The sequence below is a fragment of the Cibotium barometz genome, chromosome 51 (genome assembly GCF_041138505.1).
Source record: "Cibotium barometz isolate CiBa-2024 chromosome 51, ASM4113850v1, whole genome shotgun sequence".
Lineage (NCBI taxonomy): Eukaryota > Viridiplantae > Streptophyta > Polypodiopsida > Cyatheales > Cibotiaceae > Cibotium > Cibotium barometz.
This window is the reverse complement of record NC_141096.1, coordinates 29,252,525-29,324,613: the sequence shown is the minus strand read 5'-3', so window position 1 is coordinate 29,324,613 and position 72,089 is coordinate 29,252,525.

Here is a 72,089-nt window from a genome sequence, read left to right as displayed (position 1 = left end):
TGGAACAAAAACAAAGCAAAGTGTGCAATTCCATTTATCTATAATTTTTCTCTTGAAGTTTTTATAGGGAGGGAAGGCTTAAGGATACCTTGATAGCACCACTAGGAGAGAATTTATATGGGTTTCACATAACAACACTTTTAAATGTAAACTTATGGGTGCCTTTACGCAACAATAATGGTGCCACTTTGTTTGTGCCATATTTAATGACACGCTTGGCCAACAATTTTTACACGCGCATCATGGAATACTTTATTGTTAAGAGTACAAACCCATAATTTGTTTGTCAAAGAGTATATGGTCACTTCTTTTTGTTTCAAAGAGTTGTGAATGGTTTAAAGAAGAGACAACATTTGTGTAAGAGAAGGAGAGGAAAAAGATGTGAGATTTAGTTGACACGCACCCATATACATAGTAAGAAGAACTCACTACAAAGAAGGAATTTATTTTTGGAATAAAAATAATGAAGACTATATGGTACCACCCACCTATCTAGAGTTTTTTCTTTTGAAGTTTTCTAGAAATTCTTGTCTAATTAAACTTGTGTTTCCACATGGAGACTGTACAAACCACCCACTTACCTAGATTTTCTGCTTTTGAAGTTATCTAGAAAGCTTTTATAATCAAACATGTGTTTCCACATGTCTATTTAAAAATGTCAGTTGTACATTTTAGACATGTGGGAGCATTGATGTTAGAGTTCAATGACATGTCTATTGGTCATTACCACTTGTTTTTCATGTTTGAAGGTAATCTTCTAGACACCAAAGAAGCTCATAAAAAAGAAGCAATGTTTAGGTGACCTAACCCAAAGGCAAGATAATGTTTTTGAACATGTCAAGATGTAAAGGAGTATCCTTACCGTCCACAAATTCCTCTAGTCATAACCAAGAAAATTGGTTCTAAGAGTGCTACAGAGCCTCTAGACATTGAGATTTCCTCTATGGTGAAGTATTTTTCAAGATAGAATGGAAGTGATGATCATTTCCTAGATTTAAATTTAAGTCTCAAATTCGATGCAATATCTATCCAAGTTACATTTTGTTTAGAATTATATCACAAATATATTTGTGTTAATTTCTTCTCTGTAGAAAAGAGAGTGTTCTAGTAGTTATTCTAGATGTGAATATTTACAAAACAATGTATCCTTAATAAGTATTTATGAGATGGAGCCATTTTAGGAAATATATATACATACATACATACATATATATATATATTAGTTTTTATGATTATATATATATATTAGTTTTTATGATTATTTTTAGAACATCTTTTTGCTCCCCTATTTTGGCTTGGAACCACTATGGTAGGATGCATGGGGGTCATTTTGTTAGTCACTAGTTTATGTACATTGATGTGGTCAAGCAGGAATAAATGTAAAGCATCTTTCTTTTCCAAATTCATACATTTCTTATATGCAAGGCATTCGACTATATGTTTAGCTACTATTATAGTAGGCATGCTTGATTTTTCTCAAGAGTTTCAACATTATTTTTAATTTAAAAATAAAATACAAGAACTTGTTCTGGTTAAACATTATATATACACCAAAAAACTCACTTACTTGAATTTTAAATTTTGATGGGAAAGGTATCTCATTCAAAATCAAGCTTGGTAGTGATGCTCACAAACTTGGTGTTTGAGCCCACCTTGATTGCACCTAACTATTCTTTTATATAGAGATTAGCGTACAAGGCAATTTCTTATCTCTAAACCATTTTGTATCTACACTAATAGGGTGATGATTGTCTAGGTGCTATGACCTAGTAGGGTTTTGTTTTTATGTGTTTCATAAGGTCCTATTACGCTTCATAATTGTCCATTCTATATTGAAAGATGGAAGTACTAAAGGGAATTTCATCGATATGTTTTTTTAAATGTATTTCAAAATCATACCCAAATAATATCACCATGAAGCTATTAGATGATGACAAACCATTTGAACTTCAAAAAATGACGACAATATGCCCAAGTGCTACAAGATAATGCCATGTTTCTTGCTTGGTGAAATGTTTGCAACAAATTTCACAAGCGTTGCACATCTTGGTGTTAGCACATAAACCAATCCATATAGAAGTATTAGGGAAAAGGACTTTCTTTGTCAATGTGCATTTTTCTTTAGGAAAATAAAAAACAAGATAAGATGCTTTGTTTACTACACAGACCTACACTGCTACATTGAGATCTCTCTCTTTAATCAAGGTAAGGTTTTTCTTTATTTTCCAAGAAAATCTTATTACCTTCTTCCTCTTTTATTTTCCATTTTCTTCTTTTTCTCTTTCTTCTTCTTCTTCATCTTAATGTGACAAAAAAATTATGTATACACTTTATGCTTGAGCTTATGTACATACTTTATGCATAGAGATGATTCTTGAAGCTCTTTTTGAAAAGATAAACAAATTTGGGTTGCGTAATATGTTATCTCTTTTCAGGTTTCCTTTTTGAACACCATATTCGTGAGTTTGGGAATCTCCCAAGTCCCATTTCTGTAATACTAAAAAGATGGGACCCGATTAACATGTCTATAAGTTTCTCAAAACCCTATCATGCGACCTATCATTGGAAAGCGCTTGAAAAGAGGGATCTATTAAGCTTTAAAGCGCACAATTTGGAGTAATGGTGTTCAAGTTATGGAAAATCCAAAGTTTTGACCACGTGTCCCAAACTTATGGGAAATTCTCGTATTCCCCAATATCGTCTTTTTGATGGTACAGCAAGCAAGCCAGCAAGAATTGAGGATGCAAAAAAAACAAGCAATGTAATTTCTCTATTTCGTGTCTTTTTGTAAAAAACTTTATGATGAGCTATATGCATAATGGTCATGCATAAGCTCTCAAAATAAAAAACATTCACAAAGCTTTTGTTTTAAGACACACCATACTATTGGTTATAATACTTGATTTATCTTTACATCTATGGAGCAATAAAGCATGCCTCCCCATGTTACATAATGTCCACCCTTAGTTGTACGATGGGGACAACCGACAAACGCTAGTGTGCCATCCTAGTGAATTGTTATTGTGGGTGACCCCACATTAAATACTCATTACCTAGTGTTATTGGCATAGCTTGAGACCATGGTTGATGGGTGTATGTTGTTGAGGTGTAACAAGTAGTGCCATTCTTGACAACTGTATTGTGGTCAAGTGAAACAAAGAGTGCCATGACAACTGTATTGTGGTCAAGTGAAACAAGTGGACTATGCTACACAACTGTACATGGTCGATGAAGCGTAACAAGTGGTTTATGAAATTGATGTGCCACATTTTGATTGGTTATTTAGCTTATGAATTCTATGAAATTCAAAAGCCTAGAGGTAACCAATGTGAGCCCAAATAAATCCTAATTTCCCTCCACTATATACCTCATTATATGAAAAAGGGAGAACTTTGATTTTTATTTTTTTCACTATCCGTGTGTTCTAAATAATTCCATGAAGGTGGCCAGTAAACATGACATAAATATGTTCACGACACTTTTATGTCTTATTACTAATCTAGTGTTAAATATAAACCCATATGTGCCTTTATGTGGAAATAGAGGCATTACTATATTTGTACGGTTTACGACACACCTACTAGTGACACCTACTCATGGATTACTTTATTTTTAAGAGTACAAACCTAATATTTTTCAAGGAGAATAAATATTCACATTTTTTGTCCCAAAAATTAGTGAAGGGTTTATTGAAGAGATCACATGCAAAAGAAGGAGAAAAAAACCCATATGGTTTTGTATATGTAAAATAATGTGAGATTTAGTTGACACACACCCATATACATAGAAAAAAAGAGCTTACTACAAAGTAAGAGTTTATTTTTGGAACAAAAACAAAGCAAAGTGTGCAATACCATTTATCAAGAATTTTTCTCTTGAAGTTTTTCAAGGGAGGGAAGGCTTAAGGAAACCTTGATAGCACCACTAGGAGAGAAATAATATGGGTGTCACATAACAACACATTTAAATGTAAACTTATGGGTGTCACATAACAACACATTTAAATGTAAACTTATGGGTGCCTTTATGAAACAATAGGGGTGCCACTTTTTTTGTGCCATTCATCGACACGCCTAACCAAAAACTATTACTCTTACATCATGGAATACTTTTTTTTTTTATTACAAACCCATTGAAGATCATATTAGGGATTTTGGGAAAATCTCAACTTCCATTTTACAAGATCAAAAAATGGAGGGCAGAGTGAATCTTTTTAAGATTTTGTCAAAACCCCCTCATGTGACATATCATCGGAAAAGGCTCTAAATCCACATTCTCTAAAAATGTTGGAATTTGTATGCTCAAGATACGCCAAAACGTATATTAAAAAGTCAATTACCAAAGTAATGGGATTTTTTTAAACTCCCTAATATGGTCTTATTCTTTGTCAAAGATTATATGCTCACTTTTGTTTGTTTAAAAGAGTTATGAATGGTTTAAAGAAGAGAGAACATTTGTGTAAGAGAAGGAGATAAAAATGTAGTGTGGTTTTCTATACATAAAATGATGTGAGAACTAGTTGACACACACCTCTATACATAGAAAAAAGAACTCCCTACAAAGTAGGAGTTTATTTTCAAAATAAAAATAATGAAGACTGTATGATACCACCCACCTATCTAGAGATTTTGCGTTTGAAGTCTTCTAGAAAATATTTTGTAACTAAACTTGTGTTTCCACATGTCTACTTTACATTTTGGACATTTATGTTTCCACATGAAGGCTACACAAAACCACCCACTTATTTACAATTTTTTGCTTTTGAAGTTTACTAGAAAGCTTTTATAATTAAACATGTGTTTCCACATGTCTATTTAAAAATTTCTACTATAAATTAAGACATGTAGAGCATTGATGTTAGAGTTACATCACATGTATATTACTCAATATAGCTGTTGTTTTTTTGTGTTTGAAGGTAATCTTCTAGACACCAAATATGCTCATAGAAAATAAGCCTCCCATAAGCAATGTTTGTGTGGCCTAAATAACCCAAGGGTGAGATATTTTTTTTGAACATGTTAAGATGTAAAGGAGTATCCTTACAACCCACAAAGGCCTCCACTCATAATAACGAAGCAAATAGGTTGGAAGAGTGCTACATAGCCTCTAGGGCATTGAGGTTCCCTCTATGGCAAGGTAGCTTTTAAGATAGAATGGAGGTGATGATTATTTCCCATATTTAAATTCAAGTATCAAATTTGATGCAGTATATATCCAAGTTATATTTTGCTTAAATTCATACCACAAATATATTTGTGTGGATTTCCTTTATGTATAAAAGAGAGATTTTTTAATAGTTATTCTAGATGGGAAAGTTTACTATCAAATGTATCCTTAATAAGTATTTATGAAATGGAGCCATTTTAGGATATACATACATATATTAGTTTTTATTATTAATTTTAGGATATACATACATATATTAGTTTTTTTTATTGATTTTAGCACCACCTTCTTTTTGTGCCCCTATTTCGGGCTTGGAGTAGGATGCATGGGGGCCATTTTGTTAGTCACTAGTTTATGCACATTGATGTGGTCAAGCAGTTGTAAATGTGAAACATCTTTTTTTTTCCAAACTCATATACTTCCTATATGCAAGGTTTTTGATTATATGTAAGGAAGTCCATACCATCTTTTCTTTCAATAGCTACATAGACCTACACTGCTACATTGAGATCTCAAGAGGGTTCTCTCCATCTCTCTATTTAAGCAATGTAAGGTTCTTCTTTATATCCCAAGAAAATCTTACTATCTTCTTCCTCTTTTATTTTCCATTCTCTTCTTTTTCTTCTTCTTATTTTTCTTGTTAATGTTACAATCATTTTATGTATACACTATATGCATGAGCTTCTTCCATTCTTCTTCTTATTTTTCTTGTTAATGTTACAATCATTTTATGTATACACTATATGCATGAGCTTATGTACAAAGTTTTTTCATAGAGATGCTTCTTGAAGCTCTTTTTGAAAGATAAACAAATTAAGGTTACCGAATATGTGCTCTCCTTTTAAGTTTCCTTTTTGGTAATAGATAAAAGAAGCTTGAGGATGCAAGAAAAATAAGCAATTAAATCTCTTTGTTTCATGTCTAAGACTTTAAAGAAAAAAAAGTTATGATTAGCTATATGCACAATGGTTATGCATAAGCTCTCAAAATAAAACACATTCACAAAGCTTTTTTTTTAAAGGGAAACCATACCATTGGTTTTAATACTTGATTTATCACTAAATCTATGGATTAATAAAGCTTTCCTCTACATCCATTCCTTATCAAGAAAAAATCACATACAATTTTTCTTTTGAAAACAACACCATACTTAGGTGCGAAAAAGGGTTTTCTCTCCTTTTAAATATTTGTATATGCCATGACAATCTTGGGTACGAACAATAAAGGGGGTATCAATTGTGCAATCTTAATTTCCACAATAAAAAAATCCTTTGGTACTCAATGGTTCCTTTTCATTTGTTGAATACCTATGCATTAAGTACAAAAAATCAGAGAAGCATCATATATGCAATGTAACCTCATTTATGATAGTGACCATAAAAAAACGTTTACTAAGAGATTCTTTTATTATTTCTTTCACCCCTTGTTGGAGGAGGTAGTTTGTCATCAAGTTGTATATCATTCCTTATTTAATATTAGAAACTGACATAAACCCCTAGCATGTGTGCTTGTTACTTTTCCTAATGCTAGAGAGCCTCCAATTGATTGTGTAGATGGTTGGGCATTCACTCTCAAAAAAAATAGGACATAATGCAAGAAGAAAAACTCACGACTGGGGTATCTCAATCTAGATATAAACATCACTTATAGCTTAAAATGTGTCTCCCAAGATAATAGCCCAATGTCTCAGTTGAGATACCAAGAACTACCATGCCAGTAGCCTCGAAAGAGCTCTTGTACCTCGATCACAGTCCATGTCACTAAAAGACGTCACTATCACTACCTAGACATCTTGATTTAGATACTAAGTCCACTCAAATGCACATCAATTCCGCAAAGTATCTCGCTCCTCGACATACACATAGCAGCCCATTTAGATGTACATTCAGCATGTACAGTGATGCCATCTTGATTCCCCACGTATCTTGAAAGCGATATGGGAATGTGATCTCAACCGTTGATATATCTCAATTGAGATACGGAGATCTGATATAACTCATTCATGTATCTTGATCGAGGTACTAATATGTGATCTTAGATATAAATTTATATTGATCGAGATACATGGTTCTAATCGGAGAGACATCCATGTATCTCCATTGAGATACACTCAACAAATCTAAGACTTTCATTTTACCGATGGTAAAACCATGCATAATCAGAGCCCTTCATTCTCCAAACCCTAAAAGTTACGCCATGACCTTGATCTAGATTATAAAATCCCTAAGATTTTTTTCCCTCATTCTGTTGTGTCATTTTCACTATTTCACTCTCTCTTCCTTTGTGTTCTCTCTTGGATTGAAGCACAACTAGTGGGCTTTGAATCCAACATTAATGGTGTTTTAGATTCATTAGTGCTAGATTTCTATTTTCTTAGCACTAGTAGTTGGACCTTTCACATTATCCTTTTACATTGCCCCTCCCCCTCCCCCCCTCCCCCCCCCGCTTGTGTTAGGCTTAGGTGTAGCATGGAGTAATGCAAGGAGGGCTGCTCTTCTATTGTGGACCTCATCAGTCTCACAGAGATAGCATGAGTTAGCATCTATTCGTAGGAGTCTTAGGGACACGCCAACTACTTTACATATCGTGTCAGGCTTGAAGACGAGGCTCTCATCCCTTCGTAGCCTTCAGGATGAGTGGATAGCACATCATCATATTGCTACACTATCACATTGCTTGAGATATCATTAGTGTGTGTGAGCCTTGACCTATTAGAGATGGAGTATATTGAGACCTTTTTTGTGATAGATATGGGATATGGCCTGCAGCACGGAAGCCCCTTACTATTTTGTGTTGTTCACATCCTCATATGGTAGCACATATCTATATTCAATGTGTTGTCGCATATCGGAGGATATTGAACAATTGATATATCCCCATCTACTTTGTGACACAATTATACGTAGAGTTTGTTTTAGGAAAGCAGGTTGACTACACCAGCCATCGGCATGGTGATGGTGGTGGTTGAGTTCATCTTCGAGACTAGGAGAGATGGCCTCCACCAACTCTACGTGAAGTTGCTACAGATCCACCATTTGTACCATTGTCACTTGGCACTTAGGTGGGGATTGATGTGCATAGTACCACTGAGAGCATCCATCATGTGGTGCGTATTTTTTCATGATCGATGCTGACCACCAATGCTGAGGTATTTATACATATTCATTGCTTCCATAGGTTTTTCATAGTGGTATATTTTTCTTTTTACATATTTATATCTAATTTTCATTGCTTCTATAGGTTTTTCATAGTTATAATTTTTCTATTCACATATTTATATCTGCTATTCTATATTTTTAAAGTTAATGGTTTGCCTGATTGTGAGTCCCCCATTTGTGAGAAAGACTCTCCTATATAGGAGTTGCTAGAGGCAAGAGCAAAGATTGACCACTTAGAGAAGCATTGCAGATTGGAAAGGTAGCTTCTACAAAGGCATGTGGGGCGAGAGATATTGACATCCACCTTGTAGGTTTCTTTCTTTATATTCAAAAAGATTTATAATTAAGGTCAAAACTTTAAATTATCTTTTAATTATACCTAATTATTGAAAATAATCAATGTTTTTGTAAGGTATACTTTCAAAGAAGGCTAGGGCTCATGCAAAAAGTGATAGAGCTAAGGCAGAGTAGCATATAATCATGGAGAGGATTTCTCAATCAAGGCACAACCATTAATCCTCAAATTATGTAAAAGTTTCGCAGGTCTTCTAACTTGGTAGTTCCTTAGCTACCCTTGTATCGAGGGCTTGTTATGGACGTTTTTGGTGACCTCTCACGATGCACCACCATTTCTCTGTGATGCTCATTGCGCTCTATGCCTTGAGGACATAGACGCTACTAGTAGATATGCTCTAGGATGTGGATATTTTTTCTATTTCTCTTGCATCATCCATGATCTAGTATGCTTCTTAGCATGTCCATCTTGGTTTGCACAAGTTGACGTGGTCACATACGAAACTCTTAACATTGGCGACCTTCATCCAGGCTTTGCTAGAGTCAATGCTAGGACTGGCATTGTTCCATGGGAACACTCATGGAAACACGGATTATGGAAGGAGGCCGGAAGCAATTAATGTGAGAGAGCGGGATTGTAGCCATGGGAACATAAAGACGCACATAATTTTTCCATATTTTTGTGCCGAAGTGCAATGTAAATCGTTTTAGGCCAATGTGGGTTTTAAATGAGAGTTCTAAGTGTATTAAGCAAGGCTCACTTATGGGGTTGTCCACCCATGTGTGAAAGAGGCCTAGGGTTAGGGTTAGTGAGATCTCTATAAAAGAGATGTTAGCTAAAGAAAGAGTACGTTTTTGGCCATTCTCATAAGCTATTGAGTGAAGCTCTTGAGCTCTCAAGCTATGGCAACTCTCTAACACTCTCTCTATTGTACTCTAATGAGCATCAAGCTCCAATGAGTATAGCTCCACTTCTTTCTCTTAATCTATTTTAGCATCATTGAAGTAGATTAATCTATGATTAGTTGAATGCTTCTTTCTTTCTCTTGTGTATGTTGCATGCTTGTAGTGTGTGTGTGTGTAGTCTCCATTGATGCAAGCTCTTGCCCACTTCATTGGCAATGAGTTATTCATGGATAGACTCTCTCTATGAGCTTGTGGGTTTGTGAATATTACATTCTATGCTTGCTTAAGCTTGTGGATTAGTAGATGCACGCTTATGGATTTGCTGGCATTAGGGAAAGCTAAGATTTAATCAATGTTTGAATGGGATTAAGAGATTGCCATGCATTGCTTGTTCTCTTGATTAGTGTAGTGGATTTAAGGGATTGAGAGATTGATTAAGGTGTTGAATGGTTGAATCGTCAAGTGGTGGTTTGTGTATGTGAGCTCTCCCTCATGGGATAAGCCTTCATGCACTAATCGGTTCGAGTCCTCGGATTGACATTGTGTTTCTTAACTCATTTGTTGATCGGTAGTACTCTATGAGCACTATATTGCACGGTAGAGAGAACCGCTCTACAATGGCGCCGCTCTGCGGCGGCGGGGAGCGAGTGCCTACATTAGTTGAGCACCATACACACACTACCACTCCTTGTTAAGCTCCAATCGGTTGCAAAACTGTTGGATAGGAGAGTAGGCTTTGGGACTAATTTTGGTACTTATTTAAGACTAATCTGTTGTTAAATTCTCTTTATTTGTCTTGCAATTTGAGTGCAATTGGCTAGCTACGCTTCTCACTTGAGGTCAGGACAAGGATTCAACACACGGGAAGGATTGGAGATAGGCGCTAAACCTGCCAATTTCAATTTGTGTGTGAAAGAGAGAGGCCTATTTTTGCATTTCTGAGGTTAGTTTTTACAGTTTCAATTTTTTGCATGTTCGTTTTATTTTCTGTTCTTAGCTTAGTTTAGTTTTCTGCATCTTTAATTTTGTGTATTTTAGTTCTCTATTAAACCTACATTTTAGTTCTCTCCTTAACCTGCACCTGTAGAGAAACCAAAATCTGTACACACATGAAGACTGAACATTTCGAATTCGTTGCAAATCTCACAGCTGCACACGCATTGAATTCGCTGCAAATCTCACAACTGCACACGCATTGAGTTCACTGCACATGCACTTCAAAAAAGGAAAAAAAATAATAATAATAAAAGAAGGCAACTGTGTGTGAACAGCGCACCGCGCAGAGAGACCCACACACGGCACCATAAAGACCGCCACCGCACCAGATAAGGAGGTGCCAAAAAAGAAAATTCATTTTCTGCCGCAAAAATTTGTGGATGCACTCTTAGTTTGCTTGTTGCGGTTCTTTTTCCTCCTAGTGGTCCTTTTTCTATTGGAATGTAGGGTCTTGTCCACTAGATTTGCCTTTGCATCCCTAGTTCGAGGTGTCTCATCAGTCTGCATTTCGGCATTTCGTGTCTGTGATCTAGTCATGACTCTAAGTGGCACGACATCCTCATTCTCTGATGAAGGTGTGGCGATGGAACTGCAAAGTTGAGTGAGACCATTGGTTGAGAGGTGCTTTCCTCATGTGGTTTCAACAAACAATCCTTTGGAAAGTGTTCTACACAACACCCTAGACAATATCTTTCAATTGGTGGAAACTGTGGTACTGTTGTATTGGATTGAGCTGCTTGCCTTGGGCGATGTGGATAATCACGAGCCTAATGGGGTTCTCCGCACTCATAACAGGGGCCCATTAGTATGGCTTCTACTTTCCTTTGCTGCCATTGACCTGAGGGGCTTGGAGTCCTAGGTTGGTAGCCGCCTAGCAACATCAAAGAATTTTGTTCCCCCGGCCAGTGCTTAGCTTGGATATGCGGGACTCTCAAAGAGATTTTCCTTGGATGAATATGATGCATATTCCTCCTCCACACAGCTTGAGTTTACCAAGTCTCTACACATATTTGAATTGTCATAGTCAACAAACCTCACAGGAGCAGTCCCACGAGCAGGCGGTTGAGCTCCAAGTACAGGTCATGCTTGCTCTTGTGCCATCGGTGGCTTACGTTCAAAATTAGTGTACTGTTGATGCATTTGTGGAGCCACTACACCCCTTTGCTGCTCACGTTCTTATCTCATTCTGACAATGCGAGTACATTCCTGTTGTGTGGTGTGGGTATAATTCCAAGCACAGGCCTGGCACCACTTCTTTGTGGGTTGGTTTGTGACTAGAGGAGAAAAGGTATTACATTCTTCGGTTTTATGGTTACCGCCACATACTCCACAAAGATGAGGACCTGTAGGTAGTACACTCCTCATTCGCTCTGCTGCTGTTGTTGTGGCTACATGGGTGGGTGATAGGTTTGTCAGTCCCAATCTCCTTAGTACTAGGTTAGCTATGTGGTCTGGATTTACTAGTGCGCTAGACCCTGAACTTTGGTTATCACCCCCTAATCTCTAGGTTGCACCTCAGGGCCAGTACCATCTTGGAATTTGAAGTTATCTGTGAAATCCATAGCATCATGGCAACACTCATTGAAATTTGTATGCTTCTTTACATAGAGATGTGTGTGTAGTGTTGAATTTTTGAGTCCTTTTAAGAAGAGAGAAATGGTGGGCTTCTCATCTTCTGGGCAACGATTAATGTACTGCTTCATCCTATTTACACAGTCCCTAACACTCTCAGTCTCACCTTGCTTGAAAGAGTAGATGCTTGCTACTGTGTCATCCCCATCAAGGAAAAAGCAGCAATGAATCTGTCTTCCAAAACTCGTAAAAGAAGATTTGTCTGAAGCCTCTAGTGCTTGAAACCAAGCAAGGGCCTTTCCCTCAAGAGTGAGCCCAAACCCTTCAATTTGCGTATGCTTGTTAGTCACTTGCTCAGCTCGAACTGCTTGCCTAAATGCTTCTACATGGTCATATGGATATCCCGACCCTTCGTACTTCTTTACCTGTTTCTGAAGAGTTGATGGCCTTACTCGTCTTGAATACTCATCATCAGGCCTACGGCCTCTCACTCTCAGTGGTTCCTCTCTTTGGTAAGGTGGTCCATATGCCTCCCGAATTGGTGTGGGTCCCCTATTACCTGTCTCACCAACCCCCTCCAAAGATCTTGTTACCCGCATTTCAGGAGGTGCATTTATGGTGGGAGGCCGAGTTGGCTCCCCTACCCTCCGATTGTCATGTGAGAGAAACATTGTTGTGGTGTGATCTATGGTCGCACTTTTGGTGTAGGATAATATCTTGGTGCTAGAGTTGGGCTACTTGCAGTGGTCCACTTTGATGTTGAAGGTCCCTCTCTAGTACTCTCGTAGGGGAGGAGCAACAGTTTCTCCAAGAAAGGCTGTCTCTCCTAGTTTAGCTATATTAGTTGAGAACACTTCCACGTGAGCTCATGAATCTCCTTCCAATCTAAGGTTCAGTATTCATTGGCCCATTTATCAAAACGATTTGGTTCTTGTATCCTGCAACCTTCTTGACTACCACCATAAGTGCTAGAGGAAGATCTAGCTCTGGCAATTTAGTTGTGGCATAATATCCTTCTAAAGAGTCCTTATAGATCTCTTGAAGTGGGTCATCCTGAAAGACCTTTGTCATTGGAATTTGTCGTACAAACTCCCATTGGTTCTCAGCCCCCTGATCCATTTTGCTCTTGCCTTTCCTGTCCCTTTCCAAATTTAGATCTACAAAAAGTAAATCATCTATGGATGGCTTTGAGGACTGGGCATTGGATGGTCCAGGCATGTCCGGCTCAATGAGCCAATCATCTCTAGACTCCCTTCCTCCAGAAGGCTTTGATAAATCTAGGAACTCACTCTTAGAGAGCTCTCCTAATTTGTCTACACTCTCTGGATGATAGGTGACTTCGTAGCGAACACCATCTCCACCCATGTACATGTTACCGTGGTCATTGACTAGAGGTGCTCTATCAAGCTCTGAGAAAAATTCTGCAATCTTAACGAGATACCATTGTGGATCCCTAAAGATCTCAGCTCCTTGAGCATTCGTGTAGACATATTGAAGTCTCACATTGAGTGGTAACCCCATGGTGTCGGCTTCAAATGGATTAAAAGATCTTGTGGGTGTCCTATTTGGGGCTAAGGGATGACTATTTGACGGCCCTAGATTGTCCATAGCCAACGAGCTAGTTGTCCTGGAAAGAGTATCAAATTGGGATTCGAAAAAGGTTTCAGCAATATCTACCAAATTTCCTACCGATTACGTCCCACTTTCCTGTGTAGGTACTCTAGAAGGTGCCCTAGACCCTATGGTAGTGTCTATATGACGTTCCGACCATAAGTGCATAAGGTCAAATTTTTAGGTTTTTTTTTCCTAAAAATTTTTAAGTTGGCTCAAACTTTGCCAGAACCCATTTTGAACCCCCTCGAACACATTAGGCCAAAAAAATAGCGTATTTTTGAGGATCGAAAATCACCTAAAATTTACCAGTTTCCCATACTGACACTATGGGAAAATGGTTCCGGGACCAAAATTTTGACGATGGTACATCCCAAGAAGTACATGAGGAGCATCAACCCCAACCTGGGCCTAGTGTTACATAAGATGAGGTTAGTACAACCGCCGAGGATAGTTCTGGGGGTTCTGTTTTTGTGGATAAGGTGAACGAGACTCTAGATGCCATCATTGATGCTCATAGAAGTCGCATTGTAGCTTTATCTGAGCTACCCAAGAAGCTTCAAGAATACCCAAACCCTCGTGAGGAGAAGATCAATCTAGCTGTACATCAGTAACTCATTAGGGAAGCTCAATCCGAATACTTGAGGGCCCACCTCCACCTATCCCTCGGGGGCCCCACCTCTCTTAAGCCAACATTAGAAACCATACCAGAAGTGTCATCAAGTTGGGAAATGAAAAGTGAGCTGATCTCACAAGCTCATTAGCGAGAAGTCTGCACATAGCGAGAAGTCTGCACCAATTGACACCCCATTGAAAGAAGGCGTTCTGCCACCACATAGTCTTGCCTTCCCATGCAATGATGAAGTTATTGATGCTAACGAGGATGCCCTCCATGCATAGAAGGTTGACAAAGGAGATGGATATGGGTATCGTGCAAGCTATTTTGTCAGCACCACTGGCTTGTACCTTACCTTTGCTTGATTTGATAAAGCTTTGACCAGAGTTGTGATGGAATGATATTGCCACATGTTTGTCAGAGCAGGTATTGCTACAAAAGGGTCACCATCAATGTGCTATACACCCTGAGACAAAGCATGTTATGCCAGTTCTTATCAACAAAGTAGGAAAATTTTGTGAGGACGATCAGGGAAATGCTACCCTCCCATTAGAAGTGCTAAAAGTAGCTTCAACTGCAATACTTGATAGTAGTGCAGGAGTGGGCATTGTGACAAGGTCCATTTGGGAAAAGTACGGCAAACCAGCTATTAGGAGTACAAGGATGCGCTTGCAGCAGCTAGCAGATAGAGGACATATTGGTCACCACATGTGGGATTGAATATGAGCACACATTTGCAGTAGTGGATTTTGGAAAGCATCCAAACTATGAAGTGATATTGGGTAGACCATTCATGCGACAATTTCAAATGATTCAAGATTGGGGATACAATTATTTGTACCTCCGACATGATTCTGTCATCACAAGGGTCAACCTAAAGAATCACTCATATCGTGATGTAACAAGGTCTATAGATGAGTTTGATTCTGCTTCATCTGAGGGCTCAGGAGTTACATTGTCAGATGGGCAAGAAGATCTGTGGATGTGTGGAGCCTCATGTAAGGATTTCAACACTAAGAGACTTAAGGGTAATCGAAGTGTATCAGATGAGGCATACATTCCACAACCCTTCCCTGAGCACTTAATTGATCCCCTAGAATGGAGTCATGTCCTTGCAACATTATCGACATGTGCTTCACCTAAGCCAATTCAATTTTGTGACTCAGATGGATATGACATTATTCCTATACGAATGGTACAACCACGTGACCTTCTAGATGATTTGTACTATGGGGATGCATCCACAACAGCACTGCATGCAGAGGAAGTCTTAGTGGAGGATTTAACACTCGAATATGCTAATGATGCTGATAAGGAAGATGGATGGGACTCTGATTTTGATGATGATGTGATAACCCCCGAGGAAGAGTTAGGAAAGGCATGCCTATTCTTGAGAGGAAGGGAGATTCAAGTAGAGATCCCTCGAAGAGCCGACCTAAACGTAAATGCTGTAAGAGCCATAAGAGAATCTGTAAACAAGATGAGAGAGAACGATGTGAGAGAATACAAAAAGAAGACGAGGAGTTTAAGAATGAACACTCTCGACCACCACCTCACTTCTCAGGAAAGAATGGATATCTATACTATGTCCAAGCACAAGATAGTATCAAAGACCAAGTAAAACGATCAAATGGATTCCAACCAGGAGAAAAGCTAAAAACTGTTAGCAAAAATTACAAAAAAACAAAGAGACCAAAACAAAAACTCAAGTCTCAAACAGATTCAAAAGAGAGTGTCGAAAGTGTAAAGATAAAGGTTGAACAAAAAATCTGATGCAAGATTGCAAAAGAGAGCTCAAAACCACATGGTCTTCAATTAGTGATGACTCAAGTGGATAAGAACAAGGTCTCAATGTTCCCCCCAACTTCACACAGTACACTCTTCAAGATCGGAAGATTGTTCTTCAACAGCCCATGCGACAAAAACCAAGCATGCCAGGGGTTTCATATGATGGTCCAGAAGATGCAAAAAAAATTGATATCGCTGAGCCAGGAAAAGAGCCTCGCTATGTGTGGATTGCCACAGACTTGAACTTAGATGACGAGAAGTTATTAATTCAAACAATAAAGGAGTATCGCGATGTTTTTGCTTGGAGTTATAAAGACCTCAAAGGAGTTGATCCAAGCATATGTCAGCATACAATTCCATTGTGAGAGGATGCAAAGCCTTCCAAGCAACGTCCTTATACTTACAATGAGAATTTTACACGAAAGATAAAAGAAGAAATAGACAAGCTCTTAGAGGTAAAATTTATCTATGAGATTGAACACACTGAATGGGTCTCCTCTATTGTAGTGGTGCCCAAGAAAAATGGAAAACTTCGAGTATGTGTAAACCTCAAGAAGGTAAATGCAGCTACTGTACGTGATCATTACCCACTTCCAATCACGGATCATGTTTTGGAATGTGTTTCAGGGAAAAAGGCATATAGTTTCTTGGATGGATTCTCCGGTTACAATCAAGTGTCAATTGATCCGAAGGATCAACACAAGACAGCCTTTGCTACTGAAGATGGCATCTTTGCCTATCGTGTTATGCCATTTGGTCTAACAAATGCACCTGCAACCTTTCACTGGTTAATGAGTCATGTATTCAAGGAGTAGCTTAGGCTATTTCTTGAGATCTTCATGGATGATTTATGTGTTCACTCACAAGAGCGTGATGATCATATAGAACACCTTAGACTTGTGTTTCAAAAGTGTCAAGTTTATCGTATATGCTTGAATCCTGACAAGTGGCCATATTGTTTCTTGCAATGGTATTTCAACAGATATGGATAAAATTGATGTCATTGTCTCATTATCTCGGCCTATCAACCCTAAAGGGGTACAAATATTCATGGGACATTGTGGCTATTATCGTGGATTCATCTACATGTACGCTGTCCTAGCTAGACCATTATATGCTCTTCTTGTAAAGTTTAATTGGACTGACGAGTGTGAGGAATCCTTTGAAAAGTTGAAGCAAGCATTAGTGTCTGCACCCATCTTACGGGCACCAGATTGGAACCACATTTTTCATGTCCATATTGATGCTTCAAACTTTGCAATTGGATGTATTTTGGCTCAATCGGGAGAACATAATAAGGATTTCCCAATCTCATATGCTAGTTGAGAGTTGAACAATGCTGGGAAGAATTATACCACAACAGAAAGAGAAGGTTTGTCCATGATATATGTACTGAAAAAGTTTCGCTATTACCTTTTAGCAAACAAATTTATATTTTTTGTAGACCATCAAGCACTGCTATATTTGGTGAATAAGCCTTGTGCAACTGGAAGGATTGTGAGGTGGTTTGTCATCCTTCTTGAGTTTGATTTTGAAGTGGCAGTCCGAAAAGGAACAACTCATCTTAGGGCAGACCATTTGTCTCGAATCACCTCTGGAGAAGCTCCTGTGGGTGTGGATGATGATATGTTAGATTCAACACTTTTCCTTGTAGAGACAGCTCCTAAATGGTCTAAACCCATCTTAGAAATTTTGACAAGTGGGGAGATACAACTAGCGGGTCCTAATGTGGACCTATGGCGATCATTCAATCTCAGGGAGATTATATCGTTAGGGTAATGATGGAGTGTTGCGGCTTATACCTAACCCTAACCAATATGAGGAGATCTTGGCATGGGCACGAGGGTGGAATCCATGCATTAGCTACTACTTGTGTGCGACGTATAACTCAGGATGGGCAATGGTGGCCTACCATGCATGCGGATGCTGAAAAATTTATTCGTAATTGTGCTTCATGTCATATTTAACAACCAATTCATAATGTCACATTATTCCAAATTTCAACTACACCAAGTTGGAGTAAGTATATTGTGGACTATCTTCAGCATGGTCATACTGATCGAATAATTCCTAAATATCGAAAGCATGCTATTGAAGTTGAAGCGGCCAACTATATGCTGATAGAGGGCCAACTCTACAAGAGGGGAAAGGATGGCAACTTACGCATGTGTGTATGTGAAGCTGACTACTTGAAAATCTTGACTCATGCACATACAGGTGTTGGGGGTGGACACTTTTCGGGCAATACCATAGCTAAGTTGATTAGGTGGTCTGGGCTTTGGTGGCCAACCTTACAAATGGAGGCCGAAGAATATGTAAAATGTTGTGACGATTGTCAAAGGGCCAAACCTCCCATCACAAAGGACAATATGCCATTGCGGCCTATGTTAAGCACACGTGCTTTTGCCAAATGGGGTATTGATTTTTTCGGTCCCATTAAACCTCCAGCTCGTCACACGCATGCCGAATATATTATAGTCGCAACTGACTATTTGACCAAATGGGTAGAGGCAAAGGCTACAATCAAAAATGATGCCAAAACCACAGCCAAGTTCTTATATGAGTACATGTTTACACGCTATGGCTTACCTATTGAAATCGTTAGTGATCAAGGTGTGCACTTTGTGAATGAGGTCATAGAGTTTTTACTTCAAGAATTTATGGTAATTCACAAGCGTTCTGCACCCTATCATCCCCAGACCAATGGTCAAGATGAGAGTACTAACAAGATTCTCTGCACAACACTCACAAAGATTGTTGAGGGATATAGGATTGATTGGGAGCAAAAGTTGCACTCAGTTCTTTGGGCATATAGAACAGCCTATAAAACATCTATGGGACACAACCCCATTTGAGCTTGCTTTTAGGCTAGATGCAATTCTTCCCATTGAATTTCTTGTACCTACTCTACGAGTTGCTAAACAATTGGACTGGACTAGTCATCATGAGCTTTCTCAACGCATTGATGAATTGGAAAAGCTTGACGAGACCTGCTTATTGGCTGTAATGGGGATGTATGCCGAGAGAGGAGACAAAAGAAATGGTATGATCGAAATGTAACAACTCGCCGATTCAAAAAGGGGGACCTTGTGCTCTTGTACACACTTAAGAAGCATAAGAGAAAGCTCAAGAAACATGGCCTAGGACTGTTTGTGATTAATGAGCTTACTCCAAGTGGTGCAGTGCATTTAGAGACACTAGAAGGTGAGCAAATGCCTAACTTCATTAATGGAAGTCGTCTCAAGAAATACAATGAACCATTAACTGAAGCCATGCTTCAACAAACGCATGCTGCCCACACACGAAAAGAAGCACATGACCTACTTAAACGTCAGGCTCAAGAAGAAGCTAAAGCTAGAGTTGCAAAAGCCAAGGAGCGTCGGAAGGCTTCTGTGTTGACCTTACAGTTGGCTACTACTGATGAACAATATGTCGATCCTTTCAATATTCACGTGTGTCTTCATCTTCATGAGACTACCTACTTTGTCTCTGTCTTAATTGACTCTGGTGCAGATTATAATGTTCTCTCATTTGACACATGGGTAGCCTTGGGACAACCAACACTTGTGCACATTCCTATTGACTTACGAAGCTTCTCAGGTGAAGATAACCCTATAGAGGAAAAATGTGTCATTATGATATCCATTGAGGATCACCAGATGTCAATTCCCTTTTATGTGGCTAGTAAGTCCAAGGCAGTGGTAGATGTTGTTCTTGGTTGATCATGGTTAAGTGCTACCAATTGTTCACATTAGATTGGAAGAATAGACAATACAAATTGCAAATTGATTCTGATTGCATCTTGGGATCTACTGCTCCATGAGTTTTATCATACCAAAAGGGTGGTAGTTCTACCTTACACAACCCACTTTCAACATCTGCTCTTCAAGCTCCAAGACAAATGATGTGGATAATCGATGAGTCCTCAAGTGAGGGCCATGGCTGGCATGTTCCAACTACTCTAGGCACTGCTCAAAGAAGGCTAGGCAAGAAGGAATCATCAATTTGGCTACCCAAAGATGCATACAAACTTGTACCATCTAGCCTAGTTGCTAAACCTCCTAAAAAGAATATCTTTTCCAAGCCTAAGCCTCAGATTGTTACTCATTGGGTCCCAAAGCATGTTCTTAAAGCACAAGGCTATTATGAGGGTGCAACAGCACTTTGGCTTCCCAAATGCCATGGGTTGCTAGAGCTAGAAGAGTGTATCAATAAGATTCCAAAAGCCACTCTTGGTTTTTCATATCAGTGGGTGCAAAGGAAATCAACACAACCTCTTCAAGATAGGATAGGTGGTTGTGATAGCACCTACAAATCTCCTTGTGTTGCCCTTCCCAAAACATGTATTGAATCACCAGTTGTCCCAACTTCTCCTTGTTACACACATCCACCATCAACTTGTGTACCTAAGACAAATCCAACTTTACATGAGTCTCCTTTGAGCATAGATTCTAGCACTTCACTGCCTAAATCCTCTTATCTTTCTCAAATTCCTCGACAATTGCTATCCTTCCCACCTGTTAAGAAGGACATACCCAAAACCAAAGGTAAGGCATTAACACTACAATTGAAGCTCTTTGGTAGATCAGTGTGTGAATAGTCTCACTTTTACTAATGTGGTTCCTTTTGCCATTACAGGATTGTGTTCTTTTTGAGATGATCGTATCTACTTGTTTTTTATAGGGATTGTAATGCTGGATATGAGTGTATAAAGTTTGAAGTTTCTAAATTTCATTGTTCTACGCCCAGATACCTCCTGATGGATACTTGGCGAGATACATGTCCACCATGCATTAACCCTGATAGTACTCAACCTGAACATCGCGAGGGTTATAGTGCTCCTCCTTTTCAAACTCATTATAGGTACTTTTATGCTCCCTTAGGTGAAATTTACTGTGGGCATCACTTTGTCACTTTATTCTATCAACAGCATCATCCATTTCCACGTTGTCAAGAATGTGCACGACTCGTATTAGGGGAAGCTTCACACATTTGTTGGCTATGCCGCTCTTACTCTCGATGGTATGGCACAGGCTTAATGAAACAAATTGTGGGAATTACATCCCAACGCCATAACCTTCTTGATGTGAGAGTACCAGACCGAGGACCAAATTAACGTAGATTACCTGAGGAGGTTCAAGCACAACAATGGAGGGATACATGCATAAATGACTTGCAACCACCTATCTTGCAAGCCCTTCTTCCCCCAGCCTCAACATGTCAATTTTGGATCACTATGGGTACTTATATTGAGCACTTCCAAAATCGGAATTGTCTGCTTACCCTTCCCATAGAACCAATGCCATATTTTAGCGAGGAAGCAATCCTTCCTCTGCCACCTTCTCCAGAGGCCGGCTTTTGTACAAGGTTGTCCTTGCATCCTGAAGTGATTGATACAATCTTTCCAGCAGAAGTGGACACGGATCCACCACCAGTAGTGCAAGGGTAAGCTCATCAACTCCACAATAAGACCAACAAGCCAGGGCACTTTTCTCCCACTAGGTTTTTTCCCTCGGCTATATTCGGTGATTGGCACCAATATAACAAATTTTATTTTTTTCTTTTCTTTTCTTGTTTGTTAATAAGACATTTTGCAGAGATCTCAGCTAAACAAGAGCATACAAACATGCCCTAATAGACACCCTGGGGTACACATGACGTTATCATTAGAGTAGATGGGAAGTTCACCAAGAAGGCATCCTCCCGCTCAAGACCTTGGCTCTTGCAAATGGAGATGAACGGTCGGATGTGGTCAACTGAAAAGTAGCACGTGTATTTGTTAATCCAAATGGCATCATAAACAAATTCATAATGCCCAAAACGCATTCTAAACGTAGTTTTGCTATATCACTATGTCTGATGCAAATCTGATGATAACGAGATCGCAGATCATTTTTAGAAAATATGCAACTCCTTGCAAGCCGATCAATTTTAGAAAATATGCAACTCTTTTTGATTGGCTTGCAACTCCTTGCAAGCCAATCAAAAAGATTCCCCATTGTTGGCAATGGGTACTTATTCTTGATCGTTAACTTGTTGAGCCCCCTATAATCAACACACACTTGCATAGTCCCATCCTTCGTCTTTTCGAAGAGAATAGGAGCACCCCATAGTGACACACTAGGCCTAATAAATCCTTGCTCAAGCAATTTTTGCAATTAAATTTTTAGCTCTGCACTTTCCTCTATAGATAAACGATAACAAGCTCTACATACATGTTCTACACCAAGTATGAGTAGAGTTTTCAGATTTTAAAGCATGCATTGACTACAGCCCTTGTTCTTAAACTGCCTGAGCTTGGAAAAAGCTTCTTGGTTGTAATAACAGATGCTAGTATTATAGCATTTGGTGGGGTTTTTATGCAAGATGGGCATTTGGTTGCATTTGAGTCATGTAAGCTGAAACCTCATGAGAGAAATTATTCAGCATATAATTTGGAATTTTTGGCTGTTGTGCATGCATTGCATGTATGGAGGCATTATCTCCTTAGAGTTAAGTTTGAGTTAAAAACTAATCAATTTGCTTTCAGGCATTTGTTTTGCCAAGTGGAATTGAATGCAAAGCAAAGGTGGATAGAATTTTTGCAGGAATATGACTTTGAAATCATTTATTATAGACCAGGACAAGAAAACAAAGTGGCCGATGCATTGAGAAGAAAACCAAGAGTTGCTTTAGTGACTGTCATACATAATAGTTTGGGAGAACATGTAAAGAGTGAAATCGCAAGAGATTCTTTCTTCAAAATAACTTTTTTGAGTTTGACAAAGAAATACAGGTCACAAGAGGAAATGGATGCATTCACAAAGCATGAAGTAATTGAGGAAATATTATATTATGAGAAAAGGTTATGCATACCTGATATTGTGGAGATCAAGTTAATGCATGACCTTCATGATATTGCCATAGCAAGACATCGAGGATTTTAGAAGACTTATACTAAGACTATAAAGAGTTTCTTTTGGCCATGAATGAAAGCACATGTAAGGGGTTATGTGGCAAAATGTCTAAAATTTCAATAGGTGAAAGCTGAGCATGTAAAGAAACCAGGTTCTATGTTACCATTAGATGTGCCAGAGATGAAGTGGCAATGTATATCAATGGACTTTATTACTGGGCTACCAAGGACTAGAGGAGGGTATGACAAAATTTTTGTGGTGGTAGATAGGCTTACAAAAGTCGCTTATTTCTTGCCTATCAAGAGTTTATATACTGCTATGGATGTGACAAATGTGTTTGTAAAGAATATCTTCAAGTTACATGGTATGCCTAAAAGTATAGTATCGGATCGAGATTCTAGATTCACTTCAAATTTTTGGCAGCCATTCTTTCAAGCTATTGGGACATCACTAAATATGATTACATCATATCATCCTCAAAGTGATGGGTAAACACAAAGAGTGAATCAAATCTTCGAGAACATGTTAAGAATCTATTGCATGGATAAACTTGGAAAGTGGGATGAATACTTACATATGGTGGAATATACATACAATAGTAGTCCATAGTCTACTATTGGAATGTCTCCATTCAAAGCATTATATGGGCAAGATTGCATGTCACCTGTATTATGTTATGATCCTGTTGGGAAGATTGAGATAAGTAAACATATGCTTGATGAAATGGAGATGCAGACAAGAGACATAAGGGAATGCATAAGAGTTGCAGAAAGTCGTCAACAGATCTATGCAGACAAGAAAACAAAGCCAAGAGATTTCAATGAGGGTCAACTGGTGTTTTTAAAGATGAAACCAAAGAAGAGTTCTTAAAGACTTGGAAAGTTTAAGAAATTGACACCTACATATGCAGGACCTTTCAAAATACTTAAGAAGATTGGAACACAAGCTTATCGCCTACAACTTCCAGAAGGAGTTAAAGCACATAATGTATTTCACATTGTCTTACTGATGAAGTATGTGGATGATCCAAATCACATACTTGGTGATAGTACAAGAGTGAAAAAATTATGAGATAGAACCAAAGATAATTTTGGATTGCAGGGTTAGGAAGCTTAAACATCGGGACATAGTTGATCTCTTGATAAAATGGAAGACTTATCCAATTGAAGATGCCACTTGGTTATCCAAGGATCATGTGAGGACTCACTATCCTCAGCTCATGCGCTGAGGACAACACTCTTTTTGTTGGAGAGAATGTAACGTACTCATATGTACGTATTTTTGGGTTCATTTGACTCGGTGATTTTTAGCATCTATATTTAATGTTTAAAAATAGTAAATACTTAGAGGACATAAAAGATTAAGTTTGATCACAAATTTAGTAATTTTAGATATGTTAATTTTGGGGTGTTTATGCATGTTTTGTGGTGTCATAAGTGTAAGCGATTTCTATTCTATACTTTACCATGTTAGATAATGTAAAAGAGGGTCATAGTGAGTTTTTTAGCCTAAAGGAAACTCATATGGGGGTTTACATAGTAAAAATAACCGTTGGGCACACAAAACAAGGGTCGGATACCAAATTGACCCTTAATTTTTAGTAACGGCCTCGCATGAGGACGTAGATAACTTTATTTGTCAAAGAGAAGTGTTAAAGAAAGTTAGTTCATGACAAGAAGAACAAAATATGTGCTCAAATAACTAGGAGATTCCGCACGGGGTGGCCGGTATTTGTGAAATGAATCTCATACCACTTTCCAGATCATCTCTAATTTGATTCAAGACCATGTTTTTAGAAGGGAATTTCTATCTTTAACATTTTCATGCGTGATAATCTACTAATTCTCATGGGCTATTGTTTTTGGCTTCTTCTAGAGCCTTGAGGTGATTTCTGTGCAGGATAGAGAGAGAGAGAGAGAGAGATTTTGACATTCAGGCCGACCATCCTTAGACAAGAACGTCGGACACAGAGAACATGATTAATGCCCTCTAAGAGCCATTTGGTAGAACCCAGAGTGGACAAGATTTAGAAGAGGCATACCCGAGATAGCCGCGACGTCCCTATTGGCTAGATCTTTTTGTTGGTGATTCTCTCTCTGATTTTGAGATTTTGTATTGAAGAATATTATTGTTACTTTAGATTGTAAACGATTATAGTTTATTGAAAATCTCTTTGTTTTTTGAAGTATGATGTGATTTTTCTGTAAGTTTTGAGAAATTTTATGCATAGATCATGGAACAGAATATGGGTACATTTCATTGTGCCAAAGATGTATTGTTGTACATGCATGTGTGTGTAGGAGGGTGGGTGTGTGTGTGAGGTGGATCATATTTATGTACTTTAGATATATATATATATATATATATATATATACTGTGTATGTGTGTATGTATTTATATATGTATATAAATACACACACACACTTGCAATCATGCATGCACACATATTCACACGTACATGCACAAACACCCTTGAGTATAAGTGTGCACACAAATGTAACATACCTCCGAGATTAACCAAGTTATGATTAAAGATAATCTTAAGTTTTGGATGCTACAGATTTCCAGTAAGTTTTTAGTAGTTTTTTACCAAATAAAGATTCCAAGTATTGAAATTAAGTCAAAATTTAAGATTGAGTTTTCAATTAGTTAGCATGCTCAAAGGAAGCCTTTAAGTGTGTAGATGGACATACAAATTGAAATTTATATAAAAAAAAATAAGACATGATCTATTTTTAGAGCCGACTTTCACATACAACTGATTTTGGCAATTCCGCCTACATAAGGTTGTAGAACGCACATGTTTTGGTAATTTTAAGTACCCACACGACTAGTTTCTGATAATTATGCAAAGTTATACAGGTTGTAGATTGCAGCCCTGATAGTAGTACTAAGAGGCTTGCCAAATCTACAAACATCTCTTTCCCAACTTCTGAAGAGTAGACATGCATTCCTAATCAATCAAGACATTAGCAAATATATCGGGGCATTACACAAACACTCTTTCTATTATTTTGCTTTAAATTCTTTTGAGATTAAATAAATATATGGATAAGCGTGTATATGGGAGAATTTGAGTCAATGTACGCCATGCTTAACCGTGGTGGCAACGATGGGAAAACACCATGACAAGAGGAGAGGAGGGGTTTCCCACTAAGAACTATTGTTGATTGCCTTATGTTGATTGCCTTAGTCCAACTCATAAAATAAACACTTTTAGAGTTAAAGAATTAGAAGATAGAATATTTGACTAGTTTGTGACTAGATTTTAGGTATAACTTTCATTAGGGAGACTGTTTTACGAAGAATTTATCTTTTCGTGTGTTTAGAATCAAATTTTGATATAAAAACAAAAGTTTTAGATGACAGAAAACTCTACAAGAGTGTATGAGATGCTAGAAAGTCAAATCTCTTTCGTTTTTTAGTTATTCTAGTGCAAAGTGGGACACTTGGCTGTTTTTGACAGTTTTATGTTGAAAACACAACTTTGGCCATTTTGAACGCTCTCAAAAGGACCTTAAAACTCATTTTTAGAGAGCCATTAGTGAGATATATTTTATAGAGTATTAGAAGTCCTAAAACTTTGTAGCCCAAAGAGACCAGTTATCCGGCTTTGCCTTATAAATCACTATCAAGGTTGACTACCTTGTCTATATAGACCGGATGGACTAATATGTAAGCATGGTTATGACTTAGATATTGCAACTAGAGATGATCTTATTGGTTAGAACATGATAATTAATTATATTAAAAACAAAGATTCATATATGACTTGAAAGAAATAAACGACTAAGAGAAGTTAAGGATTGTTTGAATTAAAAGCTTGTTTCTACACTTAATATTGATTTTGATTGATTTGAATATGCTTGTCTTGAAAGATTGTGGACTAGAGATTTGATAAGCATGACTTGTGATTTCTTTATTTTGAAATGAATGTTTCATATGCATGTGTATGATGATGAGACTCGACATGAGATTTTGAGATTCGGGCCGACCGTCCTTAGACAGAGGATGCCTAACGGTCCTCAATCTAACCATACCTTAATCGTACAACTTAATCTAAGAACATTGAAACTCACTTAATTGTACTATTTCTACATATCAATACAATCAAATGAACCTTCTCAAATAGCAAATAAGCATGCATGCCATATCCAAGATTCTTTTCACATAAGTAAAGAATCATGTAATCTCAAACAAACATTCACATGATATAAATCTCTATCAATTACAGCATAGCATCTCAATCAATCACAATGTATGTGTCTAACTCAAGATTCTATCATCATCACTATGCTCGACAACATGGTTAGTCATAATGACCAAAATCCAGCCAACCTAGGGCTTTCTCCGATGCCCTTCCACCCAACCTCCACGCTGGACATCGCGGCTATCTTGGGTATGTCTCTTTCTGAATCTCGTCCTCTTTGGGTTCTACCACATGGCTCCAAGAGGGCATAAATCTCATTCTTTGTCCAGTGTTCCCTATCTAAGGACGGCCAGCCCGAATGTCAAAATCTCATGTTGAGTCTCATCATACACATGCATATCAATTAGTCATACACGTGCATATCAATAATTCATCTCAAAACAAAGCAATCATAACTCATACATATCATCTCACACTCATATCTAGTCCATAATCTTTCAAGGCCTGCATAGTCAAATCAATCAGAACCGATTTCAAGTATAAAACAAGCTTTTAATTTAAACATTCTTTAACTTCTCTTTATCTTTTAAGTCACATGGGAATCCTTGTTTTTAACATAATCAATTATCATAATCTAACGAGCAAGGTCATCTCTACTATAGCTGATTCTTAACTATGCTTATGCATTAGTCCATCCAGTCTATATAGATAAGATAATCAATCTTGATAGCAATTTCTAAGGCAAAGCCTAATAACTGGTCTCTTTGGGAGAGTAATATCTTCCAATCTATTTGAAATTACAGAAAAGTCAAAACTACAGAGTTTTAGGACTTTAAATGCTCTATAAAGCACGTCTCAGTGATGGTTCTCTAAAAATGAGTTCTAAGGTCTCTTTAAGAGCATTCGAAATAGCCAAAGTTGTGTTTTTAGCATAAAATTGCCAAAAACAGCTAAGTGCCCCACCTTGAACTCGAATAACTTAAAAATAAAAGGGATTTGGCTTTCTATAGTCTCATACACTCTTGTAGAGTTTCTTGTCCTCTAAAACTTTTGTCTTTATATAAATATCTGATTCTAAACACATGGAAAGATAAATGCTTTGCAAAACAGTCCCTAATGAAGGTTATATCTAAAATCTGGTCACAAACTAGTCAAATATTCTATCTTCTAATTCTTTAACTCCAAAAGTATTTATTCTTTGAGTTAGACTAAGGCAATCAACAATAGTTCTTAGCAAGAAACCCCCCCCCCTCTCCTCTTCTCGTGGTGTTTCCCCATCATTGCCATGGTTAAGAATGCCATACATCGACTCAAATTCTCCCATATACATGCTTATCGATATATTTATTTAATCTCAACAGAATTTAAAGCAAAATAATAAAAAGAGTATTTGTGTACTTCCCCGATATATTTTTTGATGTCTTGATTGATTTAGGAATCCATGTCTACTCTCTAGAATTTGTGAAAGAGCTCCTTGTAGATTTGGCAAGCCTCTCAGATCTATTCTCAAGGCTGTAATCTACAATAGGTATAACTTCGCGCACAGTTATCAGATACTAGTCGTATGGGTACTTAAAATTACCAGAATGCATGTGGTTTACAACCCCCTCGTGGGTGGAATCGCCAAAATTAGCCGTATGTGAAAGTCGCATCCAAAAATAGGTCACGCTTTACTTTTTTTTTCAAATTTCCATTTACATGTCCATCTACACACTTAAAGACTTCCCTTGAGTATACTAACTAATTGAAAACTCAATCTTGAATTTTCACTTAATTTTAATACTTAGAATCTTTAGTGTGCTAAAAAACCAGTGAATAGAATTCATTACTGAAATTTGTAGCATCCAAAACCTAAGATTATTTTTAATCATAACTTGGTTAATCTCAGAGGTATGCTACATTCTCTTCCTGTTAAGAAATCATCGTCCTCGACGATAAAGGCATCTTATCCTAAATCATTAGACCTTGAGAAATAGTTTTTATTGCTCAGGTATTATACTTAATATAGTACTTGAGAAGTCATATGCTTTTGAGTTGCAAGAAAACTATAAATATTCATATGTCTTCATCTTAAGATTTCTTCAAGTAGCCTTGGAAAGAAAGACTTGACAACTTGCTTCTCTAAGATCTTAACTTGATATAATAAGCTCTTAACTTGATTTTTCATTTCTTACCTATCTCTTGGATAAAATCAATATACTCCATAATCATTGTATTTATTAGAACCTCAATATTATAGCATTAGTTTCTCTGAGTATTGTGCTCTCTTCCATTCATAGCTCCGATAGATCTTATCTTGGATAAATGATTTTATATGTTAAGCTAGTCATGTATACACTAGAGTTTAGTATGTCTCCTAAACTCGTCTTAATTCCATAAAATTTAACTCCAAATAAGAAACTAGATAGATCTTGAGGCATTACACAAGGTATCTTTATCTTGTAAATCACTATCCATGTCATAAACAAGCCCTCTTGGAACCACAACTTAATACACGATAATAAATCTGATGAAAAAAATCATCATCATATTGTATTAAACTTTAAGGTAATCAATCAATTTGCAAACTCTTATTTTCACTCTGCTTACAGCTTTAGACTTAGTCAAATTTCTTCAATAAGAGAGCGGTCATCTATTCTTTCTTCAATTAAGAAGCTTAGAAAGTGAAACAGTTTCAAACTTTACAAACAAATGTGGCTACATAACCTTTTTATTGATCTACTTGCAACCTCCACAATAGATATTGATTTTCAAACCTACACTTATTAACTTCACAATGATAACTTACTATTAATAAGAAAATAGTATACTACATGAGATACTTTTCTTACTCTACTACAAAGCACACATCATTCTAGTATACTACGTGAAATACTTTTCTTACTCTACTACAAAGCAGACATCATTCTAAATTCTACATCCCATCTTTGACCCTATAAGTAATAATCTTTACTATAAATTTTGAACCATATTCATTACTATAGAATAAGGGACTACTTTTTACACATTTTTAAACATCTCGTAAGGCTTTAAGTGGAATATATAGTCATTTTATATAATAATAAACACTACTTTATAAGTTTCTCACTAGATGGTCTAAATAAAAGCAAGAGTTTAGAAACATTGTTTTGTTATCAATGCAGTTTTAAAAGTTGAGACCATCACCTTTTCTTCTAGCTAGACTGAAATATTTAGATATGTATTCTTGACCAATTACTTCAGTGGACATATTGGTTTATTAGTATACCTAAAATAAATCACTATATAAGCTCACACTATTGTCATATTTTGGGTATCAAAGACTCAACAAATAAAAAGAGATTCTAAGAAGTAAATTTAATTGAATTAATTATCAGTACAATACATTTTTTGTCATGGAAATTCTATCTCTCATCTCTTAAATACTATGTAAGGTTTAGGAAAATTTAATAATGAGTCAAGATCATTTTTTAATTGCATGTAGGAACCTACTTTGTAAATTCATAACCTATTTGGATTATAATGCTGGATATATCTCTATTTATGGTGATTTCTCAATTATATTTAAGGTTATTTTTATTAGGTTTGCCACGTTCATGTGAAGACATGCCTTTAAAAAAGAGAAATGCAAAAATACCACTTCCATTCACAAGATATGATTTTTTTAGCAAACCCCTAAAAAAACATATTTATATCCTACTTAGGTACCAAACTAGTGTTAAATGTATAATTATTTTACACCCATATAAATTCCCTCCTAGTGGTGCTATTAGGGTGTCCTTACGCCCTCCCACTCCTTGTAGTGGTTAGAGATGTGGGTTACAAAAAGCTTAAAGTACCAGAAGGCTATTGTGTTCACTGAGTGTTTTTCATGTTATTCCGTACTTAAATCAATTTCTACATAAGGAAAATAACTTGGTTCACACAAGGCCAAGCCATGTGAAGGAGGAGACTCAATACATTAGCAGCATGAGAGTGTGTGTTATATGCACATTGGTTGAATCAAGAAACTTAAGGGAGTCCAAGTTCAAAGGTCAAGCGAAGCTAGCTAAAAAGGTCATATTGATGCATACATACAATTACAAGGGACTAGTTAATGGGTGACAGATAGGAGTGTGGGCTCAGTGATTTACATCAACGAGGCATAAATAATGGTAGGGTGGATATTCTTACTCATTCCATGCTAGGGTTTTTATCGATTTTGGGCAGGTTATACTATACTTGCTGGAGGAGGGTTATACGTGAGAGTGTATCAAGCTCCAGTACATCCCAGGCTTCGTGTTGCATGCATTTGCATATGAATAGATTCTAAGCCTTGGGCTCACTTGAAACATAAGCTTTGTGCAAGAACCTATTTGAAGGGAAAGGCTTGGAGGATTCAGAAATTATTTTTGGAGGAGTGAGAGTCCTTGATTGATAGAGATCAACATATGCATATGGGGTCGCATAGGCCATTATCACCTTCCACGGGCATTAATATACTTTGTTGCTTTATTTATTTCTCTCTCTATCTTTCATTTCCTCTCTCTTCTTCATGCTATTGTATTTGTCACTATAATAGTTTGACCAAATACTAGCTATAGACTTAAAAAAGGATTCACAAAGAGGAATGCCTTAATGAGGCTTTCTGAAAGAGAAACATCGTTATGGATCTAAGTAAAAAATATACTAGCTAGTTTCAATGCGAGACTTTATAATCTTGATCACATGGATAAGAGATATATACTAAACTCTAAATTCCTCAAATTAATGTTCCCCTTTTCACGACAAGTTCTACTGATGTTAAAGAACCATGTTGTTTAGTTGTGTTAGGTTTTGTACATCCAAAAACTCCACCCATCACTACTGTTGGTGCTCCTCTAGAAAATCATCTATATTAATTTGCTCAAAATTTATCAATTTGTTCGGTATACTTAGATGAAGAACACTACAACTACACACTACCATGTTCTATCTCTGTCTCTCTGTCTCTCTGTCTCTCTCTCTGTCTCTCTCTCTGTCTCTCACTGTTAAACATTGTTGCAGATAAAATAGGTAATATTTCCTAAAAACGAGAAACATTTGGTATCTTTCAAAGATTTCATAAAAAAGTTGAATTTTTAACCTCTTTTTAAAAAGTGGTCTACGCATGCATACAAAACTGCCAAAAAATGATAATATTTTGGGCACTTTACACGTTTCTTACAAAAATTGACATGAAAGAAATAACTTCGTTTTGCTTACTTTTTGAGATTATAATTGAAAGTCTAACAATAAGTTTTCAACCAAAATAGAGACAATGTTTATTATTTCCATCTTCAATCCATTTAAAAAATGATACAACTATAAAAAGAAGCTATTTTCTAAACATATAGCTTATGGCATAGTTATGGTTCCTCATAATCATTGCTACATTGTGACTACTTGATGTGCCTTTCCCTGAGAAGGTAGACGAGGTATCCTCTTCTTCACTATCCACAAATACCTTTTTTTTCTTCTATGTGTACACTTGAAGCTTAGACTCCTTCTTCGGTCATCTGCCATGTTAGCATGATTGAGGATGTGCTACAGAGTGGAACTATAAATAACTATTTATATGATTATATTACAAAAGCGTTATCTTGATACAATTACTATCTTAATTATAAAACCTTATTTTGGCTCTTGAGTAAAATCCATTTTGAAGCTCTTGAGTATCACAATTTCTTAATTGATAATATATACTTTTTTAAAAAGAGTTCGTTACATATACATGAATTTCAAAATATCATGAATAAGGTATTTAAAAGTTGTCTAATTTTGAAAAATAATTACACACTCATTTTTAAAGAAGATATGTCCTTGATGTGACAAAAAGGGGGGTTAAATGGTAATTTTAGATATTAAATGCGTTTAGAAAGCATGAAAAAGCTCATTCCAAGAAACAAAAGTTTATACTTTCCAAAATACTTTTTTGGAAAGTATAAACTTTTGTTTCTTGGAAAGCATGAAAAAGCTCATTCCAAGAAACAAAAGTTTATACTTTCCAAAATACTTTTTTGTAAAATATCAGGCATGGACTTAGGTTCGAATCCAACTGGTTATTACACATGGTAAGGAAGTTTTAGCTACAACATTTGGTTTTTTTCATCAAGTTGATACAAAACATCAACTTTTGTGAAAATTTTATATTTTGAATCAAGTTAATGTAAAACATAAACTTTCTATGCAAAAGATTAAATTTTTTACAATACTTGATGTTTTTTATCAACGTTATGCAAAACATCAACTTCCCACAGTTTTGTGGAAAAGTTGATGTTTTGTATCAACTTTGATGCAAAACATTCAGTTTTGTGAAAAAGTTGATGTTTTGCATTGAGTTGATGCAAAACATCAGCTTTTTCACAAAACTCGATGTTTTGCATCGAGTTGATGCAAAACATCAACTTTTGCACACAACTCGATGTTTTGCATCAAAAACATCGAGTTGTGTGGAAAAGTTGATGTTTTGCATCAACTCGTAACCCAAAACATCAACTTTTAGGCAAAAAGTTTGATAATCCATGATGATTTGTAATCCATTGGTTTTAATCCAGATGTGCAAGGCTCCATTGATTTGGAAAACCACGAGTCGATTGATTTGTCAATCCTAATTTTTGTTCTACAGTTCAATTTTAAAGCCGAAGAACTATAAGCAAATACACGTGGTGGGACCATCTATGTTACTATGGAGGGGGGTGCATGTGAGCATGGACTCTGCCATGCCTATGTGCAGTAGTATGTTCTCCATCATAGGGGACCTTAAATCTACCGTCATCATGAAAGCTCCAAGCTCTTCTCTACCACCATTCCAAAAGCCCTAAGCTCCTCTCTTTTCTCTTTGTACACAAAGACAATGTTTTGATGAGTGAAGATTGCATCTCTCAGCATCCTTCGCATATCCTCCAATTAATTATAACTAGAGTTCATTCTACACTACCCTTAGACATACCATCTCTCAACATCTTTCACATGTACTCTAAATGATTATAACTAGAGCTCATTCCTACACTAGTCTTAGATATACCATCACCTACATTCATGATAATGGCTATTTGGATCAAACATCAATATATGCATACTATGAATTTTTGCCACCACCACATATGCACATGATATAGGCTACAATTTCTTCCTGACACCCTTATCCATATTCCATAACAAAAATTTTCATCATGAAAACAAATGCCTATGTGGGTCGAAATTTACTCCCATAGGCTATATGATGTCTGCCTCTAAGATTGTCTACCAAAACAATATTTTGATTTTCTACTCTTTTAACATGCTTAAGTTTACCAAGAGTCTCCATAGTTACCAAGAGTCTCCATAGTTACCATCTTCTACATATATATATGAATAGAAGTCTCCCTTTTCACACCTATAAGTTGACCTCTTTAAACTCTTAGCATTGGTTGTATATCATGCTGCCCACTATCTGCTTATAAATAACAGAGCACATAATTATGTCATGTAAGCTGTTAAGGTAAGTATATACTATAAAGGCTTTGCTATTTGGGTCTGAAATAGACTCAAGGATGTTTGTAGCAATTTTCATAAATTATGGAGCTTATATTTTTATGTATTCTAATATTTTTTGAGTGCTTATCAAATAATGTGCATATTTATGCATAGTGGTAGAATTCGACCCAAGAAAGTCAATTAAAAAAAGTGTCTTGGATTCATGAAATTTATAAAATAAATTTTTTCTTGAAAAAGATTGATATTTCTTTAAGCTATGTAGACTCCTATGTCATTTTGTAAGTCAAGTTTATTTTTATGTCACAACAACAGTAGTTTATTAATCTACGAAGGTCACATGTGTTCTCAATCTTGAAAAAAATAGCAAAATTGATGTAATTTTTAAATTTATATATGGAATTCTAGATGTGTTTTCAAAAAACTATGTTTTTTAGCTATTTTTTAGATTTCACACATTTTGGGAGGGAATCTTTTTAGGTATCCCTCGGCAGTTACCTATTTTTCTCGTAAACAGTGTCATCTATCTATCTATCTATCTTTTCATAACAGAATATATATTAGTAAAAATTACTTTACAAATAGCCACATGGCTAGCATGTGATGTACTAGCGTTCCCTCACACCAATTACTTCGAGCCATAGGTGTAGCTCGGAGTACCCTCATCCAATATATAGCCATGTAATTCTCCACCAAATGAGCTGACCCCAAGGAAGAGACTTGCCACAATAGTAGCCCCTTTATATGACCTATGTGAACTGTAATACTAACTTTTGCATCAAATATGAAGGCCTATTTGTCAACGTATGGATTTCGTTGAGAAAAAGGCCCGTAAAGATTAAAGAGTGAATTTTTTTGCAAGATTCTGAATGCGCTAGATAACCCAGAACATTTAGTTTTCTTTCACTTTTCAGGTGGACAAGTTTGTGGCATGTCTAGTTAACTAGGAATCTCTCTCTCTCTCTCTCTCTCTCTCTCTCTCTCTCTCTCTCTCTCTCTCTCTCTCTCTCTCTCTCTCTTCCAAGAAAGTTTCCATGCTTGCAAGTATTCCATGATGGCCCTGAAAAATCAAAGATTTTCATGCCAATAAAAAGACCCAAAAAACATGTCGTTGATTTTGAGATTACTTGCCTAAAAATAGAAAATTTTATTCTAAGAATCTTATGCTCTTATCCATATAAGATCCAACACGATAAACTAGAGTTTTTCATGGTCATGAAAATTTATGTTTTTAACATGTGAAAGACTCAATGAAATTCAAGCCATTAAATTCTTAAGAAATTAAAAGGAGAATATTTTGATCAATTGAGGATATTGAAAGATCAATTGAGGATATTGAAAGATCAACCAAATTCACTAATTTTGGCATGCGAAACCAGGGTTTTTCACAACCGTGAATACCTTAAGAAATTCACATAAAATTACTTCATGTATTTTGAATTCTAAGGTAACCAATCATTGTAAACAAGATGTAGGAATTAATTAGTAGTAATTTGGCATCCAAAATTTGAAACATATTTGGCGTTAAAAACCAGACCTTTTTCATTACCATGACTATCTCGGGTTTTTCACGTGTAACTATCTTTTGTTTTTCATGTACTGTTTTTCTTTTGGGATTAAATATTATTGGATAATGTCTGGTCTAGCTAACTAAGTAAATAGAACCAATGAGAAGAGCAACCTTGAGTCTAAGGGATAAGTGAAAAAGTCAGACAAGAAAAAATGGAGTTGTTCAAATCATTGAATAACTCAACCTTTAGGTAACCAACAGTTCACCAAAAAAAAACAAAAGGTTAAAAAAATAATATTTAGCCTACTTAAACTCCCTTTCATGAAATGGAAATCAAGAAAGATGGTCGAGACTCACCTTCCCCAACCAATGAATGATGTGCCTCCACCATTGCCACATCAGGAGGAAGAGAATCTCATCATGGGTAACCTGGTGAATGACTTCTTTGGACGAGAGGTCATAGATGATAGTGGAGCAAACTCCAATGTAAAAAGAGGAGGAAACCTTACATAGAGAGGCAAGCACCCCTTTGTATGAGGGATGTTCGCACACTGTGAGAAAACTTGGAGCTATTAAACGTGCAAACAACTTATGCATGGAGTGATGTAAGTGTCACCAGTATTCTTCGGTAAGACCATCTCATTCTATTCTCTCAAAAAGAAAATGTTTCATTTTCTATATCCTCTCCTTTGCTAATATTTTGATATATGATTTCTTATGTTATGTTGTAGGCTTCTTAAGAAGATTCTTCCCCCTCAAAATCTATTACTAAACTCATGAGATGGTTTGTTAGAGCTATATATATCACACCCTAACTTGACCAAGGTCTCACCTATATATACAAATGCATAATCAATATGAACTAGTATTTTGGGAGCGTATATGGTGTAACTCTCTTCCTCCTTCTCTCTCTCTGAGTAATTCTATCCCTATCTCTTTGTGCTCGTGTATTTTCAACATGGTATCAAAGCTTCTTGATATTCATCGTCGTGATATCATCAAAGATATGGATCTTAAAGCTCATCCTCATATGGACATGTGTGAGTATTGTGCTCTTGGCAAGCATCATCGACAACCTCTGCATATCTCTCCCTCTAGACATTTGTATGCCCTTTTAGATCTCATTCATACGGATATTTGTGGACCTTTTCCTCCCTCCAAATCTCACTATCATTATTTCATTACCTTCATTGATGATTTCTCTTGTTTCATATATGTTTTTCTCTTGGGGCATAAGTCTGAAGCCTTATTCATATTCAAGCAATATCAGAAAGCAATTGAACTTCATAATGGTCACTCTATCAAGACTCTTTGTAGAGTGACAATGGTGGAGAATATATTTCAAATCTCTTCGATGATTGTTGTATTGAACAAGGAATTCACCATGAGTTCACTGTTCCATATTCTCCTCAACAAAATGGCATTGCAGAGCGTAAGAATCAAACCATCCTTAATGCTATAAGATGTATGCTTATTCATTCTAGATTATCCAGGAGCTTTTAGGCTCAATCGATTCATACAACTGTCTTTGTTCAAAATCATCTTCCCACAATTGCACCTGGTGGTAAGATTCCCATTACAATTTGGACAGGGAAAACTCCTTCTGTTGTATCACATTTTTGCACCTTTGGATGCATTACTTGTATTCGCGTCCAAACGAAGCATAACAAAAGTTGGATTCTCTTGGCTTGAAAGTTATATTTATGGGATATTCTGATAATTCTTAAGGATACAAATTTTATGATCCTACTTCTGATAAATTCATTATCAGTCTGATGCTATATTTGATGAACATTCGATGGGAGGTACATGGTCTAGTAAGGATTCTGATGATACACAATCCTTACTCGTTGCTTTTCCTTTTCTGTTCAATAATCATTGTATCTCTCAAGATGTTGTGCATCCTTCTTCTCCTATGAAGGATTTTGAAGACCATATGAAGGATTCTAGTAATAATGTTGATATATACATTGATCTTCCCATTGATATTGATCATGGTTCAAATCATGTCTATGATGAAAATTTTGATGATGCTATGAATGTTTATGAAGATCCGACAACTTATACAGAAGCTATCTCGTCTCCACAAAGGATCACTGATAGGAGGCTATGCAACCGAATATGATTCTTTGATTTCCGAAGTGGGTTCTTACTGATTTGCCTCCCGATTGTGTTCCTATGAACATGTGTGGAAGGGTTTTTAATTCAAAAAAAATTATGATCTTTTTATCTCTCCTCTCTCTTAAATCAAACGGGATCAAAAGGGGACCCAAACTAGTCCAAATCTTGTCCAAATTCAGTCAAACTGAAGCTGGAAAATTCTAGAACCCAGTTGGACTCAGTTAGTGGCCTCCCTCACCTATAAATAGACCCTCCTTCTTTTGTATTCTCATCTGTGAGCTATACCATGCCAGTATTACATTAAAATAATCATATTTTCTATTATCCCTTAATTTTCCTCTACTTTTGGGGAGCTTAGAGCTTCTCTCTCTCTTTAACAACTCTTAGAGCTCTCTTCTCCACTTGCTAAACCAATTGATTAGTTGGGGGCTTCACTTCTACAAAAAGAAGCAAGCTAATCCTTGAGGTAAGAATGAATTTTATGGTTTTTTGTTAATTTTCTCAAATAACTATTCTTCTCAACCCCTCTCAAGGTTGAGAAGTTTTCTAATTGGTTGTTTTAAATTCAAATCAAGATTTCCCTAAGAATCTTAATGTGTAATCAAGAAAAAGTTAATCTTTATGCTTATTTAGAATGCTTTATTTTGTATATCTCTCTCTCTCAAAAAGAATAGTCATTTCTCTGACTAATTCTTTAGCAAATGAATACTTTTCTTTGATAATTTCTTAATGGGTGTATAAAACAAAGACAAAGGCTGATGGATCTTTTGATAAGTTCAAAGCTCATTTGGTTGCAGAAGGATATTCACAAGTTACAGGTGTTGATTATCATGATACATTTTTCCCTATTAATCGCATGACTAGCATACGTGTCCTTTTGGCATTTGCTACTCATTTTGATTTGGAGATTTATCAGATGGATGTGAAAACTGCTTTTCTTAACCGTGATCTCAGAGAAGAGATTTATATGGAACAACCAGAAGGATATTCAATTCTTAGCAAGGAACATCTTGTGTGTCATCTCTTCATCGCGCTCTTTATGGTTTAAAGCAGGCATCACATTCTTGATATATCAAAATTGATCTCTTCCTCACATTGAAAGGGTTTTTCTCGTGTTTCTCTGATCCTAATATATATGTCAAGCGCAAAGGTATTCTATTGGTTATTCTTGCTCTATACGTTGATGATACCATACTTGCTTTCAATAATCTTGACTTTATGCAACTCATACGGAAGATTTTGTCATCGGCTTTTGAGATGGTGGATCTTGATGAGAGTCACTCTTATCTTGGTATTCAAGTTCAGCACTATCGCCAGAAAGGTATCTTGTTTCTTCGTCAATAAAAATGCATTGATGATATTATTGAAAAGTTTGGTCTAGTCAATGTTGATTCTGTAAATACTCTATGTCTTGTAAGTTCCACTAGGTATACAGCTATGACTCATCATGAAGTATTATCCCCACATCAACCTTATGCTTATCTCATTGGCTATTTACAATTTGTTAGCTTAAACACAAAACCACATATTCTTGTTGCAGCTAATTTCTTGGAGCAACATTTTGCTTCTCCTTCTATTGGGCATTCGACTGTAGCCAACAAACGTGTTCTTAAATATTTGAAAGGCACAGTTACATGGTATGCCTAAAAGTATAGTATCAGATCGAGATTCTTGATTCACTTCAAATTTTTGGCACATGCATTCTTTAAAGAAGCTGTTGGGACATCACTTGATATGAGTACTGCATATCATCCTCAGAGTGATGGGAAAATAGAAAGAGTGAATCATTGGAGAATATGTTAAGAATGTATTGCATGGATAAACCTGGAAAGTGGGATGAATACTTACATATGGTGGAATATGCATACAATAGTAGTCCATAGTCTACTATTAGAATGTCTCCATTCAAAGCATTATATGGGCAAGATTGCATGTCACCTGTATTATGGTATGATCCTATTGGGAAGGTTCTGATAAGTAAACAGATGCTTGATGAAATGGAGATGCAGACAAGAGACATAAGGGAATGCATAAGAATCACTCAAAGTCATCAAAAGAGTTATACAGACAAGAGAACAAAGCCAAGAGAATTCAATGAAGGTGACATGGTAGTCTTAAAGGTGAAACCAAAGAAGAGTTCTTTAAGACTTGGGAAGTTTAAAAAATTGGCACCTAGATATGTAGGACCTACTTAAGAGGAATGGAACACAAGCTTATTGCCTACAACTTCTAGAAGGAGTTAAAGCACATAATGTATTTCACATTAGCTTATTGAAGAAGTATGTTTAGCTGATCCAAATCACTTATTGGGTGACAATACAAGAGTGGAGGAAGTGGGCAATTTTGAGATAGAACCAGAGGCAATTTTGGATCGCAGGGTTAATAAGCTTAGACATCGGGAAATAGTCGATCTCTTAATAAAATGGAAGACATATCCAATTGAAGATGCCACTTGGTTTTTCGAGGATCATATGAGGACTCACTATCCTCAGTTCATGCGCTGAGGACAACGCTCTTTTTTTTTTTACCCGGGGAGAATGTGACGTACTCATATGTACGTATTTTTAGATCCATTTGATTTGGTGATTTTTAGCATAGTCGACATAAAAGATTAAGTTTGGTCACAAATTTAGTAATTTAGATATGTCGATTTTGATTCGGTGATTTTTAGCATCTATATTCAATGTTGAATAGTAGGAAATACTTAGTCGACATAAAAGATTAAGTTTGGTCACAAATTTAATAATTTAGATATGTCGCTTTTGAGTCAATTTTGGGACTTTTTATGCATGTTTTGGGGTGTCATTTGTATGTGATTTCTATTCTATACTTAACCATGTTAGATAATGTATAAGATGGTCATAGTGAGTGGTTTAGCCTAAAGGAAACTCATTTGGGGGTTTACATAATAAATATAACTGCCGCAACGAGTGCCCGAAACGAGCCCTAGACACCAATTTGACCGTTAATTTTCAGTAATACGACCTCGCATCATGAGGGTGTAGATAAAGAAAGGCGAATTAAAGAAAGTTAGTTCATCATAGGACAAATAAAGTCTGTGTTCACATTTTTGGGAGATTCCGCATGTGGTGGGGCTGGCATTCGCGAAACAAATCCGCCACCACTTTCTAGTTTTTAGAAAAGATTTGGTTTGAACGCATGTTTTTAGAAAAAAAAATTATATCTTTGATGATTTCGTGCATAATAATCTACTAATTCTTGTGGGCTATTTTTTGGGCTTCTTTCATAGCCTTGAGGAATTTCTTGTGCAGGAGGATAGAGAGAGAGATTTTAAGATTCGGGCGGCTGTCCTTAGACAGGGAACACCGAACAAAGATTGTTATTTATGCCCTTTGGGAGCCATTTGGTAGAACCCAGAGTGGATGAAATTTACTAGAGGTATACCCAGGATAGCCACGACGTCCAGATGGTGGTTTGGTGGACGGGTGTGTCAGAGAAAGGCCCTATTGGCTAGATCTATTGTTGGTGACTCTCTCTATGATTTTTTTAGATTTTTGTATTGACAAATATTACTGTTACCTTGGATTTTGCAAATGAATATGATTTATTAAAAAACTCTTCATTTTTCTGAAGTATGAGTGATTTTGTTTTCTGCATGATTTGGAAAATTTTATGTTAGAATATAGAACATAATTTGGGTACGTTTCAAAGAACTCCAAGTTGTTGCAGCTTCATGCTTTGGAGATTAATACTTTTCACACTCACACCCTGAATAATTAAACTTGTGCAAAATGTATTTTTGTATCCTTCTAGATACTCTCTCACATTATGCACATTGATCTTTTGTATATGATATGTTTGTATAGGGGCTTTGGTTTTTCCCTTGTACTCCCCAAGGGGTTTTTTCACTTGCAGATAGAGACCTTTGTATGAGTGGGGGTGTTGGAGCTATATATATCACACCCTAACTTGACCTAGATCTCACCTATATACATATAAACTCAATCAATATGAATTAGTCTTCTGAAGGCGTATATGGTGTAACTCTCTTCCTCCTTCTCTATCTCTAAGTTACTATGTCCGTATCTCTTCGTGTTTGTATATTTCCAACATGGTTGTCATTAAATTCTCTCTATGTTGGGTATGGATTACACAAAAATACACGTATGTCTCAATGATTGCATGCTATTTAGAGGGGTTAATAAAGATACAACATAATGTCTAAAATGTGGGGAGAGGTGCTATAGGGATGATTTGCAAGGAGATAAATTTCCACAAAAGGCTTTGAGACACCTCTATCAATCCTCACATCCAACACATGTTTAAATGTAAGAGGATTGCTGAAACTCATGAAATTACATGCTACTCATCATTGCTCAACCAATGGCATCATAAGGATCATAGCTGATTCACTGGCATCGCAACATGTGGAGAATCAATGGCCAAAGTTTAAAGGTGAGCCCTGTCACTTATGTCTTGGCTTAGGCATGGATGGTGTTAATTCATTTGGCTTCAAGTCCACATCATGGTCTACTTTGCCTATTGTATTGGTGAATTATAATCTCCCTCCATGGGTGGCAATCAGGAAAGGTCATATCATGCTTCCTATCCTTGTACCAGGCAAGTATAATATGGTGAACATGGATGTGTACCTCGAGCCTTTGATTGAGGAGCTTGAGACACTACAACGAGGTATCAAAGTACATAACATTTCAAGGCCAGTAAACAGGCATGAGGCAGAGGTGAAAGGATTCTTTCTTTGGACAATGCATGACTACCCCGAGTTCTCGGAGTTCTCACATACCTACTTGAACTGGATAACTTTAAGCTTTAACATCTAAACTTTAAGTTTATATATCTATCTCAATCATATCAATTTTAAAATAGTTTTAGAAACCTCCTAAAATCATGCATTTCCAATTTGTGGACCATCACTTGTTTTGCAAACACCCTCTACATTTAAGAAGGTGGTGTATAACAAACATCATCTATTTCTCCCTCCTTCACATCCCAAGTATGTGCCACATGAGGTCTCAGCACTTGTGATGAGAGGTAGATATTGGTTTGAGGCATGGAGAAGAACCCCAATCCACCACCCCCGATGGGATGTCTAGACACTCAATCTTCTTTCAACTTCCATATTGGTGTGACATGAAGATCAATCGTCTCTTAGATCCCATGCATTTCTTTAAGAATGTGGCAAACAAATATTTGGGACCATTTAATTAGCAAAAGAGATATAAAGGGTGCAAGGGATGACTTACAAAATATTGGACGCCTTCAAAGTGCATGGCCAATTGAAAGTGAGAGTGGCAACATGGTCCTACTAAAGGCACCATGGGTATTAACCAAGAAGAAGCACAATAAGGTGAAAAGTGTGATTGCCTCTTTTTGTACACCAACGTGAGTAATGCATTCACTGAAGGGTGCCTTCATAAAGACCAAAAAGAAAGGAGAGGTACAATTATATGGCCTCAAGACACATGATTGGCACAAGATATTATAGGTATTCTCTTTCATTTTCTCTTTATGGTACATAATTTGTAGGCTCATAAACTAACTTCCATTTTTTTCTATACATAGTTTATTTTTCCAATTGCTATAGTTGGTTGTGGAGACAAGAAGGTGAGAGAGGCTATTTTCAAAATGGGAAGCTTGATGAGGTATGAATCTTCTCTTCAATTCTCACTAGCCATGTTATATTACATATTTGGTATTCTCATGTGCTCACAAGTTATGTATTGGTAAATAGTACACATGATGCTACGTATGTAGGTACATATCTCTAAAGGAGATAGATCCTACATCGATTGAGATGGCTTATCTCAAAACTATTGAGGCAATGTGTATAATTAAGGATAACTTTCCTAGAACAATTCTCACTAGTCAATTGCATCTTGTGGTGCATTTGGTTGATGAAGTGGTGTTATGTGGTGTTGTTCATGTTCTATGGATGTTTTTTCTTGAAAGGTTCATGAAAACCTTAAAGGAGTTTTTGAGACAAAGAGCAAGGGAAGAAGCAAGCATGGCAGAGGGATGATTGATGCAAGAGTCGCTTGTGTATATCTCAAAATATCTATCAGCTCGTATACATCCTTCCATGCCATGTTTGTGCACCAATGCGAAGGATGACCAACAGCTAATCACTAATGTATTTCAGGAAAAAGGAAGGCAATGAAGACTCGATGAAGCATTCTGCCACAAGGTGAATACATTCTACATTCTAAAAGTCCCTTCATGGAGAAGTTGATTGGGAGATACAATGATGCAATCAATAGATGTGAGCATGAGAGAAGAGCTTAAAATAGATGCTTGCCATTCTTGCCAGGTTGGAATCTCTACCAAATGTGATCAATTTAGAATAGCTTTGTATGGCAATATTGATGGCATCGCAAAATGGAGAGATGATCACAAGAGAAGAGCATGAGTATGCAAGAGGATGTGAACCTCAAGTAAGTACATTCTTTATCTCTGTCTCATGGATACACCTTTTTTAATGCACTATACTAAATGTCATGCTTTGGTTTAATGTTAGTGCAAAGTATATATAATGCAATATAGTCAGAGGGAAGACACTTTTTCACGGTGGACTCTAAAAGAGACATTTGATTGTTGTGTGATGACAACTTTTGAGCAAAAAATTTGAGATAGTAGACATGATACCAATGTCATAGAGGACAATCTTGAGTATTGTGGAACTATTCAATATATTCTTGAGGTTGGATTTAGAGCATTTAGTCTATTCATCTTTGATGTCAAATGGTTCAAATTGATATATAGAGGTAATCAAGCAATTGTGAAGAAACATCTAAATAGGTCTTTTCAGATTGATTCCGCCAAGTTTTGGAATGATGAGAAAGATAATTTCGTACTATCTCAACACTTCTAATAGATTAGCAATCCAACCAATCCCAAATTAAATCCTGATGTAGTATAATAAAAGTGTAACCCCTTTGCTTTGTGATATTAGGTTGTGTTTCATGCCAATCGAATTGATCCAAAGTGGTGGTATGTTATACAAGTTTCCCCTCATTCAAAACATATCTTTCAAGATCAAGATGGATGAGGTCCAAAAACTACCTCAAATCAACTTATTGAAAGAAGATGATGATGAAAACATTTTGGAGGGGGTCGAGAGCATGAGGAACATCAATCCGAAGAAGATGATGAATCACCTATGAATCATGGCAATGTTTCATTAGATCATGATAGTGATATTAATATTTATATAAAACCCCATATTTTCATTGAGCTTCCATTAGATGTAGACATTGATGAAGCAACACATATGGATTTACTACAAGATGGGATAGGTTCATGATCTTGACATTGTTTCACTTCTCAAAAGTTTTCAACTATCTTTTTTTTTTGCTTGAAGCATGGCTCCTACGGTTCTGATGGATGTTTTTTTAAAACTATAATGTGTATGTGACATATATAACTTAAATTCAACATCCAACAATTCTCTTGAATTTTATGCAATGAAAATAGCACCACAATCTCACTGTTATTTTCACTGCACAATAGCAAAATCACAATATAGTAGCGAAATTTCCCTGCTACAAGCGCTATTGATGAGCAACGAAAAGGCATTGCTACAAGCGCTATGGAACAACGAAACTTCGTTGAATAGTAGCGAAATCACAATATGGCAGCAAAATTTTCACGAAAATTGACATTCTTATAGCCAACATCTGTAAGAGAGAATGAAAACCTTCAAAACTAAACATCCTTAATGCCTAAAGTGACGAGCGAAATGCCTTGTGTTGAATGCAATCACTATGACCATCCCAATCCTCATTGTACATACAAGGCACATGTTCTTCTATACTGCATATATTGTAAAACCTTTGACCATGATAGTAAAAAGTGTCTTGCTTCATCTACAATGGACTCAAAACCTCCATCTCACGTGCACCAAACAAAAATAGTCCAAAGGGTAGAAACTGCTCAGGAGACAGCTAATCAAACACTTTAGTGTTGTCGTGGACCTCACAAGGTGGCACACTACACAGTTTGGAATACTTCCATGCCCATAGTCACTGACACTTTAGTGTTTCTATTGTTGTGGACCTCACAAGGTGGCACACTACACAGTTTGGAATACTTCCATGCCCATAGTCACTGACACCTTGACCAATATAAGTGAATTTCTCTCATAATACAACATAATCTCCCATTGTGCAATTGAGTCTTGCTCTTGCTAATCCTCATGCTGATCGCTCTCCCTAATGCATGCTATTGAGTGTGTGTGAGTGAAGTGAGGTGAGAGGAGGAACGAGGACCCGTAGTACAACGCGGCGGTGTGACAACGCTCGCGGGAGACGTGGTGGAATTGCTTCTCAAGATTTGTGGAGCTTGGAGACCTCAAGGGTTACGAGTTTGGACATTGGAAAGATCCTCACGATAGTTGCGGTTCACCAGGTAATCTCTTTTTGGATATGTTTCAAGGAGGGTTAGGGTGAGCCATAACAATTATATATATATATATATAAGAAACTCATGCAATGCCCAAATTCCTTGATGGTGACAATTCATTTGTGAGCTTCAATGGATCTAGGCGTGTGGGAAAGAAACCCCCAAAGACTATCTTATCTTCTCCTTTCTCCTTTTCAAAAATTCTCCATTTCCTTTCTCTACGTGTTAGCTTAGAGCCACTTGGAACCTTCAAATAATAGATGGAATAGATATACATATTTATATAAGTAAAGTAAATACAAAAGTTGCCTCCTAGCCCAAATCTAATCTAAGCATCTAATCTAATCATACTCTCCAAACAGAGAGTTTGAATGTATTCTCTTTTTCCACTTCTTCAAATTCAAAAATTCAAATATACAAAAGGATTTGTGATTGAAAGTGGTGCTTTAAATGCTATCTCTCCCTCTAAGTCACTCATCACCTCCCCTCCACATGTTCAAATTCAATATTCTAATCTCTTAAAATAATATATGTGTGTATGTAGAGGGGTGGGAAATTTTCTTTCTAATGATATATATATATATATATATATAAGAAACTCATTCAATGAGAAAATGACTTGATGGTGACAATTAATTGTTAGCCCCAATGCATCTAGGCTTGTGGGGGAAAGAAACCCCCAAAGACTATCATCTCTTTTCTTTTCTTCTTTTTAAAAATTATCCCTCTCCTTTCTTCATGTGTTAGCTTCTTAGACACTTGGAACCTTCAGTTAAAATAGAGCAAAAACCTACCAGTTTACGACACACCAAGCGACACGTGCTCGTGGATTAATTTATTTTTAAGAGTACAATGAGAATATATATTTACATTTTTTGTCTCAAAGATTAGTGGATGGTTTCCAGAAAAGATCACATGTAACAGTAAATCAGACTATGACCAAGACCAAAATCTTTTGTCAGTTTTGAGGAAAGAAGGTATGACCAGTTTACAAAAAAAATACTCTTAAAACTCCCGCCAAATTTGAAACTAAGTTTGAGACCCTTCAAATTGTTTGTGGTTCAAGGTTATAGAATTCGAGGAATTATGGTATGGAATTCAGAATTTCGATGATCAAGAAGTTTTGTGGCGATATTGATTCAAGAAATACTCCTTGTATTCAAAAGAAAATCAAACTGAAAACTTGCATAGAAACCCTATTTTCTTAAAGGACTCTTATGCCAGAATGCTAGAGGGAGCATTTGGTATATGTTTTTCTAGGGGAAGTTCAGTTGCAACAGCTGGTGGGGAGTGTTCAAAGGACGGCTCATGCACCAAAGCCTGCGTTGGTATGGTTGAAAAATGGTGTGCTTTCGGTACGATGGGCGAGGGCCAATGATTTTTGGGGATACTGATTCAAGAAATACTCCTTGTATTCAAACGAGAATCAAACTGAAAACTTGCATAGAAACCCTATTTTCTTAAAGGACTATCTTACACTAAAATGCTGGAGGGAGCATTTGGTATGTGTTTTTCTAAGAGAAGTTCGATTGCAACAGCTGGTGGGGAGTGTTCAAAGGACAGCTCACGCGATAAAGCCTGCCTCGGTATGGTTGAAAAATGGTGTGCTTTCGGTACGATGGGCGAGGGCCAATGAAGCGGTCCCTGAGTGAAGTGCCAGGACACCTAAGAAGGATCCTGGAGGGTTCTAACCAGGCGATGCATGGACTCGCGATGCCTAGGACACCCATGCATATGTCGAGGAAGATATGTATGATGGACGAAATGATTAATGTAATCTGTTAACTGGATCTCGTTGTTGCTGACCAGTTGGTCTCAATGGAGAGTCTCGAGGAGCGATACTCTTTTTTGAGAAACAAGGGACTAGATGGAATTTTTGAGTTATGACATCTGTAAACCAATAACTGTTTGTCAATGGATTGTTTTATAAGTTAAAGTTTTAAAGAGGAGTGTGTGCGTATCTGTATTCAAAAGCAAAAGTTAAGAAAAACATTCAATTATGGGTGGTTGAGTAATTGTCTGGTTCTACCAATTAACTCAAATTTTGGAATTTTGAAAAATATGCACAATTTTGGGACAATTCTTTGTTAGATCCAATACAATGTTTATTGTGCGATATGCAAGATTTATTATTGGATGTTCTCAACAAGCATTTGAATAATACGATATGATTTATGTACTATTGTACATTTGTAACAAGTATATATGATGTTGGTGGGATGTAAATTTGCCTGTACACACACACACATATGCACACTAAGAATTAAGTTTGTTTATATCACATAGCCTCCAGTTGACCATTAAACACAGAAAATTTAACAAAGAAAGGATATTCAATGTAACTGTAAGCTGTAAGAAAGACTAGGTGATAGAATTAAAAAGATCACCATCTGTATTGAATCAAAATTCTTGAACAATGGGTGAACCATAAATCTAAAAGCTTAAGAAAGCCTTACAATCTGAATAATGATTGAACTATGAGTTTGGTAGCTTCATACAACATTGCTAAAAGATTACAAAGCTAGTTGCCCCTGTGCTAACAAATCATTCTTGCTCAACTGCACTAACGTGTGATGGTGCCTCACTTTCATGTTGATTCGATTGATTCTCTTTGGCCTTGAGTATTATAGCCTTTGGAATCTTGATTTTCTCTGGAAGTCATCCACCCCTTGGCTTCCATGCCCAAATAATGCAACTAGTGTCTTCCCAACGCTGAGGATCATTTCTGTTCTCTCGCCAATACTTGTTCCAATCCTTATAAACCTCCACATCACTTGCATTCTTCTTCTTTGAAATTGGTGCCCAATATTGTATCTGAACTTGTAGGTAGTTTATCGAGTTGTTGTTTTGATCAACATCACTTGTTGTCACTCGCAACCATATTGGGTGATTTGCATCACAAGGTTGTACAAACACAAAATCTCCTTTAGACACATCAAGAGTCGGGTTGAACTCTTCGGCAGGTCTGTTGCACATTGGACCACAATAATGGTCCTCATTTACATCAAACCCTTCATCTACATTATCCTCCACTTGAAGGTTAAGAGGCTCAGCTTTTTCGCATACACTCCTTGGCCAAAAGTCATGAAATCCAATTTCTTCCTTTACACTAGGGATTTGCATGTTTAGCATAAGATTCTCCCAATAGGCAAGGACCGGATTGATCCACTTAGTATAATCACTTTGGTCTCCTTTCTCTTGCAACTGCTCTTTCCACTAATTGACAAGTTTTTTTAAGCTCTCCACAATCTTCTCATTTTCCTTAACATACTCAAAGGGTGGCAATACTTTTGGAAAACCTTCAGGAAGCTTGGGTCCTCCCTGGTCATTTCTCTTCCATAACTCTATACTGCTTTCTGGTAACCAATCAACATTTTTGGGGTGTATTTTGTATTGCATCAAAGGTATTCCATCACTCATATATAACTTGAATTGCAATGGCTTTGAATGTCCAATCAAGCTATTGGCTCCATCATGTAAGCATCCCTTGACAAAGCCTTTGAAGTCTACCATCTTTTGTAGGAGAAAGGGTGCTGGATGCATGCTAACACACTCATTAAAGATCTTCATCAAATGTGGAAATGTGAAAATGGTTTGTTTCCTCAACTTCTCAGAGAAGCGACTAAACAATGCATCAATATCTTCATGAGTATGACCAACCAAAAGAAAACCAAGCTGCACCATGTCAAACACTCCTCGTGCAACCAATACGGATAGATAGGCAAATACATAACGATTCTTATTTTCAGAACCACAATTGCCAAGTTGCAACAACAACGTCCTTGGCAATCTCTTGAAAAATGTCCTTGAATTTGATGGAATTAAACTTGAGGCATTGCCATTGCCCCTATCCTACACATGTGTGTTAGTATGAAAGACTGATTGCATATGTGAAGAACAATTTCCCTCTGTATCCACATTTGTTTCTACATGTGTCTCTACATCTGCATCCTCAATGCTCTGCTTGCAATATGCGTTTCTCTCCTTCAGCACTTCCATATGCTGATACATGGCCATAGTAGACAAAACACAATAAAAAAGATATGTTCCCGGTTCTGCATGTGAGTTTTGTGAGCTCAAGTCACCATACATGTGTTGCTCTCCTCTTTCTAAGTTTCTTAAACATTTTGAGAGAGATGAAATTGTGAAGTTGGGATCACTTGGCCATAACCCGAAGGCAAAGTGACCATAAGCTGTTTGTCCATGTCCATGAGTGAGTATTCCTGTTAAGGATACTGGAAGCCTCTCAACCCCATTGAGAGATTTAGGAACTGGTTTAATTTGTGGTATGGTAGTCTTGCTCTGGTCCACCATCTTATCATGTATAATACACAAATACCTATTTTGGTTCATTTTGGAAGAGCTCCTCCAAGCATAGTATAGATTTCTACAACTCATTTGCTGCAACATGTTTGCTCTTCTTTGTGCCATGTATCTGGCATGCTCCTCTTGATTTTTTGTTGATTCCAACTTGACCTTGATTGCCATACAAATGTCGCATTTTGAGAAGGTGCTGGTTTTTAATAAGCTAATTGTCTTGAACTCTGTGTTCCACAATCTTGAGAATGATGGTTGTGACAGTGGCCGGTATTCGAATGAGACAAGTGTGTCATTCACTTCACGCAATATGTCCACCTGTTTGTACATTGCTGGTACAACACGTTGGGTGTCTCGCGGGCTCCATGCATAGTTGTCCTTGAACTATGTGGCATTTGATCGGAATTATTATCTATGAAGCCCTGTATGATTGATTTTGCCATCTCAACATGTGTCATGTCCTTCCGTATTATCCCACTATTGCCATGACTGACATTACATGCACCATTCAAGAACTTCTTTTTGAGCCTATAGAACGTTGACTTACCAATGCCATGCATTACATACCATGCTTTACTACAAACCTTCTTCCCATCAAATGTGAACTCAAAGCACTCGTCATCTTGACCTTGTCTATAGGCCATGCCCATGCAATCCAGTACAAATGTGTATCGTGTACTATAGCGCTGTCCCCGAAAGTGTACCCTAGCTTGCATGATTTTGGATCTATCTCCAAATTGACAACATCGCTTCTCGCAACAATCAATGGTTGCGACGTTGTGAATGTTTGCAACATCACATTTTTTGCTAGCTCCATGGGTTTTATCATAATTTTTCATTACCCGTACCCTATGGACATAGCTCCTTTTCTTATTTGTCCCTTCAGTGATATCATATTCAGTGATCATGGCATCATGGTGTCTGTCTCATCACAACTATCGCCATCATTGCCCTCTATATCATCATCCTCTTTTTCATCACTTGAATTGTTTAGGCTGTCGATATTTTTTTGCATGAAGTGATCTTGAATACCCTCATCAATAGAAGAAGTTTCTGTGTGCTTCACTAATGGTTCACCATTTTCAAATGTGAGTTGCCTGATCGGCCAACTAACCAAATTGAGACCTAAAACACAAGTTGAACTTGGATGCAAAGATCCTTCTATAATAACACCCAAGCTACTCTCCCCTAGTTCTCTACAATTTATAGCCTCGTATGGGTGGACTAGCAATACTACTCCATTGCCAAGTTTTGTAGATCTGTTGGCATCCCCCCCCCAGAGGATGACACTTTTCTCTTTCCAGCTCTCCCTATCTATAAAGTGATCTTCTTGATCAACAAGAAGTTCCGCAAAATTATCCTCTTTGGTATTAGTAATGTCTTTGTCCATAACAAGGTTGACCAATGGCCATTTGATGATGCTTCCAACTGCTTGAGACATTGTTCTTGCATCCATTGTGGCAAATGGAATGAGAAATGTATCATCAAAGCTTTGTTGGACATGTATTGCTACACATGTCTCGCCAATAAATTGAAAACGACATGTTTAAGATGCATCAATGGAATGAATAACCCCACGTGCCTTCCTTGCTAAACCATCAATGAGAAACACTGAAGCACCTTGTTTTAGACCCTGCAATCCTTGAGAAAATCAGATCTCAATAAGAAAGATTGAAGCGATGTTTTTACGGTAGTACACAAAACTATAAATGTAATTCAATCTCAACATGAGTTCAGGCTCCAACCAAAGTTTGAATCTCACCTATCAATGCTAGTTTGCTAGGAGGCTAGGCTCCATCTAAAGCTTGAGCCTTGCCTGCATATGCTAGCTTGTTAGTAGGATGCTCCATGAGCCTCACCATTATATGTTAGTTTTCTAGGAGGCTCCAGTTAAAGTTATCATCCTCACTTGCATAATGTATTAGTTTGCATATGTTAGCTAGAAAGGTAGGCTCCTCCAACAAAAGTTTGAGCCTCACCCACGAATGCTAGTTCACTTCTAGGAAGCTGAAAGTAAAGTTTGAACCTCAACCACAGATGCTAGTTTGCTTGGAGGCTCCAACCGAAGTTTGAGCCTCACCTTCATATGCTAGTTTGCTATATTAAGAGGTCCCAATTGAAGTGATAATCCTCACCTCATGTATATGCTAGTTTCCCAAGAGGTAGGCTTCATCACCCTCTGCATCTGGCCACACTGTTTCATTGGGATATTGAGTCAAGGTATGGTGTCAATTAGCCATCAATGTTTCATAGCTACAAAAGGCAAAGGTGAGTGGTTACAACAGCAGCAAAGGCAAAGAGAGAGCAGTAGAGAGAAACAATATGCTAGTGAAGAGAATGTGACATGGAAATGAGCAAATGGACATTGGATTTGAGACTCTTCTCCTTCGTGAGGCTCAAACTCAAGTTTGAGCCATTGTGTAGGATAATCCCAGAGAACACAGTGGGGTCTGGGTGAAGAAGGGTATATAAACAAAAGTGAAACTAACTATAATCAAAAGACCTGGGACCTAGGCCTAGACTTGGGCTTGGGCTTGGGCTTGGGAGAAGAAACTGAAACCGAAACCTTCTTTCTGCTGCACCCGCACTCATCCTCCTCCCCTCACTGCTCGACGCTGACCAAGCGTGTCTTGGCTGCTCGCCGCACGGCTGCTGCGGTGCCCCCGCCCGCCTGCCCCATCTCTCTCGTCTCGACGCTCCCTCCCGACCGCGCACCGCCACCTACCCCACCCCTCGACGCTCCCTCCCAAAGCAAAGTGCACTCAGTCTCGCTCGGCCCGATCGTGCAACGCCACCTGCCCCGTCTCTCTCGTTGCGATACTCCCTCCCGAAGCAGAGCTCACCCCGCCCCTCTCGTTTGAAATTCACATTTCCCCCTTCCCCCCATCTTTGAAATTCAAATTTTCCCCTTCCCCCTAACCACACTAGCCGTGTTCCCACACTGTGAAGACATGTCCCATCCATGTAAAAAAAGAATGTCTTGCCTGAATTAGAAATAAAGGAAACAAAGTGTCCGACCTCGCGTTTGAACCAAACCAAATGACCTACGAACCCTAAACGCGATTCTGCACCCAAAGCGATTCTGTGTGGTGAACGTACAGTGCTCGTCATCGTAATCGCCATCGCGCACACAATTCTGCACCCAAAGCGATTCTGTGTGGTGAGCGTACAGTGCTCGTCATCGTAATTGCCATCGCGCACGCCATCGTATGCAATAATCATCTCTGTTTCCTATCTCTGAAGTACTCGCTCAGCCCTGCATTTCAAACAGTTTCTTTTTCTCCCGCAATCGACACATCTGCGTTGGTTCCGATCTCTGTTTCCTGCAAAACCATCATGCCCACACGCCATCGGAGACTTCAAGCATCCGTCAAGTTTGTGCAACATCGAATCGTATGCAATAATCATCTTTGTTTCTTGTCTCTAAAGCACTCGCTCAGCCCTGTGTTTCAAACAGTTTCTTTTCCTCCTGCAAATCGACACATCTGTGTTGGTTCCGATCTCTATTTCCTGCAAAACCATCATGCCCACACGCCATCGGAGACTTCAAGCATCCGTCACGTCTGTGCGACATCGAAGACTTTCGTGCACCCATCTGTGTTTCGTGTGTTCCCTCATCTAATTGAATACTTTACGCAACAAGTAAGTCCTTCTTTAATTGATTACAGTAATCAATATAAACGCTTACTTGATTGCACGTTAAGTGTGCCAGCATGCGGGTCACTCTGTACACCTGTAACTCTAGCATGTGGGGGCACATATCTGTCCTGCCTAGCACCAGGTGTGCGTAAAACAGGTATGCCGAGCTCCTCATCCAGACTCTCAGAACTAGATGACTCATAACCTGTGATTCCAATTCCTTCGACTTTCTTCTTGCCTTTATCCATAGCACTACTCCCAGTGCTCACACTCTCATGCCTCAAACGTCCTGACCATGGACGTACACTGCTACTCTCAGCTTCTGCTGCTGGCCCAGACATAGTAGTAGAACTAGAACTTGCTTGTGATGGCAAGTTTACAGACACATCTGCCTCAAGTGAGTCAATAACTCCCTCATCTTTTGCTTTGTACCAACTAGCAAGCTCATCAAACACTACATCTCGTGAGATGACTACTTGTCTAGTTTGAGGGTTATAACATTTGTAGGCCTTTCGATCCTGTGCATATCCAACAAATACACATTTCTCTGCCTTAGGATCCAACTTCCGTCTTCTTTTATCAGGCACATGGACATAAGCTACACATCCAAAGACTTTGAGATGTCCAATGTCTGGCCTGTAACCTGTAAGCCGCATCTCTGGCGTGCTTCCATGAATGGCTGCCTGTAGGTGTTTTGTTCAGGATATACACTGCAGTAGCACATGCTTCTGCCCAATAGTAATCTGGCATGCTCTTTTCATTGAGCATTGCCCTTGCCACTTCACATATGACTCGATTCTTTCTCTCAGCCACACCATTCTGCTGAGGTGTATACCTGCATGTCAACTGTCTTCTTATCCCATGCTTTCGCAAGAAATGCTCAAAAGCTTTTGAGGTGTATTCACCACCTCCATCTGTTCTCAAACATTTAATCCAACAGCCATATTGCTTTTCTACAAGAGCTTTGAAATCCATGAACTTTTCCAGCACTTCACTCTTCTCTTTCAAAAAATATATCCATGTCATCTTGCTGAAGTCATCTATAAATGTCACATAGTATAGACTTCCTTTGATAGATGGATTTTGTGCAGGGCCCCATACATCACTGTGTACTATCTCAAGTGGCCTGTTGCTCATATTTCCTTCTCTAGGAAACCTCAACCTTGCCTGCTTTCCAAACTGACAGGCTTCACAAACATGCATATGTCCATCATATTTGAATCGAGGCAATCCACTGACAATGCCTCTTGTTTGCATGTTCTTTAATCTCTGTATATTGACATGTCCAATCCTCTTGTGCCACATGTCAATGTCCTGCACAATCCCATTGCTCTTTGAAAACATGGCTGAGCTCAATTCTGGTATGCCTGCATCCAATTTGAACAACCTTCCTTCCTTCTTGCCCTTGGCAATCAATCTACAGCCATGCTTAAAGTCTTCCACAAAACATCCATTCTCATTGAATCTTACTTGTAATCCCTGCTCAACCATTTGGCCTAGTGATGCCAAATTCTTTGTGATGGATGGTACATATAACACTTCTGACATATTCTTCACATTTCCATCATGCATCCTCAAAGGCACACTGCCAACATGTGTTATAAGATGCTGAGTATCATCTCCTGTGACCACATAACCATTTGTATCCAATGGTTGCATCTTCTCAAACCACTCACCATGACATGTCATGTGGTTTGAGGCACCTGAATCCATATACCATGACTCATCTCCAGCATTCTGAGAATCCATTGTCCCCATAATGTGCTTCATCGCAAAAAGATGATTTGAACTCCCATCATTGTTACTGGTAGATGCATAATTTCCATGTTGTGGTCTTCCATTCCTCACATCATTCTGCTTTTTGTAACAATCTTTTGCCATATGTCCAAGTTTGCCACAATAGTGACATTTAATCCCATTCAAATTTTGTTGAGGACCTTGCCATCGTCCTCTACCACGAGCACTTGTTCCAAATCTCCCCCTATGGGATTGAAATCCACGACCTCCATGTGATCCAAATGATGACTGTGAATTCTGAAAATTCTGATTTGATTGTGGTTGAGTAGACCTGTCATTCCAACCACGTCCTCCACGGCCTCAAGGGGTAAATCTCCCCCTGCCTCGAAAGCCTCTAGATGAGTAAAAAGCCTGATTCCTTGCATGCTCATCATTGCTCGACGAGGATGCACCACCTGTAAGACTCATACCACCAAGTCCAAGCTTCAATTCTTCCACAATGAGCAATGACACAAGCTCATTAAAGTCTGGCATTCCTCCCAACCTTACTGAGATGGAAGTGTCAAAAGATTTGTATTCTTTGCCTAAACCACGCAATGTGAGAGCAACCAAATCATCATCATCCATTGGGGCATGGATTGATGACAAGGAATCTGCATAACCCTTGATTTCCTGAACATACTCATGTATACTCCTATTCCTTCGTGTTACACTGTGAATCTGTTGCTTTAGTTGAATCTTCCTTGCACCAGTGTCTGTCTCATACATTCGGCACAATATACCCCATGCTTCTTTCGGTGTATCTGCATCTTGGATGTGAATAAGCAAGGCATCTGTTACACATATGGAAAAATAATGCAACACTTTCAAAGACCGCTCTACCCATTGCTTGTGAGCCAGTAACTGAGCATTATTTGGTTGAGGAGGTAGGTATGGCTCCGGGTCTTCCTCCGAGACAAGACTCCATAAACCTTTGCCTTTCAAAAAACTCTTCATTCGAAAATTCCACACTTTAAAGTTAGTTCTGTCAAGCTTCTCTCCAACAATCTGTATCGGACCATCTCCCATTGTTGCAAAAATATAGTAGATGTACCCCTTTGACAAGTTGTATGCCGGACCTGTAAAGCTTCAAATCTCTCCAAATCACATCAAATGCTTGCAAATTGTGTGCATTAACATCCCACAATGATGCATCAACAATGTACACTCGATCAAAGTTGAAACCAAATGATACTCCTTCACAAAAAATTTTCTGGTTTTTTTCTCGCCAGTAATTTCTCGCCAGTAACCAGTCAAGATTATGCTCTAAATTCTTCAAATCTTGTCCAAATTCAATGATTCAACTTGCATTGGCTTCCCAACACATTTCTCCAACATATCCTAGAAGGGTTTGATCAAATTCTTCAAGGTGAATGAGAACCACCAATTTTTGTAGCTCCCTGGTTTGCTTTTTCTGCATCTATCAGGTACCACCTCTCACTAAAAGTGCTCTATCTCCTTCAAATCTTATCCAAATTCAAAACTTTTTGATTCAAAAGTTTAGCAACACCTTGCTCCTTGCTTGTACCAAAGGAATTATTCCAATTCTCAACAGGTAGAGATTAATGCTTGCATTAGTGAAGCTCTGTTTCTGCAACACAGTTCTGTACTTTTGCTAATGACTAGTTATTGAGTTGAATGAGATCCAAATCCTTCAAGTAAGCTTCCCAAATGTTAATGTCAGCTCCAAAAAATTATTTGATAAGCTCCAAGTGACTTCAACCTCATGAAAAGACTTTGTAATGATCACATATGATGGAAAATGATGAAAACTGTCCAAGAACCTGCAAGAAAACACGCCGCCTGCTCCTGGAGCTCTAGGAGAGAGGGGAAATCACCAATGAGTTGATAGGTCTCTTAGCAATGACCTAATCTATCATGGGTATGAAGGGTTTGACTCAATTTTGCTTCAATCTTCCGCATTCGCGATCCTCCACCGGGCATATGTTCTCTGTTTTTGTAGAGTCCAAAAAACCAGAATTTTTTCCTTCACAAATTGCCTGTAATGCATCAATTTTCCATGCAATGACTTGCCCCAAAGTTGCTAATACATGTGTTCATTCACAATACATGAGAGCCTCAGTGTTTGCTTTGCATTTGATCCAATACATTTGCCAAGACACACTCCTTCATAAGCTTTCCATTAAAGCTTCAAAAACAGAAATTTTCTGCTTGCTTTTGCACCTTTAATCTTCTCTTACACTTGCTCTTGATACCTGCAATCCGCAGAGGGGGTCTTGCTACACTTACCAATGGTCCTTAGCTCTCAAATCTGATGCCGGTGTGTGCTCCACAGCTTCTCCTTTGCTCCAAGCTCCAATGGCTTCCTTCACAGCTTTTTCTTCTTCTTCCCTCTTCTCTCACTCACTCTCACAACACAGCTAATGAGCTCTAGGCTCTGATACCATGATAAAAAACAAAAGCAAGAGAGAGCACACACAAAAGAAGCATACCCTAATCCATATCCATCAATCATAAGGAAGGAGAGAAGCCATAGTCACCATCTCTCTCACAGACACAAAGGAGAACACAACATAGTGTTATGTCCACACTACAAAGTAAACCTAATGTAATGTCCACACCACACATGACCAGCTGGACGCAATCATAAACACACCACACGATATCTATCTACCATACTGTCACTCTGTCAGCACCCATGTGCTATCCTCCAGTTGTATACGAGCTTGACATTTCAACAAAGGGCATGGGCTTGCATTTGATTAATGCCCAAATCCAGCACAGAAATGGGGGTGCGTTGCTGCTCTAGGTAAAGGGTAACCAAACATGGCGCCAGCATTGCCAAGGAGGGCTATTGCACTAACAAGAAGGGTGTAGGGTCCCTATCCCCACCACGCCACGAATTCAGGGCTGCTAGCAGCGGAAGTAGCACTTCTTGCACGAGCCAGGGTCCCTCACTTGGGGCCTCGCCCACGAATATCCGGACCAAAGACTAATTCATCGGTTCGTCCAAAACCAAACTCGAAAAAACTTCCCATTGCTCGGAAAGCACGAGTGATTCCTCGAGGATAAATTTTCTCTAACGTAGTCAAAAAGTCTTAAGTAACTGAACTCATCTTACCGAACCCATAAGTCCCATAGTCAGATCAGGGAAAGATTGCACTTGGATCATAGAGATCAATGCTTTTTTCCTCATTGAGAGGCACAGCCATTGATTCTTTTCCATAGAACAATTTTTGTCCGGGATTTACTTCATCTATCGTACCATAACAGAATTGAGTCTTAATTTAGGGATCCATCTATCAGCCTAATCCCATCCAGTCCCATGGGCTAGCCAACTGCCCAACTGCCCAACCACTGTAGTGATGGGATCCAATTAAGAATTTGGTTAGGTTTTGTCCCAGATACCAGGGAAAAGAGTTCCATGCAAACTTAAAACTAGTCACACCACTTACACACCCAATATAAAATTGCCTTTTTCACAGAATCAGCTGTCTTTAAAACAATCATTTAATAAAACCATAGTATCACTGGTCATAATCCTCAAAATCTCCAGTTGAATCTTTATTTCTAATCATTCCTTCATCGATATATCTATGGCATCATAGGTAACCATAACGCTCACCACTTGTCCACTCAGGGGCCTTTTCCATAGTTCCTAGCTCATAGTAATCGGAAATATATTCACATATCAAAAATGGAATTTCTGTTAAAGATTAGCAAGATCAACCAACGGATCCATATAAAAGAGCTATGGACTCATGCATTGAGGACCAGCAAGGTCAATCAACCAGATGATCCATGCCCGAATTCAGAAAAAAACTCTTACTCCTTGTTCCAATATCTTCCACGATGCAGGTGTGGGTGTCTTCGATGACCCAAAGCTGGAGCACCGTATGGTCAGCACCATCTAGGATCCTTCGCAGGTCACCTCTAGCACTTCACACATAGGCCGCTTCCTTGGTCCCTCATCCACCATACACCGGAAGCTCACCATTTTAATCGAACCGAGGCTGGTCAAGACCTTGCTATGCGAGACGTTCTCCATTGACTCTCCGTCAGCTGTTGCAACTTGATCAGATTAGGTCTCCACGACCTCATTCACAAGACGGTCAAAATGCTTCCACAACATTCTTGACATAAAAGTCATTTAAAAAAAACAGGTTATAAATATAGTTTCTATAGCAAACTCTCGTCTTTCCACATTGTTCCACATCATTTCTCATTTATTTCATCTATATTCCATTTCTCATCCCATCATAATCATTCACATGACACCACATCAATTCTCGTCCATCACATTCAATTACATCACATCCATTTACACCCATCACATCTCATTCATTCATATCCATCACATTCGTTCATTCATACCACCACATATATTCTCATAACCATCCCATCACATACATTCTATCCACATTCTATCACATCACTTCTGTCCACACCATATCTCATTCATACACATCCATCCAATCGTTCACCCGTGTACGACTACCCACATCTATTCATACATTCATATCTATCACTTCACATCCACATATATTCATGTCAGTACATCACATCATTTTTCATCACATCACATTTCTTCGCATACACATCCACATCACATTCTTTTACATACATTCACATCCATTCTTTCACATACATCCACTCACATCCCATATCATTCATTTACATCCTGATTCACATGACATCACATCTCATCACATCTATTCACCTCACATCTCTTCACCCCTGATTCACATCACACATCTCATCACATCTATTTACCTCACATCTCATCACCTCTATTCTCATGACATCTATCCATCCCTTAATTCACATCTATCTGATTCACATCACACATCTCATCACATCTATTTACCTCATATCTATTTACCTCACATCTCATCACCTCTATTCACATCTATTTACCTCACATCTCATCACATCTATTTACCTCACATCTCATCACCTCTATTCACATCACATCTATTCATCCCTTCATTCACATCTATCTGATTCACATCTATTCATCCCTTCATTCACATCTATCTGATTCACATCACACATCTCATGACTTCTATTTACCTCACATCTCTTTTTCTTCCTGAATTATATTTCTCAAAAAGGGGGTGATATTTCAATTACTAATTTACTGAATTTCATTCATTGAATATTCACTTAACTGATTTGTAAATTAATCATGAATTTTGATAAGGATTAAATTAATCATTTATCTGAATATTTCAACTTTAATAGATTTCTTGAATTTTCTCTTTACAAAGCGAGTGAATATGAAACGATAGAATTTTTCCTCTCAGAGTATTTACTTATTCATTTATCAAATATTCATGAAAATTAAACATAGAATTAAAGAGAATCTAATTTTGATATAAAAATTCTTTATGCATCTATTTATGCATAAAATCAATTTAATAGGAATAACACTTTTAAAATAAAAAGATTTCCAATATGCATCTTTCTATGCATATTGAAGGTATAATGAAGGGTGATCTGACATGGGTTTTACATACCTCACAAGCTCGCCCATCTTATAAATACATTTTTTCAAACTCTTATTTGCACAATGGTCGATGCTAGTAGGTAGTATGAACTGCGCACATCAGAGCACATGTATGTATGGTTTATGGCATTACAAAATTTAATTTCAACGTACAAGACTTGGAAAACACTTACTTGAAGCATCTTGTGCCAATCGTGGGACTTCAACCCATATAGTTGCTCAATGCCTCTTTTCTTAGTGGTTGTAAAGGCTCCCTTCAATGATCTCATGCATCCAGTGGGAGTACGCAAAGTGGTGATGGCCTACTTTACCTGCTTCTCCTCTTTCTTTGATATAATCCATGGTGCAGGCGGAAGACGAACGTGCCCACCCACCTCTCGTGGCCAAGCTTGACGCATACGTCCTGCGACCCGCAAGTCCTCATGTACGCTAACATTGTCTCGTTTACCAATAATATGTTCCCAAATACGAGATCCCACATTCTTGAAGATGTGCATGGGATCAAGAAGATGGTTGATCTTAAGAAGGGTCCAATATGGTAGCCGAAAAAAATGGAGTACCTACACAAGGGATTGTTCTATGTGACCTTTAATCCAATTAGAGACTACACAAAACAAGATTGAAAAAACATTACTATACCTGTTCATGCCATCTGGAGGAAGAATATTTGTAGACTCCCAAATACGCTTCCAATCTTTTGCACGAAGTGTTTGTGGAGGAATGTTACTCTTACTAGCAACATATTTAGGATGATCTGAGGAGAGAAATCGATGATGATTATCGAATATGGTCTTACACAAACCGTCAGCATACTCATGTACTAACGAAGAGCCACAAACAAGACATGCATGTTTACCCCCGATGTTTTCAAACCTGTTAAAATATAAATAAAAGTTAGAATAATAAAGTCAATATGTATAATTAATATATATAGCCGATAGTATTAGAGTAGGGAGGTAATTAGAATTCTTACCAGAACAATCGTTGTATCCTGGAAAGTCATGCATTGTCCACATCAACACTGCTTTTAAGTCGAAGTCTCGAGAGGAGGGAGGTCTACTATAATGTCCACCACCGCAACACCTCTCCATAGTTCCTCCAACTCATCAATCAACAGTTCAAGATAAACATCCATATGCTTGACTTTATGTTTCCCTGGAATTAGAAGGGATAACATAAGATGTCCCTTCTTGATCGCCATTGATGGTGGAAGGTTGTAATTCACCAACACAACTGGCCACACGCTGTATGCGGTGCTTTTGAAACCAAATGGATTCACTCCATCCATACCTAGGCCAAGTCTCAAGTTTCTAGGCTCTGTTTTAAAGCTGGGCCACTCATCTTCAATATGCTTCCAAGCAGGAGTGTCTGCGGGAATTCTCCACATGCCATCATCCGATCGATGTGAGGAATGTCATGACATGAGCTCTGTTATGGATTTGCACTTGAACATGTGTTTGATGCGAGGAATTATAGGAAAGTGTCGCAAGACTTTACGAGGTACATCAAAACTCTTCATATATGTTCTATACCTTGCTTCACCACAAGTGGGACAATGTCGAGCCTCCTTATGCATCCCACGAAAGAGAATGCAATCATTGACGCATGCATGTATGCGATCATAATCCAATCCTCCAAGAGATGTCACATAGCGCCTCGCTATGTCTCTTGAGGTAAGTAGTCTATTTTCCTTTGGAAGCATATTTGATAATAGCCTGCATCCAATATCATCAATTATAATTAGTCTTAAATCCTAAACCTTAAACCACTAATTCAAATTTGTAAGTTAGAATGCTTACTTCAATAATGCGTCAAGACTTGCATTGCTCCATCCATAAACTGTTTGTATATTGAGTAGTTCAAGTGAAGCACGTAAAATAGAGAATGTGCACCCTTCAAAAATCGGTGTCGATGAAGCCTTGTAAAGATGCTCTTGTTCCATATCACGTCGTCCATACCTTTGGGATCATCCTTAAAAAGATTCTGCACCATATCATCAAGCACTTCCTCTTCCACAACTTCGTGGGGTGCAGGGCTATTGTCATCCCTTTCCCACTCATCTCTGACAATAGATACCGAAGCTCCAGCATCATCTCATCGACGCTTTGCATGCTCTCGTCGCCCGTAGGGCACCATGTTAGGGTGTGGTACTGCATCCTGCTTCAATTAGAGTTTATATATTACAACTCTATTAATTTAATTTGGATACCATGAGTCATTTGAATACCATCAATTTACATCTACTCACCTCTAAACATGTTTGATTCCATTCTCCATACATGGAGATGTGATTCAAGGTAATTCGACGTGCTCGTACAATGCATCCTTGACATCGATTACACATACATTTGATCCGTTGTCCCAACCACACATCGCGATTACGATGATGCATTGTCGCATCTTCCCCAGAACTGCTTGAGGAGGTTGATGACATCCTATGCACAAACCAGAAAACACAAAATCATAATATGTTTTTAATGAAAGTATAAAAATCGCGTGTATTAACGCGGCTATTTCCTAAAAATTGCGTGTATTAACGCGGCTATTTCCTAAAAATCGCGTGTATTAACGCGGGTAATTCCTACAAAACGCATGTATAAACACAGCTAAATTATCATACACGTGAACATACACGCGTTTATAAACGCGGCGATCTGTTTAAACTAAAAATAGCCCGCCTTCCCCAAATATAGATTTTGAACTAACAATACTGTTCTTTTTCGTTTTCGCCTCTTCCAACAGAAACGAAACCTAAGTGCAAGGAGGGAGAAGAGAAGGAGCACACACGGGAGGAAGCCGACCAAGAAAGAAGACTCACTTTTTCAGAGGTGAGTCAGTTTGTCCTTTGCCTTGTCTCCTTCCTCAGATTTGTTTATGCTATTTTCTCTTTGCTTTTTGGGTTTGTCTCCATCCTTTTGCTTCTGTGCACACGATTTTGGGTAAACAATTCTGATAGGGGCGACAGTGGGCCTTTTATAAGGACACATTGTCGGAGGTCGGTCCCTTTCAAAAAAATTTTGCGCAGGTCGCGTGTAGAAACGCGTGTAAAAGCGTGTGTATCCTGTCTGCACAGTCTGTTCATGCGAATATACACGCGTTTCTAGACGGGTGTATACACGCGTTTTTTGACGGGTGTATACACGCGTTTTTTGATGGGTGTATACACGCGTTTCTGGACGGGTGTATATACGAGACTGTGTTTCCTGTTTCTATGGTTTGAAGGCTGATAGGTGACTTGAATGATGATATTTGTGTGAGTCAAGAGACAGCCCATGATGTACATGAGGATTATTTTTGCAGATTCTTATGGATATTCCAGGTTCTTCATTCGATCCATTTGCGTACAGCAATTGGCTGATGGAGATGCTAAATCATTTTGGGCACCATCCTGGTCCAGTTGAGCTTACAGAGTACATGTATGCCCATCCCCCTCCTTCCATGCCTGGTGTCTGTACCCCTACCGCGAGTATCCAAGGCACTCTAGTGCCATCTATGCCTACGAGTCCGACGAGACGGCATGCAGCTTCTCCTCTTCCACGTCCACCGAGGAGACATACCTCGTCCCAGACACACTCACGCACACCCTCACAGCCACCATCACATGCTCCCTCAGAGCGACCATCACGTCAGGGCTCACAGCCACCATCACGTAGACAATCCCCCAGTCGTGACTCCACCCGCAGCAGTAGGAAGAGTGGGAGTGGAGGATGCGGCGGGTGCTTTGGTGGGGGAGGTGGGGGAGGTAGTAGGGCACGCGGTGAGAGAGGAGATAGAGGGAGAAGAGTTAGAGGAGACAGTTTGGAAGAGGAGGAGATGAGAGAGGTAGAGAGAGTGATCTGCTATGATGTGACGGATAGGGGCGGGATAGTGATGGATGCGAGGGGGAGGGAGGTAATGGAGTACATGCATGGGGTAGTATCAAACTTGTATAGAAATTGTTTTATTAAATTTAAAGATCAAAATAGCCGATTAGTTGGGGAGGTGATAGAGGCTGTACATAGTCGGTACCCCAATCCCCCACATGCTACATTCTCGGATGTATGGGGAAGGACGCGAATAAGGGAGATCTTAAGTAATAAAAGATCTCACCTTAAAAAACTCGCGTACGATGACCGGCTAAATGTAGCTGCGGGTGGCTATTTTGCCGAGAAAACTGCCACTGCGCACAAACGCGAGTGGAAGGAGGCAAAGAAACGAGCAGAGGGTGGCGTGAAGAGCAGGCAGCATGTGGAGGCACGACGGATCCAGATGGAGACCACTGGATCTTCGCATTTCGGATCTGGTGGCGTCGAGTCATGGGAGGCAGAGTTCGTAAGTATCTTGCCACTTTATTTGATTGTTTACTTAATTCATTGATTCTATGATTGTTTTAATCTTACAAATTGTGTTGATTATGATACAGCGACGGGTTACGGGGAGGAAGCGCACAACCCACGATACTGCGTATGCTTGTCGGCATAGCAGACGTGACACGTGGGCCATCTTCAGAGCCAAGAGACGTATTACGGATGCGCAGTTTGAGATAGCCATGAGACCATACGGTCGATAGGTACTTGAAAATTCTAAACGAATGATTTTGGTTTATTGAATTACATATATATATACTTATATACTATATATTACTTGAACAGGCACAAGCTGCTGATGATCCACCCGCCGCCACTGTGCAGAGGGTGGACGTGAGCACTACTCATCGGACATTCCGACCGATGTGAGCTCATCTGAGCATGGAGGGAGCACCGAGTCATCATCTGGGTCTGAGTAGTACTCAGACTTATAGTATCACATTCCATATTGAGGATGTGGTTGTATATATTTTTTTGTAAACTGAAGCCACATGGGCTACTTCGAGATATGGACTCCCTTGTATATATGTGTGAAATTTTGATAGTAATATTGAATCGTGAATCGATAGTATTACATTCATGTCTGTCTTGAATCGTGTATTGACAATGTATGCATTCATGTCGTTCTTATCTTAATCTTCCTCGTGGATATGTTCTTCGTGGATGGTCTAATGCACCAAAAAAAAAAAATCCAGAGAGTGTTATTGGGTGCTGGAATGCTGGAACAGCATTCAGGCACCAAATAGCACTCTCTGGATTTTTTTTTTTGCTCTCTGTTCGCGTGTATAAACGCGTCAGAATTGCTAAAAGTCACGTGTATATACACGGATAATCTGTAAAGCACGCGTGTATAAACGCGTCAAACCTGAGAAATACGCGTGTATAAGCGCATCTAAATTAACAAAACGAGTGTATAGACGCTTGTATCAACGCGTCTAAATGCATCTGAACTGACAGAACGCGTGTATACACCCGTGTATGAGCACGTCTGCACAGTCCTATACACGCGCTTTTACACGCATGTCTCTGGCCGCGATGATACACGCGCTGATACACGGGCCCGCTACTTTTTTTCACAAGTCATTTTTAGCGGCTAGGAGCGCGGGTATGAGCCCGATCCCTTGTAGTGTTTCCTTTGGCTTAAGGGATTGAGGGTTTTACTCTTGTTTGGATAAAGAGTGGCCACCAATTCTTTATAGAGGACTTAGTAACAAACAATTGAATTATCAAGTGAATTCAATGTTTTGGCTCTAGGGGAGGAGTAGAGTAACACTGCATAAACACTATTAAGCTTTTACAAAGGGGGAGGCTTCTATTTAAAGGAAAAAGTGAGCCCCTCAAACCAAGTAAACTGATTCTAGAATTTTCCAGATCAGTTTGGTCAATTTTTGACTATTTTTGGGTCAGTTTAGCTTACTTTTTGGAACTAGACTTGAATTAGGAGAGAGGAGAGATGAAATATCTCATTTTATTGATTTAAAATAGAAAGAAATTCTTTGTAGAGGATTTAGTCAAAAACAATTGAATTATCTCAAAAAGTGAATTCAATGTTTTTGGCTCTGGGGAGGAGTAGAGTAACAGTGCATAAACACTATTAAGCTTTTACAAAGGGAGAGGCTTCTATTTATAGGAAAAAGTGAGTCTCAACTCAAACCAAGCAAACAGATTCTAGAATTTTCCTGATCAGTTTGGTCAATTTTTGACTATTTTTGGGTCAGTTCAGCTTCCTTTTTGGAACTAGACTTGAATTAGGAGAGAGGAGAGATGAAATATTTCATTTTATTGATTTGAAATGAAAAGCAATGATGAGAAAAAAGGCGCCTCCTTCATGATGGGGAATCCCCATTTTGAGGTGTCAAAATCAGTTTTTTAACTATTTTCCTTGGTCTTTAGTCCACTCTTCATCTTATGTGAGTATTTACTCATTTTTGGGGAGGTTTTCTTTATTTATTCAATTTATCTCCTCCCTACATTTGGATTATTCTAATTGGTCCCTTAGAACCTTAAACCAACATTTTTAGAAAACCTGGATCCTTAGGCTAAGGCCTTTTGAGCAGATTATAATTTATTTCTAATGCAGCTTAGGAAATTCTTTTTAAACTTCTGTTTTGGGGGAATCCAGTTTAATAAGAAAGGATATTTTTCCATCCAAAGATATCTAAAAACTGAGTTACCTCTCTCTAAAATATTTTCTCTCTCTAGGTCAAAATAGGTAGAAACTGGACATCTTGAGGGGCTAGGGAGGAATCTTACAATCTCTCCCACTTAAAAAATGCAAGATGTCCTCATCTCGCAGGTGGAATATGATCTCTTTCATCTTCTTCTTCTTCTTCAATTACTTCCAGCGTAACTGCCTTGGAAGTGGACGGTCGATTTGGAAATATCTCTCTTTGCCTTCCCCTATTCTGAGGTGGAGGTGTTGCATTACTTTGGATTGAGACTGCAGCTTGGTTAGAGGGTCTACCTCTGGGATTTTCTTGATTTTGGTGGAAAGAAACCTCATTACTCTGGAAGGAAGGAGTTGGAGTCTGTAATCTTGATCCTTGATTTTCCTGCCCTGAAAACCTTGATCCAAAAGGGAAAATCCATATTGTGACGTCCTAATCCTTCTAAACCGAGTTGAATCTGAATGGTAGTTCGGTAATAATCTTGGTCTCTGGATTAATAGTAGTCTCCTCTTGAAGGTCTTCTCTTCCCTTCCCTTCCGAGCAACAACCTTCTAAGTTGAAGGTCACAGGTTCAAGTGGAAGCAACCATCCCTCAAAGAAAGTGTAAACAGTTAAAGCATTTCACTCCCTTGTTCAAGGGTGGAACTTCTAAAGTTGAATTCCAAGGGATTGAGTTTCGAAAAAAGGACATTTCTTCCATTCTGGAACTTCCTATATCCTGGGCTTGTTGACCCTGATATCTTTTAGGCGGTGGAAGGTTGGAATCACCTTTTGGAATTAAAAACCTTTTGAAAGGTGATGGTGCTGGCTTCGACGGGACTTTGACATCAAAGCACTTGGTGAAATCCTTCGCCATCCACACTGCTTCAGCCATGGAAACTGGCTTGGCATTCTTCACCAGGATATTCAAAGGTTCATTCAGTCCTCGAATGAACCTGGCCAGCAGCTCTCCTTCATCCAGTGGTGGGCGAGAATTTGAGGAGGAGAGTGAATGCTTGGTGATATAAATCAATAGTTCTTCTCCCCTGGGTTAACTCTAAAAACTCGTTCATCTTTGTTTCCAAAAAGCCAGGAGGATAGAACCTCGTCCTTAGGTAATTTTTGAGATCATTCCGTTCTGGGTATTCTGATCTAGACGATTTTTCTCACAGTGGTTTCTCCATGCCACTCTGGCTGTTTCTACTATCTTCAGTCTTGCAAGAGCCATTTTGCTCTTCTCATTGTACCCGGTGACATCGAAGTACTCTTCCATTGCTTCGATCCACTTTTCCATAGCCTCACCCAAGTTTTTCCCTTCACCCTTGAAAGGTCCAAGCTGCGATCTATGAAAAGTTTTACATACATCCAAGTCAAGCTCTTCCTCCTCGAGTTGGGGGTTATCATTTCTACCACGACGACCTCGATTCTCCATGCTCCTATCAATCCGAAAATTCTTGTTAAGTCCCTTTATTTATGATTCAAATCCGATTTTAGATTCAACTGATACTGGGGTTCTTTAGATTGGTCAGTTCCTCACAGAATCATGGGGTAAAGATATTCATATAGAACTCATTATCGGATAACAATTCATTCAGAACATCTCATTCATATCTTTAACACAATAATGGTCCATTAGACTAAAATTTCTATCTGAACAGTCCTCCATGGGGATTTCAATTATACGGATTTTTTTATTTGTCATCCCTTATTAACTTGATCCACTGGGTCAAGTGTTAATAGTAGCAATTTGTCAGCACAATCCACTAATCTCATAGTGATTTGCTCAAGTCATTATCGTCATTCCAGTTATGAACATCATCATAGGGACTCTTCCCATTCATCCTCATTGTGGTTTTGTTCAGCTTATTACATTTCAGCCAAAATTCAGGATTAACATTTTTAATCAGAATCCAATTCAACTCATTAGTTCTCAACCAGAATTTTAAAATTATATCAACTACATTCAAATTCATCATCTCGATAGCATTTTTGCTTATAAATTCAAGAACTTAGATTTACTCGTATATACTACCAGTAACGAACTGCCAGTAAAGAGGTGCAGTTATACCCTCGGTATATAGGGGTAGTCATGGTCCTTGGAATTATAAGGTAAATACTATCATGTCTAGGCCTCAAGCAAGTCAGGGATTCCATATAATTGCGGTACTTCCATCTAAAGACCCAATTACCAATTTATGAACTTCAGTCTCAATAACAATTTGTATGAATTTATCACACAATTTCAACCTTTTACTGCTACTTCATCAATTTTTGACATTTTTGGCTACTCAGTTGATCCACTTTAGCCAAATTTGCTTTGATACCAGCTGTAGGGTCCCTGTCCCCACTTCGCAACGAATTCACGGCCGCTAACAGCGGAAGTAGCACTTCTTGCGTGGGCTAGGGTCCCTCACTCAGGGCCTCGCCCACCACGGATATTCGGACAAGAGACTAATCCATCGGTTCTTCCAAAACCGACGAACCCAAAAAAACTTCCCATTGCCCGGAAAGCATAGGTGATTCCTCCAGGATAAATTTTCTCTAACGTAGTCAAAAAGTCTTAACTAGCTGAACTGATCTGACCAAATTTGTAAGTCCCATAGTCAGATCAGGGAAAGATTGCACTTGGATCATAGAGACCAACGCTTTTTTCCTCATTAAGAGGCACAACCATTGATTCTTTTCCATAGAACAATTTTTGTCCGGGATTTACTTCATCTATCATAACAGAATTGAGTCTTAATTTAGGGATCCATCAGTCCAGCCTAACCCCATCCAGTCCCATGGTTTAGCCAACCACCCAACCATTGTAGTGATGGGATCCAATTAAGAATTCGGTTAGGTTTTATCCCGAGTACCAGGGAAAAGAGTTCCCAGGCCCCCTAGCTGGATATTCATGCAAACTTAAAACTAGTCACACCACTTACACACCCAATATGAAATTGCCTTTTTCACAGAATCAGCTGTCTTTAAAATAATCATTTAATGACACCATAGTATCACTGGTCATAATCCTCAAAATCTCTGGTTGAATCTTTATTTCCAATCATTCCTTTATCCGTATATCTATGGCATCATAGGCAACTAGAACGCTCACCACCTGTCCACTCAGGGGCCTTTTCGATAGTTCCTAGCTCATAGTAACCGGCAATATATTCACATATCAAAAATGGAATCTCCGTTAAAGATCAACCAACAGATTCATATAAAAGATCCATGGTCAATCAACCAGATCCATGCCCGAACTTAGAAAACAACTCTTACTCCTTGTTCCAATATCTTCCACGATGCACGTGTGGGTATCTTCGGTGACCTAGAGCCCGAGCACCGTATGGTGAGCACCCTCTAGGATCCTTTCGCAAGTCACCTAGCGCTTTACTCATAGGCCGCTTCCTTGGTCCCTCATCCACCGTACCGGAAGCTCACTATTTTAATCAAACTGAGGCTGGTCAAGACCTCGGCCGACCTTGCTACGCGAGACGTCCTCCATTGACTCTCTGTCAGCTGTTGCAACTTGATCAGATTAGGTCTCCACGACCTCATTCAACAAGACGATCCAAATGCTTCCCCGACATTCTTAAATAGGGTAGAGGAGTCTCTAAATAAGGTACAAGTCATGATCAAGTGATTATGTAAGTTTGATTCATGTCTAATCATAATTAGTGCCTTCTTGTGTTAATCTCAAAGTAATTTTCTGCATATACTAGTTTTTGTCCCTCGTATTTATCATGTCTTGTACAATCTTTGATCCACCTTGAGTATGTTTTGATCAATCTTTG